Source organism: Triplophysa rosa, linkage group LG2 (genome assembly GCF_024868665.1).
Source record: "Triplophysa rosa linkage group LG2, Trosa_1v2, whole genome shotgun sequence".
NCBI lineage: Eukaryota > Metazoa > Chordata > Actinopteri > Cypriniformes > Nemacheilidae > Triplophysa > Triplophysa rosa.
Genome location: NC_079891.1, coordinates 27,553,824 through 27,623,438, shown reverse-complemented (window position 1 = coordinate 27,623,438; position 69,615 = coordinate 27,553,824). Strand labels below are relative to the sequence as shown.

Here is a 69,615-nt window from a genome sequence, read left to right as displayed (position 1 = left end):
AGTATGATGTGTTTGGCTTGCAGGCCATGTTCATTCAGTACTCGTATGGCTTCTATGACAGTGTTTCCTGTACCTGAACACGGACAATGAAATGTTTTCTCTAATGACACCTCACATGGAATTTCACCTGGGTATAGAGTTCTACTCACTGAGGATGGGGTACATAAGCAGAACTTTCCTTCGGCTGATGTCGGGAGGGAATTTTGCATAGTAAACTTTGGCCTTTTGCGTCTCCTCATCGCTCTGGATCAGAATCTTGCCAATACGGATGGATCTGCAGCAGTCCCTCAGGCCCTGCTCCATGGCCTCACCTGCACACACAATACACGTTTACAACTTGATGTACATGGTGCACACACATTAAATGGGGCATGCCTGTGTGACAGAAAGACCTACCGCTCCTCATGATGCTAACCCCACAGTTTCCCTTTTCAAACTTCACACCGTCATATTTGTGTCCTGCATATAAGTGTCAAAAAATTATACAAAACATTGCTCCTGTGTTATAACAATATATATGCTAGAAGCAGTGAGCTTGGAAATAAATCACTATAGTAACAGGCTCACCTGTTGGCGTGGTTACGGTGCATTCACTGTATGGAAGTTGATTTAGACCTTCCTCTACCACCAACCTTATCTGAGAGTAAAACAAACATATTCAGCAACACAGCAAACCAGACATGACAGCCCTACTTTTAGCTACACATAATTCATAGTTTATTATTCAATAACATGTTACAGTCAAACATCATAGCCAATTAACCAAGCTTATCCCGCCACAATGTAACAAGGAATTCACACTGTGTTTATTGCAAAAAGACGTGCATAGATGACGTGCTTTGTAAGGTACCTCGAGCAAGCGATTTTACTGTTACTCTCTGTATGTCTAACACTTTTAAACACACTTTTAAACACAAAGACGACAGTCATGCCGGTGTTCTGCAGAACACCGGCACTATTTGCGCATATTCTTACCAATCTATCTGCACAAAACACAAAATCACCTCTACTGGTAGTTCTGGGAGAAACAGAAAAGAGAAAGTGTAAAGTCAGAATTTATCCGTTTTACATAACAGTCCGGCAAGACACTGATCATATTGATCTACGTTACATTGTTGATTCCGTACACGCGCAGTGTTATGTCTGTACAGTACATATGTCACATGTGGCCTGTACAGAGACAATTCTGGTCGGGTTTAAACGCTGAATAGACACTCACTTGTCCCTAATGATAGTCTGAAGCTCTCGTATTTGGTCATTTAATGGCAAGAGTTTCAACTGAGGTCCTATCTGTCGGTGGATGTCGCTCAGGGTTTGGTTTTGACACGGCTCTATGTCATCCTGACAGGAATCGGCAGCGCTACTGCTGCGGGCAAAGCGGACGTGCTTCGCGGCGTGCTCGGGGCTCTCTGCGTTGTTTAACTGCTGGTTATGGCACGGCATCTTCTCGATAAGATATGTTTCCATATGAATAACACCACAAAACAAAGAAATCAGTACACGAAACCAACTGGTTCACAAGCAATTTCCCAGTGTGACTACCTCGCCATGTGTGAACTAGGCATCCACGCACACTCTGGAAACAACAAACTTGCGTCACATCCCCTGGTTTCATGGTTGGATAGAAATTATGTCAATCAAAATGTCACTGCCCTAAAGCACGGGACACTGCGGGCCTGATTCAAGTGACAGCCAGGGGGGCTGCAAATGTTTCTATTTAGCAATGGTTACAACGTCGAATATGTTTCTTTATGCACCTACAAAACTCTAAATTATTTTTTATACAATTCATGTAAACATAACATGAGTTATGTTTTTTTTGTGTGCGTGTTTAACGTAATATTGTAATGCTGTATAAACTAAATTATATAAACATGTGAAATAATTAACTTACCATTCAAATCGTATTTTAATCAATAAAGTTTACTACGAAAATTATGATGAATATGATCTTTTTAATACAAGTTTTTTGAAGAACATTGTATCAAGTTATTGACATGTCTTCATCCAGCTCTCGTCAGGGATGTAGAAATATTACTGTTTTAGACGGAATTTTGAAAATGAACATTTTAAAGCAGAGGGCAAAAGAGACTACTTTAATGGCCGCATCGCTGCATGGAGGATTAAGCATAAAGTAGGCTTTCTAAAACTTCTCTTTTTGTTCCATCAGTTCTATCCAATTTACAGGAATGATTTCTTTCAGCTTTACCATCAGTTATACTTACTAGTTATTATTTATTCACTTGAGACACCTGCTTTTGTAATAGCTGTTTATCTATGAGAAATAATCTGCAGTCAACGCTCAAAACCTTTAAAATCTTAGTGCGCATGCGCGTGCCTATGCACCTGTTCAGCAGTGACGCGCGCTCCCGACTACTCAGCGCGCCGCCGTGCGAAATATGGGGGCGCGCTCTTTATGGCAGGTCTCGAAAGAGGGGGAGCAGCAGCGCACGAGCGCGCCGTCGTTGTCAGGGCCGGGGTACAGCAGGGAAAAACACATACACCCGCACACACACCCCCGTCTCTCTCACACACGCACGTAAGGCAAAAACAAAAGCGACGTTAACGGAGGCGAGACCGTACTAATGCTGAGGAGCGGGAGGACGTGAGCATGCGGCGCGGAACAGGGGCTGCAGCAGACCTTTGTTTGTTTCCTGGAAACCCTGGAGCGCGAGGGAATAAAATGGAGTGGTAGGAGCTCTGAGGCGCGAGAGGCGCGTCCACCTGCTGCTACAGGAAGGCAGTCCGGGCTCGCGAGAGAGCGGAAACATGGTGAGACCACTTCATTGAAGGGAGCAAAAAAACATATGACAACATTCCACACGCTTGACGGTCAAACGGAGTCTTAAGAGCGGGCGGGACGAGCGGCCCTCGTGTAACGGGAGGTGAGTATGTGGGCTGTGCGTGTTTGTGTGCGTGATGCGGTGAGTGGGCCAGTGTGACGCGCGTCAAACGCTGCAATGGGGGAGACATGGAGGAGCAAGTGTCAGCTGTCATGATGCATCCATATTGCACAGGTGTGAGTGAGGTAGAATGGACAGTAAAGGAGGAAAGGCTTAGTGTCCTGCGAAAGCTATGAGTAGCGGAACATCGTTTGAGGGGACAGAAAGCATTGGTTCTCATGACGAATACGTGAGGCAAACCGCACACCACACTGACAAACACTCTCTTTCTCTCTCGCACAGACCATCCCCCAAGCCAAGGCCGCGAATACATACGCACTCATTCTCACATAAAATAACACAAACGCTCATGTTGGTATATTCTTTATGGACCGTTTTACGCGCGATCATTTTCGCCGCTCTTCGCTTCTGGTCTATGCGCACGACTCGGCGCCTTCGACCGATGCGGCATTTGGCGGTGGGAGATGCAGAAGAGAAGAGAGCATATCATAGCGCACCAGGCCTTTAATAATTAAGGGTGGACTCAAACCTGTTACGTCTCTCTGAATAATGTAAATTCTCTCTTGTTATCCGAAATGTTGAAAGCGTGCTTGAATTTCAGGCGCTGACTGGGACGGTCCAGTTTAGAGATAGCCTACAGTTTGATATTATGATGTTTAGAGTATGAAGATGTGTCGGTCACCGGATACCTGTCCTGGAAACATGGTATGGAAGCTTCCTTGATGCTGTCAAGCTACACAGCACACGTAGGGCTCTATCAGAATAGCAACAGAGCTAAAGTTCCCTCATGAATGTGTCCAGTCACCAAAATCAATAACACAAGGCATCAATTAAATAATCAATCAGTCAGTTTATGTCTGTTTTTTTCTCACAGAAGAGTTGCAGAGAGTATAAAAACATTTTACTGTGAGTTGCATATTCAGTAGGCACGGCAGTCTTCCTTAAAATGAGTAAATGGATGACCATAGATAGGGGAATGGTATTTTGGTTGCTTGTTTCACAGATTGACTGGGGACAGATTGCAGCAGATTTATTGATCTCTGAAAAGATCAAACAAACACACCAACATGGATTCAGTCTCTCTTTCTCTCTCTCACACTCAGTCTCTCTCTCCTGTAATTCCATTGTCTGTCTCCTGGGTGGATGTTGAAGCTGAATAAATATTAATTTCATTTTTAATAAAAGCAGTTTGCAGACAGTGCCACTGCCCTGTTCTCCATCTCTCTGTCTGCAAACTGCCTTAACGTTCAGAATGAGCTCAGCCAAGCTGTTCTGGGATCTGCCATGAAGTTTATCGTGTGGTGTTTTGGATACCAGAAACGAACAAGTTCTTGATCATTCGTCACCTTTGAATTGTACAGTTCTGTCTGCACTCTGAGCAGGTTTGAGATCACAATCTTCAAAGTTTTTGCATTCCAGTTCACTTTGTAGATGAAAAGTCCCTAAATGTACACATTACACAATGTAAAGAAACAAACATCATTTAATATAAGTAAGTTGTCGCAGAATAAGATGATGTAAAAAACTCAATTTTGAAAAAAATCAATTTATGAGAAGGGCAGTAGTAAATGCTGTGGAAAGTTGTGATTATATAGGGAGGTGTACGTTTGTGTCAATATTGTAATATGAAATTATGGAAATCCTTTTCTTATTCTGTTATATTTCTGCAAGCAATATTTTCTTGCACTGTGTCATAATCCCCATTTATATAAAATATTAAAATAGAAACGGCTTACAGAAATAAGCATGCCATAAACTGATCATTAAACAGATTTACAGGTTTAGTCAACTCAATTACAGCAAAAATCATTCTTTCTTTGGGAAAAAATGCATGTTCAGCAATGTAGTTTTGCTATGAAAATTGTGTTCCTATTATGAGTTAGTTATGTTTGTAGAACCGGGCCCTGGGCATTGAAGCAGAATGCCCACTCAACACTTTCATTGCTCCTCTGTAATTCATAGATCTTCATTAGGTCAGTTCTGCATTCCTATGTAAATGTGCCCTGTGGGAACACCTCAAACTGTGTGGTAGAGATCAGCATTCCCCCTGTAGCATTTGCAATGGCATCATATTTATTTATTTATTTTACTAGAAGGCTGCATGTATTTTTACGTTTACTTATGTGGCAGACTATTCTGACACACACAGTGCCTGGGGGCCGAGAGAGAGGGAGCACTCTTTCTTTTCTCATTCTCTGCCGTTATAGAGCTCTTTCATTTCTTTCACATTCTCAAGAGTTGCACTTCACTGAAGGGCGATCAGAGGACAGAATGATGTAAAACAATACAACTCATTGTAATATTGAAGAGAGAAAGTGAAAGAGGGACCCACAATGGGAAAGAAAGAAAGAAGTTACAGTTACAAAATATCTGTAAAAAGTGCATTGATTTGATTGCAAAGGAAAAATGAATATTTCATCCAAAGGTATCCAAAACATCAATAATCCATTCTTTAGCCTTTTAGGGCCATCTTCTGACGTTTAAAAAAGCATTTAAAACTTTAAAAAAGACCAATGGTTTAACGGTTTATCTGTCAAATCTGGATTCCAAGTACATTCTAAGTTTTCATAATTCACTGTTGGCTGAATTTAAGGACAACATACTTGGCTCTAATCTCTTACTGTGTGTGTTTCTACAGGCTGGTCAGTGGTAATTATGTTATTGAGAAAGAGATTCAGTTGAGATTGATGGATGTTATACCAGAGTCCCGATTCTCAGGGGCAGATCACAGCCCCTGCCCAGGAGATACTAATGAAAATGGTAAAGAGTTCTATGCACTTTATAGTCAAAACGTAAACATTAAATACAGATTTGATTTATGCAGGTCATGTTTTAATGTTATTCAATGTTTATGTAAAATTATTTTCTGAGTTTCTTTTGACTGGTAATGTACATATTCTTACCAATTTTTGTTAAAGAAAACTTTTAAACCTTTGAGATTTTATTCTTTCTTTTTTATCCTGTAGAACCACATGACCCGTTGGCAGATGTGTCACATGATCTGAGGCGCTGTGATGACATTGAGCCTGCTGTGCTGTCCCTTCCCCCCCTCTGCGCCCAGAGTCAGACAACTGAAGGGCCTCTTAGCCCAGCTGACTTACATGATGGGTCTGTCTCCAACACCACCTCTTTGTCCTCTCTCTCTTCATTCTCTTCTCTATCCTCCCTCTCATCTCTCTCTTCTGTGCCCTGTTCCAAACCTGTGACACCCTGGTCTGTGCCGCAGATCTGTGAAAGGTCATCTCTCTCTAACATGGACTCCAGGGGTGGGGACTGCCTTAGCTGTCTGATCCCCAAAAACCCATCTGAACCGGAATCCTGTGAGTCCGTGCTCAACTTTTCTAGTATTAACTTGCAATGCCTTGGCCCCACCCCCAGCACAGGTCGCTATGGTGACCAGGTTCTGTCTGACCAGCTACTCAGTGGCCCCGCCCATCCATCTGGAACCAGTGATGGGGCTGAGGAGGGGAGGTCGACGCAGGAGAGTGAATCGGATGAGGACCCTGCATCCAGGAGCATATATGAAGGTCTTGGAGAGGAATCACAGGACTGGAGCTGTTTAGAGACTCTCATCAGTGAGAGCCGTATGGAGCTGTTGGACTTATGCTCCCGCAGCGAACTTGCAGTCAATCTGTTCTGTGAGGAAGATGTGGAGAATTACATGTTTCAGGAGGAGGAGACAGCACTCAGTGCTGACGTCTGCTCACTCAAGATACGCTATGAGTCCTATCAGGATGGAGTGGAGGAAAGGAGTGAGTCTGCCCTGCAGGATGAATCTCAGCTAGGCTTCTTTCCCAGCTTACCTTGCAGTAGAAAGGAGCCAAAAGAGAAACTAGACCAATCAACTGAGATTAAAACTGATGATCATGTGACCCCCAACATTAGCCCAGACAGTAACTTTCTTTTTGATCTCAGTAACTCGCCAGAAGATTCTGGTGAATTTAGTGATGACAGCTCCTGCACGGGCTCCCCCGACCACGGACTCTCACTTCGCCATGGCCGCCTGTCCAGAGAAAACTCGAGCTCATCCAGCCAACTAAGCTACCGCCTCCGGGCTAAGAGGAAGGTGGCCTACCGGGAAGATTACCTGTATGACGTAGACTCAATAGAAAGTGAGAGGAATGCAGAGAAACGTGACAAACAGCCTACAGGGCTCAAGAAAGAGCGTGATGATGACTGGTGTCCAAAGAAGAAACGACGGTCTAATCGGAGGGAGCCCCCTGTCATCATAAAATACATCATCATCAACCGTTTTAAAGGCCAGAGGCACATGAGAGTGAGGCTGGGACGAGTTGACCCATCACCTGCTGCGGTCTGTCTGAGCCCAAATGCCCTTCTGCACTATGAGAGACTTGCACCATTAAAAGCCTACTGGCAGAAAAGAGAGAAGGAACAAGAGGAACGGAATAGATTGACAGCTACAGAAAGAAACAAACGTCTCAATGGCTGTAAGAGACCAAGCGCTATGCCCAAACGAAAGCACAGGATGGCCAGACTTCGAATCCAGCAGATCCATGCAGTAGAGAATTCCCTCCCATGCCAAACTATAGTCGTCTCCACCAACAATCAGACCGGGGGGACTGAATCATTGAAAAGCACAGAGGAACCAAAAGAGGACATTACCTCCATTAAATACACTGCCAGGGCTAAAAGCAGAACGCAGGAGAGGGAGGAAAGACGGAAGGCAGGTAAAACAGGGAAGATTAAAAAATTCAAAAGTGAAGCAAGGCTTAGGTTGAAAAAAGAGGCTGAAACACAGGAAGTCCCTGAAGGCTCGGAGATTGAGCAGTGCACCACATGTTTACCAGAAAACCTAAATGACTCTTTGGAAGGTAATGTTGTTTCAAATGACACCTCCAGTAGTGATCCTGAAAAATGCACTTTGACTCCAACTGCTCCAGGGACTGCTGGAAATGCAGACCTATTCCCAGGAGGATACCTACAGACACTTCTGGAAGCTTCTGAGTCATCAAACAATGGTAACATTACATATTTCCATTCAGGGCTGCAGAATGCCACAGTGCAGACCATTCAGACCTGTGTCCTATCTCCCCCCTCTGAATCCGAGCTACCCCACTCTCCTCCACCTGTGCATGGGCCACACCACACTCAGTATGCTGAGCCCAACCTTACTGAACCAAACCAAGCCATTTCATGGCCATCCCAGCCGTCTGCTGAACAGCTGCCCTTCTCCCCTGACATCCCAACACAGTCTCCCGTGATGCCATCAGGCTTTCCCACACTGTTACCTGTGTTAGCAGGAGATGGCACACCTGTGGCAGGGTATGGTCAAGTGTCTCTATCAGGGTGCAGACAAATGACGCCATATGAGGAGTCCCAACCTGATGCTGATTATGGGATGAGTCCAGCGGTGTCTCGAACTGACAGTGGTGTGGGACGACTAGTAAGCTTTAACTCCTTAGGGTCACTTTCAGCCACCTCTAGCAATTATAGCTCACTCAGTCTGAGAGAAGGAGAAAGAGAGGAGGAGATTGGTGAGATAAACAATGGATTTCTACCACACTGCAGCCCCCGACTTGTCCTGCAGCAAAGTCTTGAGGAGGTTGCTCCACTTCGAGAGTCCACCGACCTCCTGGATATCTCCAACTTTACTCCTGACAAATTCCGTCATTCGTCACTATCTGAGATGTCCCCACCAGACACACCCAACTCTTCACCACAGCTTCTGGGGAATTGTGGAAAAGTTGGAGAGTTCTCAGAGCCGGGAGAAACAAATGTACAGTGGAGTTGCGGAGTTGTCCCGCAGCTTGATCAAGATGGAGGAGGAAACACGCACCTCCTTCAGATACACTCTTTTAACACAGAGGAGGAAAAAGAGGGGCTTAGGGATCACAAGGTTTCGACAAAAAAGGGTGGGAAAAATGGACAAGGCGCTAAAAAGACCAAAACTTCTAAAATAGTCAAAGGAGAAAAAGTAAAGCTCCCACGCCAGGGCTCTCGGTCTGTGCGGAAGATAAAAGCCTTGCTGGAAGGAAAAGCAGCAAAAAATGGCAGAGGGTCAGGGAGCGGTGCCTCATCCCCCACCCCATCACTTGGAGTGATTGGAGCTCAAGGGGAGTGGCCTAACAATGGGGGACTGTCAAATGATGACCAACGAGAATTTCAGGAACCATCAAACATCCTGTCCAATATAGTTTCTGGCATGGCTGAGGTACAGCGCTTCATGAGGGCCTCCGTGGAACCACTTTGGGGGCCCTGCCTGTCACCAGGTCAACATGCCCTCCAGAGCCAGACGCTGAAGATTCTTGGTAGTGCCGCTGACCTTAAAAAGCGGGGTGGTGCCTCGGGGGGAGGTAAAGGGAAGAAAGGGGGTGGTCGTGGTGCTAAAACACTGCCTAAACTTCTGCCACCAGGATTCTTTCCTCCCCTTGGATTGGACTGCCTCCCACTTCCACACCGTCCAGCCCACAAAAAAATGTATCGCCACAAAAGCAGCACTAAGTTTGCGCGTGAGGAACTCTTGGCAGGCAAAAGGGACATAAAAGGAGTAGCATTGACCGCTTTGGTAGAGAAACGGAGGTAATATTTTTTCTCTGCAATGTGCCCCTTCTCTCCTTTCCCTTCCCTCGCTCCCTGCCAATTCCTCCTAAAATCTTTACCACATTTCAGAGCTGCATGGCACAGACTTTACCCACAATCCTTTGCCTGACCCAGTGGAAGGCAGGCACATCCTGCATGTCAGCCCTGCTAAACTACCTACTAGACTGATTGAAGTCTCACTGTCATGGCTGCACCCTACTCACCATTGCTGCTTTGTTGCATTTTTACCTGACAAATTTTCAGTTTTTGTTTGAATTTTGTTTTCCAAGAAGACAAAATGCCTTGAGTCTATGGATTCTTCTTTAGTGTGGTGTTTATCTAAATATCTATTTTTTTGTCTTTTTGTTTTCCGTTGCAGCTATAACACTCTATGTGTTAAATCAGTGTCACAGCACCAAGCCCAGCGTCTGCTATGTCTCTCAGAAAATGGTTGCCTTCTGTTCAGGGGTCAAAAGTCTTGTGTAGTATTTTGTGATAAGAATGATTTTCCCCTTGTTACTGTGCCAAACTCTCAGAACTTTGGGCTTTGACGTACTAAAAGACGGGAGGTTCTGAAACGTATCAGTCTCAAATGAGATTTATTCATTATCATTGTTTGTTTATAAGTTGTGAAAGGTGGGGTTCATTCATCTGTGCTCCAGTGAATCTCCTCCTGCCGGTATCAAAATGCTGTTGTACACGAACATATGCACTATTTACAAAACAAGATTATATCAGACATGTTTAAATTAATGTGCCAAACTATGAACAATTACATGTACAGACATTTTTATCTACATAAATATTTGCTGTTTTATAATGTTGCAGTGACGGGGACTGTGTGCGTGCCTGGGATGGGGGGGTGGTTGTCAATATGAGATTTACTCCTGTTGCATCACATTTGTAGAAACAGCCAGCGGTGAGGAGTCATCTCAGTAGTCAAAAGAAAAACGTTGTTGGTTTAATTTCTGTATTTTACACTCCTGAGTAGTTTAAAATTAGAGGCATGATGTGAGAGAGATGCATGACAAGAATTGGGGGCAGGGGTTGAAATAATGGCAGCGGGAAACATTGGTAGCCTTTCATTCAAATTTTTTTCTGGTTGGTAAAAGTTGCCGTAGGTGTAACAAAGAGATCATTCCTACTTACACAATATATAATGCATTCTAACTTGTTTACATCTCAAAACTTCTAGTTTAGCTCTCCTATGTTGTTCTGCTCTGTTGAAGTTTGCTCCATGAAAACCAGTTACGAACAGGACCAAATCTTATTTTTTTTGTAATTTGTTGCTAGTGGTGTGCATGCATTTAAAACATGATATGAATATGTGCTGTGAATGCTGATCCCCAAATTATTACTTTCTCTTACTCTGTTTTTCTCTCCTGATTTCAAAACCATTGTTTTTCTATTGCTGTTGGAATGTTATTTGTTGTGTATAAAAAAGAGGGAAAGATGCCAACCCCATGTTCTGTTTACTTCATTACTTCAGGATCTTTTCTTTACTTTACAAGTCCCAGAGTCCCTCTCTTTTGAGATTATGCCAGGAAGGTTTCGTTTGCTCATGCTGAGTTCTTTAACACTTTAAAGTTTAAGAACTGTTCCACTGTTTTTGTGCAAATGCTCTTACACATTGCTGTCAGTTCATTTGGCTTTTCCTACCGTAAAAACATTTCTATGAAAATGTTGGGGAAAACAGGTGCAGATGATGGGTGACACTCCACAGCTGGTGGTGTGATTCAGACGTGAGCTCCTCTAAAAAAAACTCTTGATTTTAAGGGGAACTAATTAGAGTTTTCCTAGCCAAAAAAGCTTCATCAAGAAAAATCCAGCAAATGTTAGCCTGTAGAAATAATTTGTTTCCTCCATGCTGAGCGAATGGAGATGTAACACAGTTGGTTCAGGTCTGTTGGCTCAGTGAACCCAACTGCATTCACATCTCTCATTCCCACAGCTGCCCATCTATCCATACAAGCTGCTTTCAGTGCTGCACCTTGCTGTACTGTGTTTACACAGCACTGCTGTTGCTAAACCTGACAAAAGGACTATCTATTGAAACCTGAAGGACATCTGTGATGTCCATGCAGTGAGCTGTTGTTCACATTTTGAAAGCAGAGCTAACTGACATAAGTTGGTAGTTCTAAAACAGTGTTATTCCCCTGTAAGTGCGTCATGTAAAATTAAAACAGGCATATCAAAAACTTAATTGTGCCCTAATTATGAATGTATTATATTGTCAAGTTGTCATGGTTTATTTGACACTACATTACTTGTAACTACTTTTGCCTTTTTCTCATCATCAAGGAAAAAATAAACTGTTTCTACTACCTGGTCAGTCTTCACCAGGTGGCTTCTCAATGACTCTTGATGTAAGAAAAAATGATGACCTGTATATTTTTCATTGTGCCAATTTGTAACATATTTTCTAAGTGTATATTTTTCTTAGAAAGTGATGTGAGGTCGTTCTTACTGTGGCTTCTGTTCTTTCCCTTTTCAGCAAGTGAAACGGTTGCTAATTGCCATGATGTTTTCTTTCTTTTTCTTTCTCTCTCTCATTTGTTTTTTGTTTGTTTGTTTTAAAACCAAAATTTTTAAAAATTCTAAAAAAATTAAATACATGACAAACTATTGTAAAGGAGAGAGAAGGAGAGCAAGCTGTGACTCTTTGTTGAGTTTTTTTTTGTAATTGGACCAATCTTGTTGTAAGAGTGTTGTGCTCTAGTAAAGATATATATTAATTTAAAGATAAAAAAACATGAAAACAGACAGTGGAACAATGACACTAATTTGTGATCTCATTGCTGTTTTATAGATTTTCATGTAAATTATTCTAGTATTTTGTTTTTGTTGTATCTGTCACAAAAGTTGAAATATTTGTGATCAAGCCTGTATGGTGACAAATGTAATATTGGTAACTTGCTGAGTTTTGTAATCATGTTTATGGAATAAATATTAATTAAAAGAGCTTTTCATCACTTGTTTCAGTACTGTGTAATTTATGTTCTGCAAAAAAATGGGAAAAAAAGGATTATTTGATTATGCCTTACAACTCTGCCCATAAAACAAACCATGCAGAATGGGCTGTTGTTGTTCTGGAATAACAACCTGGGACCAGATTCCAAACATGTGAATACATACCAATTAAAAAGGCAGTTTAAAACTAAAATAGTTCCTAAAAACTGTCTACAAACTTGCATTAACCAACCGCCAGAGTGCGTTATCAACTAAAAGTCATTTTTTAATGAGTTAACGGCTTGAATATAGATTGATGTGGGCGGTCCTGTGTTCCCTTATTCTCATTAGTCAAATTAGCCAGTCCTCCAAAACGTGACAATAAGAATGGTACGGCCACAAGATCATGTGGTTAAGTAAATTTATACATTCTTATCTCGTGGCCAGGACACGCGATGTGAAGGATGAAAAGATCCTATGTTGAGGAAATTACATGCATTTTTGTCTTTGATGAGTAAAACAGACCTGCTTGACCACCATTTGGGGTAATGAAATTCACGGATACCACGAGGAGGCGTTTGAGACCGTTTAATTAAACCCACCAGATTGTGTTAGATTTTATTAATATTTTACCAAATGCTATACTTATTTTTATAGTGTTCTTCTATGGATGCGGAATGCTATGCTATTATGTTTTTATTAAACGTTGTGTTTTATGCAAATATGCTCCATCTATTCATCTATTGTAATGTGTAGGCCTACATAATATTAAGTTTTGCTTATGCCTATACAGTTCACTGCTTTTTATATGGAGGATAAGCACATTTGCTGCCGTTGCTCAATGCTAAATTCAAGCATATTAATATGAGGATATGTTTAAGGAGAACGTTTTTAAAATACTTTCTAGAGTGATTCTTACCGTAACACGTAAGCACAAGCAGGCACGTGCAGAGGGGGGTGCTTTGGCGTTGAGCCCAGGCCCATTTTCTTCCTCGAGAGAAAGTGCCCTTTTTCTGGGATTTTTTTTATAATTGGATATATGAATGTGTACGCGTATGTGTTTCTGTTTGCGCACGGCTTTCCTTGTCAAACAATTAGAAAATGTCAGGTCAGGTCGGGAAATGTTGAGAGTTCCGTATGGAAGGCCGAGAGGGCCAAAACGTTTGAAACTAACGTGTTAACACGCAATTACGTGTTAATGCGTAATTGCGTTTTAACGCGTAGTACGTGTTAACACGTAATTGCGCGTTAACACGTAATTGCGTGTTAACACGTAGTTTAAAATATGGAAGGCCGTTTGATCAAAAATGTCTTTAGACGTAACGTGTACAGACGTTAGACGCGTTATTGCGCCTAAAGACGTAATTTCGTCTACAGACGTTAGACGCGTGGACGCGTAATTGGGTGTAGACGCGTAAACCTTAGCGGCTTCGTTGTCAAAATAAGAGTCACATCCAGCAATGCAGACCTTACTGATATTTTATGTTTGCTACTCTTTTCTGTTGGCTGTTATACTTATTTAATTAAAACATGGCAATGATACGCTTAATTTAATGATTAAATCAATAATCATTAAATGAATAATATGCAAATTTGTCCTATGTTGTGACAGCAAAAATGTAGGAAAAAACCCAAGAACGAAGATAAATCTCTCTTATGCTATTTTATATGATAAAATCCCTGTTATGTTATTTTATATGATAAACATAAATATTAATAATATAAATAATGTAAAACTAACCAATTTATTCGTCAACTACCAATATCCTGTGCTGTGATCCAAAAATAAAATGTTAAATATAACAGGGCTGCGTTTCCCGATAATGTTGTCTCTTAGCTATGAAGACTCTGAAGTTACACCTTAACTCAAGTTATTCCTTTTCTAGGCGTATAGCCTACTTCCTAAACTATACCCATAAGAGGTTACATTCTTACGTCCCACGTTACCAGGTGCTTTCCATGGTGGTGGTGCTGAATAAATATTGATCGTTCGACAATCAATTATTCACTCTATACAGGTACTGCTTTACTGCATTATGTGAGGTAGCGGCGTTCTTTATAAAATAAGCACTTTAGAAATAGTTGAAGTTGCATTTATTAGATTTTTTTTAGATTTAGATTTAGATTTAGATTCAATTTTATTGTCATTGCACATGTACGAAGGTACAAGGCAACGAAATGTGACCTCTGCATTTAACCCATCCAGAGAGTAGTGAACACACGTACCCCCGGAGCAGTGGGCAGCTATCACTGCAGCGCCCGGGGAGCAAGTAGGGGTAAGGTGCCTTGCTCAAGGGCACCTCAGTTGTTACCCGCCGAGGTGCCCTTGAGCAAGGCACCTTACCCCTCATAGGATAAAAAATAAACCAAATTGCAAACTAAATCCAACCATCGATATTATTTAATTTTGAAATGTGTGTGAGAACCCGCAATCTCATGCCCAAATGTATCAACCCCGCTACACTAACTGGCAGTATGGTCATATCAAAGGATCTCAAACTTTAGGTCGGAGGGTCACGCAAAGCCACTTGCTGTTGCAATGCATTAAAAAAGTTTATTCCGGTAACTTTCAATTACTTGTATAGTTCACACTATTTGTTCACGTTTATTGTGCTTGGACACTGAATGCTCAAGCGGCGTATTTACAGCGCGAAGCATGTAGCTTATGGCCGCGTTTATTAAAGCATTAAAATATAATCAACATTATTAATCACACTTACAATATCAAGGGAATGAGATTAACAAGTATGCCATTATTGTGCAGCCCTACAATGAGGTATTTTGATATTGAAATAAACATATTCATTCATGACAAGAAAAAGTAAAGTGAGTGAATGTGTGTTGTTTCCCTATTTTCTATTTAAAAGGTGTGCCATGAGATAGCCTACCTTTGATTATACCTGTGTTTGGGTAACCTGTCTTAAATTTATATTATCATATATGTTGCTATAGTGTTATTATTTACTCAACAAAAGCGCAGAACCCGTAACATAATCAACAGCTATAGCAGGAAAAAAGAGCTGAATTTAGGGGCTTTGCATTTGACAAAGTTCGACCAACACGATCCAAAAGCTATTTGCTGCCGTGGCAGGGTAACTTTTCTATCATTATAATTGCAGCATAAAGTGTAGCCAGGTTTTCAAGGTTTAAATGCACTAAAATGCTCCACGGTTGGCGCCGTCTTTGATTTAGCCAAAAAATGCAGTTTGACTAAACTTTATTTCGCAATCTTTCTCTTTAAATATACTCAAAATTGTTTGGGTTGCCAGCTGATGCTCCTTATTTAGATAATATCATTAAAAAGCTAACAACCATATGTGTAAAGACAATTATATTCTTTGCATGAAAACATGTCAACATAATGTTCTTTTTAAGTTTAGAATTTTATTTGTAAAGACTGTGATGTAAAGAAGCTTTTTTCCACTGTGGCCACTAGCGGGATGTACTCTTAACAGTGTTAAGGTATAGCTAAGAGTGCTCCAGACCAACCTTCCGAACGTATAACTTACAGAAGGTATACTTAACTAAGAACGTTTCGGGAAACACATATTAACTGTAAGGTACAACTTAAGGTATAACTTAAGAACGACGTAGCGTTAAGAAGGTTTCGGGAAACGCGGCCCAGATCATTCACACTGTAAAATTAATTTATTCATTGTCGATTGATTTTTGTCTAATAATTTTTCTTCGCCCCCCTCTCTCTCTCTCTCTCTCTCTCTCTCTCTCTCTCTCTCTCTATCAGTCTCTCTTAATTTTGTGCATATTATGTTTTAATGTACTTGAATGCTGTATGTTTCAGGATAAGTTAAGAAGGTTAACCACAGGTACAGTGGGTCGAGGACCAGGCAGACAGGCACAGAGAACATCAGACTCAGAATATAAGATGCGCAGAAAATAAAACACAAGTAAAATCCAAGACTCACAGTCAGCTAATAGGCAATGTATAATTGGAATTGAAACATTGCTTGATTTAATGTAAATTTGAATGTCAGTTAATGACATTTATTAATGTAGTAAAGTTAGTAAACTATGCAAGTTATTTTACGGACTTATCTTTAAATGGGTTGATGTCAAATGGAGTTTACATTTATAAATTGTCATTATATGTTTGATGTAAATTTGACTTGGCCAATAATTGTTTACCTTTGAATGTTGTACATTGACTTTGGTTACTGCTTCACTTCTTGAAAAGGTCTCCTACAAGTCATACTTTTACAAATATTTTTTTTGGCACTTAAATCACTATCCTTAAGAACATTTCTATAACTTTTTATAAATATGGGCCCTCGCCTGTGTTTATGTTTGGGGAAATACCAGTAGATTTCGCGCCATGCAAGTGAGATTAGCTAGTGGGAACAGTGTCATTTCGCCATTGCGGTGACTAAAAAATCCAATTCATTACTTGCAATAAGTTTCGATATCTTGTGTAGGCCTATTTTGGTAATTGAATTAATCTTACGTTTCATTCATATAATGAAAAATCAAGTTTTAGGGCTACCCTTTCCCAGAAAGAATGAATGTGCATTTTCCCCATATTCCATTTAAAAGTATTTTGGTGGCGAAATAAACCTGTTTAGGTGGTTTCTGGAATTAAATTGTTTGAAATGTATCTAATACTATAAACATTTTTTAGCTAATGCTGCTCTGTACATTTTTAACTGATTGACATACAGACTATATTTCAGTAAACCGTGCAATTTAAAAATAACTTCTGATGTGCATTCATGTTCATGGCATTTCATAATAAAAAAAGAGATGACTGTGCGCTTGATCCGCGTGCATGACACATCACGTGCGGGGTTAGGGGCTACTACATCCCTGAAATTAGTTTGCAGGGAGGGATGTCTGGGTTATAACCAGTCCCGCGTTTGGCTTTTGCAGACCTGGGATAACGCATTCTTAGATTCCTTGTGTGCCCATTATATTCAATTAACTTGTAAATCAAATGTTTAATCAACCACTGTAAAACAAGCCCATTCTCATGAATGAAATGCGTATAAATAACAGGCGCTGTTGCAATATTGTGTAACTCTCCAAAACAACGGGTGTCAAATTTCCCGTTTTTCAAATTAAAATAACGAGAAATACATAATGCATCCTATAAATGGCCTAGTATTAATCATCATTAATACTGATATAATGATTAATCTTAAAAATCAGAAACAGTTTAGCAATAAAATCCGAACAATATGTAGCCCATACAATTTTCATGAATAATTATTATTTTCTGTTGAGCGCATCATAAATAAATAACATTTTCTGCGCTACAGGTTTTGCTTCTTGTTCTGGTGTTAAAGTCTAAAGAGTTTTCTATTGATTTGTTCAACACAACGTGCTTTTATGCTACTAGTTTTTATTTATATAATAGGCTACAGATCAAAACCAAACAGACATGGAGATAGAAATGACATAGAAAACGACATCAATGGATTTATATGTGGTGTAGCCTACGGTGGTTAGATGTCCCATAGTAAAACAAAAACAGTTTTTGTAATTTGTCATGTTAATAACGTTCCAAGTCTGTTATCTTATTTACACTTAATCCAGAAATGCATGCCCAGCTATGTTGCTGCCCAGGAAAAGCAAAAGCGAGCGCGATAAAACCATAATAATTCAAATTCTGTGTCCTCATAAACTACATTTACATAAACGAATATTGGAATAGTTTCATGAGCTTAAATCTTCGAAAATAATATAAAAAAATCTGCCATTCCCTATATAGTAATTATGTTCAAGATTGCAGAAGCCCGTGCGCATCAGTGTGCCTTTTCTTAAGTTACACTTATTTTCCTCCTGTGTTTTTTCCTGTAAAGCAGCATTGAAACACTTGGAACATTGCAAAAAAGCACTACATAGAATTTAATTGAACAAGTTAAAAGCTCCAGTAGCAGCAGTTTTTCCTTTATATATTTTAATGTGGGTCCACAATGCTGTAACCCATTGAAATTGGTTGAGAAATGTAAACGTTATTCACGAGTTCCCCAATGCAAATAATAATGATGGCAGGGATAATGCTGATAGCAGGGGTAGGTAAGATATGCGTGTGGCGTGCTGTTCAGGGAGCGGGCTCCGAGCTCGCCGGTTCCTTCCGAACTCGGAACACTCTCCCCCTGATGTGGGCGAGTGCGCCGAGCTCGGAAACGGGGAGATGAGACGGGGAGGTGGAGGGGTGTTGAATTACTTGTAGAGATGGCGCAGGTGAGATTTCTGGTCTTATTTATAAGGAGTCTCGCTTGAGCTGATAGGATTGCTGATAGCGAACCAGCCGAGATGATTATGTGCTCCGGCTCCTCCCAAACTTTGTTAATGGAACATCATTTATGCTTCATACAAAAAATAAAAAACGCAGCTTCCTCGTTTACTGGTTTTCTGACATTTTTCGTGGTTTTAACATGATTTTAATCTTTATGTACTGTCCGTAGTGATTCGGATATGCATAATACTGGACAAATATGTGTTATGTGTAATGTTAAAATGCAAATGAGAACTCTCTCAGGATCCCTTAGTGTTCGGGACTCTCGGCTGCAGCCCATGTTGCCCATTGGGTTGACGACATAACACATATAATTTTACAAATGCACACATTCTTGAAAAACGCGTCGGTAGTTAAGAAAATTTCGCAAAGCAATGCTTTCGATGGTCTGTCTGTACCACTTGTATTTTGAAATTCCCTCTTCTCCCCTGTCGTAAAATCACGTATATGCTGACGTATTCGGAACTTGGACCGTATGCAATGCCATGAGGGATGAGGGAACATCACGCATGAGGGAACATCACGTTTATATGTATAATTCATGAATGACACGTGGTTACGCTAATGATGACGTCACGACTATATGTTTAATCAATTTTATGCAAACCTTTCCGTTTTTTGTCTTTCCATTGGCTAAAATCAATACGTCTGTAGACGAAATTACGTCTTTAGGCGCAATAACGCGTCCACGCGTTATATCGTCTGTACACGTTACGTCTAAAGACATTTTTGATCAAACGGCCTTCCATAGTTTCACACGTTTTGGCCCTCTCGGCCTTCCATAGTTCCGATGCCGTTCTCCCATCCGCGTCTCCCTAGCGTCACATAGCGGGCACGCGCAGAACAGCTGTGTGTGTAGCACGTTTGGCACGTCATGCGGAGTCACAGAAGTGAAGACCTCCCTCCTTTCCAGTAGCGTTTTTCTTCTTGGTGTGGAGGTGAGTGGTGATGAACAGACTAGCTACGTGTGCTTTCGAATTCACACCTAATTATCCAAAAGACAAACTGCAAATATTGTTTTGCTAACATCCATCACTTATGAGCTAATGAGTAAGCTAATAGCTAAGGTTTCGCTAAGGCTGAGGCAGTATATCATTGGCATGCATGCTAACTTGATGGAGAAACGACAGCTGAACACAGTCAAATTAATAACGTCATCAGAATCGCCTCATTGATAAGTAAACCAGGCATTAAGTAATTAAAATGTGCTAACTTGCATACATTTGTCAGGGAATTAAGATGAATAGGATAAACAAAATAACTAAAGCATACCACCAGTTATTAGTTAATAATAGATAATAGATCAACATCTCAAACTTGAACAGTACTTTAAGTGTCCCACCTTAAACAATAACTTGATAAGTTTGATGTCAGACTCATCTAATAACTATCCATTTTATATGTTGTGTATGCGCTGATAGATCTGAACAGCCCTCCCTCAAATGTGAAACAAAGTTCTTGTCACCATCAGTGTGTGTGTGCGTGGTACAGTACGTGTAATTATAGCAACAATAATAATATTAATAATAATTAGTTAAGCTGCTGTATTTTTGTATTTTGTCAATCATTTTTTGCAGTGTGTTTTAATTAATTTTGCAGGTTTTTGTCCTGTAAAATAACAAATTAGCACCTACTGCCTTTTTCAGTTTAGTGTGAAGTTCATTGTTGGTGTCCCAATAACAGCAAAATAATTAAAGGGGTCATATGGCGGAAGTACGTGTTTTTCTGTGTTATAAGTTGCCCATGCATGTATTAGACACGTAAAATTGCACAAATGAAAGTGTGGGAACAAAAGATGCATTCTATCTAAAAGCGAATGCTCAACCAGACTTGCCTGAAACGCCTCGTGTAACCACACCCCGGCGAATCTACGTAACTTCGTAACATGATTTGACTAAGACCGCCCAAATCTACACGTAGTTAAGGTGGGCGTAATTGTAAATCTCATTGTATCGTCTGTCAGTACAATTGCTTTGGAACCTGATGTTCCGAATATGGTAAGAGACGTTACATTTCCGTGAAATGCTTGCAGTATTTGACCAATCACTACGCACTGGTTAACTGGCCAATCATAGCACACCTTGCTTTTCAGAGTGTAACACGTCTTTCGTGAGAAAAAGGGGATAGCTCACCAACCCAAAGCAACTTGGTTGCATATAGCAAGAAAACTCACAAAAAGTGTCCCTCAGAAACGGATTTATTCCTCCGAGCACATGGCAAACCTCCGTGGGAAACGTGTCACTTAACAAAACTAAGATTAAAACAATAAAATGAAAATGGAGCATCAGACTCCCACCGGCATACATGCGGGGTGCAGTTTTTGGCGCAAGACAATCTCGCACATGCGCACATACACAAAAGGTAAAAAAAGGAACATAGGCAAATTGCTCTTAAAGGGCCCACACCNAGTTAAGAAAATTTCGCAAAGCAATGCTTTCGATGGTCTGTCTGTACCACTTGTATTTTGAAATTCCCTCTTCTCCCCTGTCGTAAAATCACGTATATGCTGACGTATTCGGAACTTGGACCGTATGCAATGCCATGAGGGATGAGGGAACATCACGCATGAGGGAACATCACGTTTATATGTATAATTCATGAATGACACGTGGTTACGCTAATGATGACGTCACGACTATATGTTTAATCAATTTTATGCAAACCTTTCCGTTTTTTGTCTTTCCATTGGCTAAAATCAATACGTCTGTAGACGAAATTACGTCTTTAGGCGCAATAACGCGTCCACGCGTTATATCGTCTGTACACGTTACGTCTAAAGACATTTTTGATCAAACGGCCTTCCATAGTTTCACACGTTTTGGCCCTCTCGGCCTTCCATAGTTCCGATGCCGTTCTCCCATCCGCGTCTCCCTAGCGTCACATAGCGGGCACGCGCAGAACAGCTGTGTGTGTAGCACGTTTGGCACGTCATGCGGAGTCACAGAAGTGAAGACCTCCCTCCTTTCCAGTAGCGTTTTTCTTCTTGGTGTGGAGGTGAGTGGTGATGAACAGACTAGCTACGTGTGCTTTCGAATTCACACCTAATTATCCAAAAGACAAACTGCAAATATTGTTTTGCTAACATCCATCACTTATGAGCTAATGAGTAAGCTAATAGCTAAGGTTTCGCTAAGGCTGAGGCAGTATATCATTGGCATGCATGCTAACTTGATGGAGAAACGACAGCTGAACACAGTCAAATTAATAACGTCATCAGAATCGCCTCATTGATAAGTAAACCAGGCATTAAGTAATTAAAATGTGCTAACTTGCATACATTTGTCAGGGAATTAAGATGAATAGGATAAACAAAATAACTAAAGCATACCACCAGTTATTAGTTAATAATAGATAATAGATCAACATCTCAAACTTGAACAGTACTTTAAGTGTCCCACCTTAAACAATAACTTGATAAGTTTGATGTCAGACTCATCTAATAACTATCCATTTTATATGTTGTGTATGCGCTGATAGATCTGAACAGCCCTCCCTCAAATGTGAAACAAAGTTCTTGTCACCATCAGTGTGTGTGTGCGTGGTACAGTACGTGTAATTATAGCAACAATAATAATATTAATAATAATTAGTTAAGCTGCTGTATTTTTGTATTTTGTCAATCATTTTTTGCAGTGTGTTTTAATTAATTTTGCAGGTTTTTGTCCTGTAAAATAACAAATTAGCACCTACTGCCTTTTTCAGTTTAGTGTGAAGTTCATTGTTGGTGTCCCAATAACAGCAAAATAATTAAAGGGGTCATATGGCGGAAGTACGTGTTTTTCTGTGTTATAAGTTGCCCATGCATGTATTAGACACGTAAAATTGCACAAATGAAAGTGTGGGAACAAAAGATGCATTCTATCTAAAAGTGAATGCTCAACCAGACTTCCCTGAAACGCCTCGTGTAACCACACCCTGGCGAATCTACCTAACTTCGTAACATGATTTGACTAAAACCGCCCAAATCTACACGTAGTTAAGGTGGGCGTAATTGTAAATCTCATTGTATCGTCTGTCAGTACAATTGCTTTGGATCCTGATGTTCCGAATATGGTAAGAGACGCTACATTTCCGTGAAATGCTTGCAGTATTTGACCAATCACTACGCAATGGTGAACTGGCCAATCATAGCACACCTCGCTTTTCAGAGCCATGAGCTTTGTAAAAAATCAGCGCATTTCAGAGAGGCGGGGCAAAGAGGAGATACAAACATGCACGGTATGTGGAAAATACAAAGTTTTTTTAAACTTTAAATGGTGTATACACATTGCGTTACATCTAGAACAAACAATAATATTCCTTTTAGCCATGCAATATGACTCCTTTAAAACAGTTTATTGGCTTGTGCAAAATAAATTATATATATATAAATTATTAGTGAAAATATGTCATTTTCCTTTGTGCAGTCATTTATCCTAAATATATACTTGAAACTTTAGCATAAAAAACATACGCATTGTAGCTTAATTTCCTTTGTTGTTGCCTGTTCTTGTGATAAAATTTGTGAATTCTACAGAAGACCATTGTCGGAACATGAAACAATTGGGTGAGTGTGAGGGATTTATATAAATAGTTATTTTAATATATTTAACATTTTGTTTGGAAAAAAATAAAACAAATATGAGAAGTCCCCTTTTTTCCACTTGAGCCCATGCCCCTCAAAATGTCTGTGCACGTCTCTGAGCACAAGACACATCTGACCTGATGGGCCTCCCACCACCTGGAATTAAATTCAGCTTTTAATCTTTGACCTGCTTGCTTATGCTTACACATAACTTCATTGAATTTTTGTCAATTGTGCATTTTCTTTGGGTTACTTTCGTGCTTCTGCAAAGAACGTGAAATCGAAACATCATCATGACGTCCGTGTTGTGTTTATCTGCCAGTCATCCAGCCCCTAGAAATTTGTCCAATCACAGGCCCGAGATAAGAGCGCGCAGCAGTGTGTGGGCGTATCTAATGCGCGGGTGGGCGGGGTCTTTGTGGTACATAGCACTTTCACTGAGCCAAATCGGAGTGGACAACCGGCACCAGGCCCTCTGCATCTAAAGTGAATTATATTTTCTCTGAATTGGAAGAGATCCTTTTAAATTACAGTGTTTTTGTTAAACACTGTACAGCCTTCACACACTATAGACACCACGGATCAGCCAAAAATGCCAAACATAAAGATTTTTAGCGGCAGTTCTCATCCGGATCTGTCGCAGAAGATCGCCGATCGACTTGGACTCGAGCTGGGAAAAGTGGTCACTAAAAAATTTAGTAACCAAGAGACTTGGTGAGTTATTATCTGCTGAATAGAAATCGAAAGCATTCGTTACCGCAATGTTTTGGCGACGGTGTGGTAAACACATGGAGACCAGTGCGCCAGCGTGCTGTTTTTTTAGTTTGTAGTTTTATACGTTGAAAGATTCCGCCTGTCGGAATGAGTTCTCTGGAGTCAACGGACTCAGTTTCCCAGCATGCACCTGCCGTATACACGTTAAAGTGAAGCCGCTAATGCTAATTTTAAATGCCCTATCTGGCCTTCTCTTCCATGTGAGGAGTCATATTTCTACTAAACGCACTCTCAGCATATCACTAAATGCTTTCTTGTTTTTAATGCTATCAATAGTAGTAGCAATGCTAGTACTAGCATATAAACATTTAAATGTTAAGCAGTTACACAACCACTCTGATATCATGAGATGAAAATGTCATGTCTACTCTGGTATCTTTGTTTATATAATTGACATTTAGGCCTCCTTCGTGTGGCCTTCGAAGATAAAATGTCTCTCTCACTCTTTATCTGAGAATGAAATGTGAGAAATGCAGCTTTGCGCAACAGTTTCTGTTTGGTCTGTTCCAAGTTAACAGTGTATTCTGCAATGCTTCAATTATCAGATCAATTATTAGTTCAAATCAGTTGATCAGGTAGACTAATATAGATTTGTTCTACATTATCTTACTGAGCCTTGTGTGTGTCTGCAGTGTTGAGATTGGGGAAAGTGTCCGTGGAGAAGATGTCTACATTGTTCAAAGTGGCTGCGGGGAGATCAACGACAATCTCATGGAGCTGCTCATCATGATCAACGCGTGTAAGATTGCGTCTGCGTCCAGGGTTACAGCTGTCATTCCCTGCTTCCCCTATGCCAGGCAGGACAAGAAGGACAAGGTGGGGGTGAGGGGAGCAGCTTGTTTATTCACTATTAACATACACAAACACTTAACACACACACGCTAACAACTTCACTATTGGTGGATCCATGTGGGCTACTTTTCTGTAAGTCTTTCCCCTGTGCTGTCACACTCACATTACGTGGCATAGTTATGTTTGGTTCCTTTGTATTTATGTTGATCTAGTCATTTATGTTGGTTGTGATGCTACTATTCTGTAAATGTGTATTTTCACTTTAGAGTCGAGCTCCAATCTCAGCCAAGCTGGTTGCCAACATGCTGTCTGTCGCTGGAGCCGACCACATCATCACCATGGACCTGCATGCTTCTCAAATACAGGTATACTCACATTAAAATTCCCTGTACCTCTAATAGCACAGATGAATCCTTATCTCTCACAAACACGCACCAAACGACCAGTGGTTTTGCTGTACGGCCTGGCCTGAAGTTCAACTGGGTGGGCCTTCACTTTTGCATTTTGTAGTTTTGGCTACACGAGAACTGTTTGTTTTTGCTATGTTTTATCTTTTCGTATACTTTGGTAGGATAAGGTTTAGGGTAGAGTAGATGTTTTTTGCACGCACCTGTATTATGCAGCTGTGTTTATACAAACTCACAGATTTTCACATCTACATTGTTAGGGGTTCTTTGACATCCCGGTTGATAATCTGTATGCTGAGCCTGCAGTCCTCAAATGGATCAAAGAAAATATCAATGAATGGAAGAATTGCACCATTGTCTCTCCTGATGCTGGTGGAGCCAAGAGGTGTGTTTTCTGACTGCTTCTCCACTTTTCTTTTACATTTGTTTTTTTTCTCTTTCTCTATCCTTCTCACATGTATTAAATCAGAATGTATTGATAATATTAATATGTTTTGAATATTTTATATTCAAAGAGCTAACTCGAGGCATTTTTAAACTGAGAAATGTGGAGTATAAAAAAAATTCAGACGCTTGAAGATAAAGGACGATGGACATGTGTGTTTTACTCTTTTAGGTGTGGAGGGTAAGGAAATTAGTTTTTTCGTGTGTTCGTGTTATGTATGTGTGTGTGTGTGTGTGTGTGTTGATTTTCTGCTAACCGTGGATGGCCATGTACATTGTGCTGATGATCTTGTATTTATACATTCCTTTTGAAGCTTTTCAAAACTGGCTAATTTAACCAGGCTGCTAATTTAACCCAACACACGGTCAGAGGTGGGTAGTGTGTACTTTTACTCTTACTTTAGTAAATTTCTAATAGAACATCTGTACTTTTACTTCGTTACATAACTTACATTGCGTGACGTTCCTTCGTTCCTTCATTTTAAAATATGCATTATAAAATGCGTTGTTTATTTCAAGGTTGTCGTCTCTTTTTACGGGCATTCCCGAGTGATCGATTCCTTTGAGTCGATTCTTTTGAAAGCATTAATTGAACAATGGGCAAAACCATTTGAATAGGCTAATGAATCAGTTCAAATGATTTGTTCAGTTCGCAGCACGATCTGAATCATCTGAAGCAGGATTACTCACTCCTCGTAGCGCGAAATTTAAGAACACGCAGAACACAAAGAGCATTGGATGAAGTGGATATTAATCTATATCTATACAATCAAAGCTGCAAATGTGTCATATTGTTTGCCAGCAATGATAAATGCCCGCCATTTGCGCGCACCTGCGCGACCTGTTCGTCAGACACAGCAACATGCGCGTTACCTGTCAGACACAGAGACGTGGGCTTGCAGAAATATACATTTGAAGAACAGAAGGAAGAAAACTTGTTGATGGGCGTGTGCTTCACTGTTTACTGTTTGTTTACAAGTAAGAGCGTTTCACAACACACACGTGACACAACAACTAATGCTTTAGTTTGACATGGTCTATTATTCTAAATAAATTGTGTAAACTACATTGACATCAGGACTAGATGAAATTTACAGAAATGCTTGTCTCTTCTATGTTTGTCTATTCTTTAGTCTCTCTAGTATATTGCAAAGATATCTGCTTATGATAATTAAAAATATTGATTAAAATGCAATATTAAAATATTGGCGTTAATATTAATTTTATGTAGTAGGCCTATATAATCAGATACAAATTAACTAAGTAACTAGGTACTTGAGTAGTTTTTTCATTGCATACTTTTTTACTTTTACTCAAGTAATTTTTAAAATAGTGACTTTTACTAGAGTAACAATTTCTCTAGTTACTTGTACTTTTACTTGAGTAAAGATTTTGGCTACTCTACCCACCTCTGCACACGGTATGTTTATGGAGAAATGGACTGACAATGCCTCGTTTTGTGACAACCTAAGGCACACATTTGAATAATATCTTGAATATAAGTTCGTTCACACTAGAGTGTGTAATATGTAATGTAACGGTTGTGCATGGGGCCTCTCTGTGAAGTATGTGACGCTTCCGGAAAGGCACAAATGCATTCAAGGTCCCCCATTCAGAACTGTTTAGGAATGTTAGCTGAGAATTGTGCGTTTGTTTTATCAGAGTGACATCCATCGCAGATCGGCTGAACGTGGACTTTGCTCTTATCCACAAAGAGCGGAAGAAAGCGAACGAGGTAGACCGGATGGTGCTGGTTGGGGATGTGAAGGACCGAGTGGCCATTTTGGTCGATGACATGGCAGACACGTGTGGGACAATATGCCACGCAGCTGACAAGTGAGGACACGTAACATACATAATTTGAATTATACATGTTTTCTGCATAGATGATGAATTACAGGATTGGCTTGTATGTGTTTGCCTGTGTGTTTTTATTACATCTGTGCTGTGTGTTTGCCGACCATCAGGCTGGTGTCTGCAGGGGCCACTAAAGTGTATGCTATTTTGACTCATGGTATCTTCTCGGGGCCTGCCATTTCGCGGATCAACAATGCCAACTTTGAGGCGGTGGTGGTCACCAATACAATTCCACAGGAGGACAAAATCAAACACTGCAGCAAGATTCAGGTATCTAATATGAATGACCTAAAATAAGCAGATCTAATTAAAGTATCAGCTTTGGATAAAAGTGTCAGCTTTTATCAGCATATTGGATTTTCTGTTAACATTTTTATAGTGCATCCCCTGTCCTGCAGATGGCACCATACAAACATTTGTCAACTATCACACGCACGAAATGGTGTTAACAGATTTTGTTCTCTTCTCTAGGTGATTGACATTTCTATGATCCTGGCGGAAGCAATTAGACGGACACATAACGGAGAGTCGGTGTCATATCTGTTTAGCCATGTGCCCTTATAACCTGCACACACATACACGTGTCATCACTTCACATGCGTCATTACGTTTTTTTGAGGGAGAGTCATTGCTGGGGCCTGTTTTAAGCCATGCTCCCTTATAAGACTTACAGACACACACTAGACATGTGCTTTTTCTCAACAGTGTATGTAGAGAATTAAGCCTCTGTGTGGCTACCTGCAGCACCCCCTTGCTGTTGCATGTGCTAACTCACCATTTTTAAAGGACATTGTTCATCTAACAACTTGATACTTATTTCCAACTTGTACACTCCACTAAGTCTCTTCCATCAGTGGGTTTTACCATTATACTGGGATATACAAAGTGACCTGCATGTTAGACTGAGGATTCGCATCACTGTCTCAGAAACAATTTTTAGAGGAAAAAACTGCTCATACTGCAAAGTCTCCAATGCTACTTCTCCCTAAAGTTGTGTAACCTAAAGGTACGATGGAAATTCATGAATGTTTTTGAACATCTTTGTTGTAGTATCTATCCTGTGGCTAGCTGATAGTTTGGAGTAGAATAAAAAAATTGGTTAAACCTCTTTAGAATGCCATTGCAATGGCAGCTGGAATACTTAGATACTCTTTGGTATCTGTCTTTGTTTCGTCTCAGGTTTCATTTTTAGATTAGTTTTTTTGCTTTAACAATTCTCATCTCTTCAGGGTCGTTTGAAAGGGTGATAGCCCTAGATCTTTTTTTAACCCGTTGATGTTTTTGATGTTTATGTTTACAGTCAGGCAGCGTTTTTGATTGCTTGAAGACTGATCTGGTTTGAAGTGCCCTTTAGTTTAGACTTAACACACGTTATGCTCACACACTCACTAAAATACTATCAAGTAGCTACTGTGGAATGGGCCCGATCATTCAGCTGTTTAGCCACATTTTTTGCAATTTCTTGCGTATATCTGTGTGAGTCAGTGTTTTAAGTGAAGTTTCTTTTCTATACTACTTCTATACTACTAGAATATATACGTAGCTAGCTACAGGACCGAAAGCTTTCACTAGAATGATCTCACATGTGTGAGTTCAAAAAGATGACAGAGATTCATTTGAATGGTCAGTGCCGTTTGCCTTAACGAATGAGAACAGTTGTATCTCGTTTGAATGCAGAATGACAAGTAAAGCTTTACAGATATGAACTGAAACCTGTTTTTGTCTTTATTTTGTCTATAATTTTGTTTAATCAGGGCCAGTGACTTGCATACTTTATCTAGAAAGACATCCTTATGATTGTTAGTTGATACTTTGATTTGTGACTGAAATAATAACAATCCAGTCGCTTGTCTACTTATTTTTTTTAGAAGAAATATCCAAATATTAGAATCCTACTGTTTTGTTAACGGATTTCATCCGAAGGGTTTAACAGCGTTTAGCAAGCATAGGACAAATGTACGGTAATGAATTTGGTAACACAAAAAATGAATAGTAATTATTTAAAAAGGCACTAGGTGGCGCGCTGTATTAATTTTATTAAGTGTGTGCGATTACTGTTCAGACAGAACACTTAAACCAATAGGATTATTAATGTGTTACAGAACCATAACAATTCATTTAATGTATTTTTTTGTCGTTTCTCCAGGTTGCAGTTAAGGCAAGTTTAGCGTCAATTTTATACTCTGTCCGTTGTATCTTTATCTCGGCAACCGATTACGGGATTGTCTTATCGTAAAGAGCAATGTTCCCACGACTCCATAGTGCGAGCTATCCCGTATCATCCACTTGTCTATTTATGGAAGCCTGTTTTAAAGTAATGTACGTATGGCAGAACGCGGGACAGCACATGCTTTAAAGCAGGTTATCCTTAATATCATAGAAAGTTACTGCTAAGAGGGATGTTGTTCTTTTATCTACCAAACAAATAGAAGTGTACTAGAGAGAAAGAAAGAGAGAGACTCGAGGCTTTCTCCTAGTTACCTCCTTTCGACCTTCTCAACTTTTAACCCCGCCGAGAGCAAGCCTCGCGCTCAGTGATGCTGACCGACAAGCGCAGATTATTGAACAAACAATTTAGATCCTGAGCATCAGTTCTGCACCAAAAAAGGTGAGTAAATTACATTTACTTTTTTCTCCCTACGATATGCGTATTTTTCTCCGCCTTTTTAGGGTTTGGGAAGCATTTACAGGAACGAGCAGATTTGTCATGGAGGAGATTAGGTGTTCGCGTAGTGCACTGGTGTTGATGTGGGTTTTGTCATCATTATTTCAGTGTGAGGGTGGACATGGCTTGTCATGATTGTGTGAATGAAAAAGGTGTGACGACAGAGTATGCATCATGCTAACGGGTGACAAAAAATGGACGGAGAAAACAGAAACACGACAGAAAAGAAGAGACCGGGAGCAAGTGAGGGAAATTGTTTGAGAAGAGTGATTAAATCATTCTGAATTTTGCAGCTATTAAAATCTGCGATTAAGGAACTTTTTTTATTTGTGAGAAATAACAATTAAACTATAGGACGATTTTTAAATTGGTAGCCTACACCTTCACTGCAGAATTTGTCGGCAACAAACAATGAGGTAAGAAATAATATAAGTAGGCTATAGGCCTTTGAATTGGGGAATTTAAAGAAAAAATAATGTTAATGTATAATACTTTGGTAAGATTTTTCATATGACATGCCAAACGACAGTCGTAGCCTACTTCTCATATTTTTCCAAACGGTTTACACGACGTTGGTGAAGACATCAACAAAAGAGCTTATATCTTTGCAATAAATGCAAGACATTGCTGAAAATCGCATTTTAAACTGCATATGATTTTAACAAGATTATGTTACTGACATGCAAACAGTTTTCAAACGAATTTAAAATAACCAACTGGTAAAATCGGCTTTTATGTGTTTGTTTATGAATAATTCCTGTTAATATTAATTAATTATTAACTGATAACTTTCTTTTTTAAAACGCCATATTTTTATGATATAGTATGTGGAGACATCACCTGCTTTCCGTGTCTCTTTTATTTCACATATAGTTGTATTCGAACGGCGTTATGTCGCATTTAGAGTTGGGATCTGTACTGTCCTGTTCTGCCCGCAATTCTCCAGCGATTGATTTTGAGAAAGACAGAAATTCAGGACATCACAGCCGGAAAAGAGCCGGGTCGCCACCACCGCAAATTCAGCTCTCCCAACAGGTCAGCCATATCACGTGAGAATGCAAATATAGCCTACACTATAGGCCTACACTGTTATTTTATCGTTTTTAATATTTATTATTTTTATCGTTTATGCTAATTGATAATGTGTGTTTTAGGCCTATAAGCTATCCCCCTGAAGGTCGGCATACAATTAGGAATAATACTTCAGTATAGCAAAAACAAAAGTCATTATAGACTTAATTAATTAACAATCGATTAATTCAGTTGGATCTAAACGTTAAATCAAACAATGCAAAAAATGTTCACCCAAATAATTAAAAATAGCTTTCATAGTTTATAATTTTTATTTATATTGCTTGAAGAACCATTTTGTAAAAACAAATCGATAGAAAATATTTATGTTCTTCTTTTCGACCATTGCGTGCAGGGCATGGAAGGAATCAAAGTTTATTTGCACGAAAGAGATCTGTGGGCAAAATTTCATGATGTCAGTACAGAGATGATCATCACTAAAGCTGGCAGGTGAGCGACACTGTTTCAATGTCTGATAGTCTCCTGTTTTTTTTATTTATTGTGCGTAAAACATAAAACGCAACATATGATTCATCCTCAGTAAGACAGTTCTGTCTGTTAGGCCAACTAAAATGTAAAAATGTTTTATTGTTGTTGTTTGCCAGTCGTTGTTGCTGTCCATGATGTCTCTTCATAATACAATATTAATCTCTTTCAGACGAATGTTTCCCAGCTGCAAGGTGAAAGTAACAGGTCTTAACCCTAAAGCAAAATATATCTTACTGATGGACATTATTTCAGCCGACGAGCACCGGTATAAGTTTGCCGACAACAAATGGTAAGATCTAAAATTAAATAATTAAAAATAAATATGTACAATTTTGATAATATTAACAAAATAAAAGGAACGTATTAGACTGTTAATTGCTTTCAAATATGTTTAGTATTGATAGAACCAGAGAAGTACATAAATTCGTTTATAGAAACATTACCACAATGATTCTTTCAAAATTTGTATCCAAAAATGAAAATGCTTTAGTCATTTACTCACCCTCAAACCTGTATGTTTTTCTTCTGTGGAACACAAAAGAAGATTTTTTTAAAGTATGGGCAGCCAAACCACACTGGGCCCTGTTGGATGGAAACAAAACCACTGAGGCATTTCTCAAAATATCTTATTTTGTATTTCACAGAATGAAGAGTCATATATACATTATATATATATATATATATATATATATATATACATATACTGTATATATTTAACCACATGAGGGTAAATGATGACATCATTTTTTATCTTTAGGTGAACTATCTCTTCAAGTTACAGAAAGTTATAATTCGCTCACAGCTTCTCTCTATTTTTATTTTTTTGACTGGACCAAACTCTTTGTCTTATGTGCTGTGCAGGTCCATCAATGGTAAAGCTGAGCCTGCAATTCCAGGCAGACTTTATGTCCACCCAGACTCACCAGCTTCAGGTGCTCACTGGATGAGACAGCTTGTCTCTTTCCAGAAACTCAAACTTACCAACAACCACCTGGACCCTTTCGGACATGTTAGTGATGACAAACAAATTTGATTGAATATTTATTTAATATTGATCATCACTAATAAACTTAATCTTAAAAATATTCTCCTGTTTTTGGTGCAGATCATATTAAACTCCATGCACAAATACCAGCCTCGGCTACACATAGTAAAGGCTGATGAGAGGAACAGCTTTGGCTCCAGCAACACGAGTTTCTGCACACACTCCTTTCCAGAGACGGCGTTCATCGCTGTGACTTCCTACCAGAACCACACAGTAAGACTAACAGCAGGACCCTCTAATCACCACTAGATTTACAGAAAGCTTCAGAGAATAAGTGTATATCCCTAATTCTCTGATGTTTTAATTCAAGATCACTCAATTGAAGATCGAGAATAATCCGTTTGCCAAAGGCTTCCGTGGAAATGATGATATCGAGCTGCATCGCATGTCCCGTACACCGAGGTGAGACACACTACATTAAATATGCCCACACAAACATATATTTCAATCTTAGCACTGCAATGAGTTTGTGTGTATATGCATAACAATGACTAACTAATGAATGACTTTCTTCAGTCTTCATTTATGTTTGTTTGGTGTGCCCTCGACTTCAACTTTATATCCCCCAGAAGGGCAATTATTTAATAAAGTGAGAAATCGGATGTCATTGCGTGTTCCGTCTCATAGCCACTGATGATTTTTTTTTAGACACCCAGAATATGTTGTCCTTTTACCTTGCATGCTTAGGGAACCAAAGTCAAAGCTTTGTGTTGCACATTGACAACATTGAATGTGACACACGAGAGAGAGATATTTATAGAGAAACAATATTAAGAGCAGAGTAGCACAACACACTGTCACACACAGAGGTCATTGAACGGCTAATGTGTGTGTGTGTGTGTGTGTGTGTGTGTGTGTGTGTGCGTATAGATATACAGAAAGAAAGAGGAATGAGTCAGATTGGGAAGGGGGTAGAGAAAGGATTTGCTACCGTAATTGTGCCTTAGCTTAATAATTTAATTAGAAATGATCAGTTCTGTAATATCGCTTACCCCCCTTTGCCCTTCCATGCCAAACATGCAAAACATTGCCGCCGCCTATCCTGCACCCTCTCTCACATTTGCCCCCTGCTCCCTTTTTGTGTTACTCAGTTATGCACTTTTTACCATAGTAAGGAGTACCCACTTGTTCCACGTAGTACTGCCAGACAGAAGGTGGCTCCACCCTCCCCAGACTGTCCATCTCAGTCTGAGTACACCGTGGCTCAGAAACCCAGCCCAGGCTATGCCTGCTCTGACACTTCAGGTATACCTTATGCTCAAGGGTTTTCACTTTAGTGACAGCAAATTCTCTCACTTCACAAGGCCACAGAAGACATACATAGGACACTATTTACTATATCCATGAGTAAATAATTACAGAACGATTTTGGTTAAATGACCCCTTTAATTTAAAAGCTGGTATGAACCAAGTTTCAATTCTATATGCAGGTGATCATGAACACAACCTCACTGAAACTCCTCCCATCAATGACCCCACCTACCACCTCTTCACCTATCAACTTTCTCCTGAAGTGGACCCTGTGCACAGTGCTCCCTGCAGTATGGATATGGCGCAGAATGAGCCTTGCATGTATGGAGGGTCTCAGATGGGCATAGAGGACCTCAGGTGGGCATCTTATATGGAAAACACAATTTATCAAAGCTTTTCCTCTGCTAAAGAATTGGGTGGGTCATTTGGCCCCACCCCTGACTTCTCTCAGGAACTGTATCCACAATACACCTGTGAGGTGGGTGTCCAGTCACACTGCATGATGACTGATTTCTCAATTTATGCCTGCAATCGATCGTTCAGCCAAAATCAACAACCAAACAGCTGGTGTGGGGGCAGCTGAGCAAGTATGTGTGGTGTGTGTGTTTGTGTGTGAGACCAAGAGTCTGTGAATAATTTTGGTAACTTTCCCATAACTTCACCCTGAAATCAAAAAGTTTCTGCCTAGTTGATAATGAAACGCAATGTGTCTGTTTACACCTGTCACCATTTATTAATTCTAGGGCTGTCCAGAATGAAAGTTTATGTTTACATAATATATTTCTGTGTACAGTGCATATTTATTTTGTATTTATAAACACATAGACATACACTTACATATATAGGAAATATTTACATATATTTATTTATACTTACCAATAATTTAAATTCTATTTAAATGTTTAGTAATTTTTGTATTTTTCTTAAATATATGCATGTATGTGTATGTTTTTATAAATACAAAACTAATATGCACGGTACACAGATATATTATGTAAACGCTAAATTTTATTCTTTTGTGTTCTGCAAAAAAAGAAAGTTGGGCAGATTTGAAATATAAAAATGAGCAAATGATGAAGGAAATTTCATTTTCAGAGTTTTTTTAGTTTAGGCGTGTAATAATTGAATGCATTTATGTTACATTTTATACATACCTTTAAATTAATATTTGATATTTTGTTATGCTCACAAAAATATTTGGGATAGAACCACAAAGGGTTTGACTATAATTATTAAAGGTATTTCTTTGGAGAACCATGTATGATCTGATGCTTCAAAGAACCTAGAAACCAAAACATTAATATGACAAACCTACAATGAAATATCAAGAACATTTTAATATCAACCTCATAGATGACCAATAAACCATAAGAAAGGGTTCTTATAAGTGGATAATTTATTGCAGAACAACAAATATCATTGGCATGACTTTAGTTTTGAAGAGCGTTTTTAAAAAGGTCATTGACTGATTCTAACAAACGGATTTGTCTGTGCATTAATTCTGTGGAGCAAGTGGAAACTAACAGGATTTCAGGATAAGTGAACTGGGAGATTTTCATTTGAAGCTGGAAAACAAAACTGGATACCATTTTCTCTTATCCCAAACCTTGTGATGGTTGTTTGCATGTCCCTTGCTAGTGACATGTTTTTCTAAATGATAAAATATTGAGTATGATGTGTGAATCTCTCTTAACATTACCACACCTTGAAACAGATATTTTCTGTAAAAAAATCAAATAAAATTGTAACAATGGCTGAGTTGTTTTACTATGGCCAGTGGTTTTGAGCTGATTCTCAGAATCAGGTTTTGATTCTGATTCTAATAATATTTCACTTAAGTAATGCTGATGTACAAACACTAACAAGCTGATATTCAAAATTCTGTCAGATATAAAAAAATTACATTAAATTTTCTATCCGTCCAACATATACATGCATCAGCCACAGATGAATTGGAAGGGGGCCCTTTATTTGGTTTAGTTTTATCTGTGTTATGATGGGAAAAGTGAATGCTGTGTACTGCACGTGTCACATTCCATTAAGGGAGCAGTGATGTTACCAATCCTGTCATGGCCCAAGGCAAAAGATACAGAGAGAGAGAGATACAGAGAGAGAGAAGAGAGAGAGAGAGAGAGAGAGAGAGAGAGAGAGAGAGAGACTGGGGGAGAGGAGGGTATCAGCTGGACATTTATTTATAGACAACACAGTGCAATAAGAATTTCATGAGTAAACTGCAGCCATTTAAAAGGTTTTTCCCATGTTGCAAAATTCATGTTCAGGGCATTTATTATAATGTCAATGTGTTATTATAAAGTGTTTATTGCTTTTAAATACACTAATTGTGTTTGCTGATATTTATTTGTAATGCTGTTTTTTATTTTTGAGGCATTTTTGCTTTAGTGTGCGGCAATTGTAGAATTTTTGTGTTTTGTGCGGTGTTTTTTGAAACTTGTTTAAATATGAAACTGGATTAAAATGAAAGTCCACCGTCTGTATGTCTGTTGTGTTTACTATATCCTACATGTAGTTATTTATTTGAGATTTCAACTTGATTTCGAATATGTTGCTTGTTCCAGCTCCAAAAGCAATATGTTATATGCAATATCCATCCATCTGTTCAGTTTATCCTTTTGGGGTTGCGTGGGATTGTTGAATCCTATCCCATGCTAAAGGGAATATGGGTGGACTATTAAATGATTGTCAAATTAATAAATTAATGCAGACGTTATACTGATCACCTTGTGCTGCATGTTTAGTGACTTTAAGATGTTTTTCATTACAAGATCTCAGTTTATTTTTAAAGAATTAAATAACATAAGGCTATTCTAAACCTAGGTTTAACCATTTTACAGTCACTGTTTAGTGGTGTTTTGTGCCACAATGCTGTGTATTCACAACACATGTAAGAGTTTTAGCTGTCTTAGAGAAACAAGACAGAGAAACCTATCAGAAGTTTTTCATAACATGAATGACTAGAAGGATATTTTGGAAAATCCAGGCTTTTTTAATACTACTATGCTGACTGCTTAGACCGGAGAAAAATAATGTAGGCATTTTTTATGACTAGCCTAAAATGATTGACGTTTTAAAGTGCCATTTTTAGAGGTCTCATGAATTCTCATTGTTTCGTGGCCAAAGATTACATCATAGAAAAAACAAGATTTACTGTTATTCAAAAATCATTTAGTGATTTAACCTTTTAAAATAAATTGACTCCTCAGAACAAACTGTAAATGTTACATGTTTTAACACTAGGCATCAATAAATGTGTAAATTCAGGAGCGCCATATGAATTTGAGAAATGCATTATCTCAAAAGAATTCTGTGATTTGGATAGCCAAATCCTTAAAATGCAAATCTGAATCCAAATTGAAATGAAGTCTTCGGAATGCTTTTGACCCTGACTGGATTTCCCGGCTCAGTTAATTATTCATTTACTGGTAATTAAGTGATCTGAGCTCATTTTCTCAATCCTAATGGCATCATCCAGCTCGTACAGGAAACACGCCGCTGCCCTCAGTACACTCTGGGGCACATGGTCTAATAAGGGCCCTTTTACCTCTCAAACATTAGCCTGTAATGCTATTAACCCATTCATTGTGAAGATGCCCACTTAAGGGAAATGCAAAAGGGAAATATGCCCACTTAAGGAAATTTATTGCGATGTGGCAGGATATTGAAAGGCGTTCATCTTAATGTTTGAGTCTTTGCAGCTCACGATGTTTAATTGTTTTATTTTCCTGATCCTCCTTTCGAACTTCGATCAACAATAACAACAAAATGTGTTGTTTTATTGAGACTGGGCTACATGTAGTCTTGATTTACTCAAGCACTTTATTTATTGTAACATATAGTTTTAGTTTTATTAAGAATTAATCTTCCCATGACCTCAAAGCAAAGTTAAACAGTTAGGTGTTATATTAGGATATATATTAAGACATAGTTCACCTTCAAAATGAAAAGTGTCATCATTTACTGACCCTGTTGTCATTTTAAACCTGTGTGATTTTCTTTCTTCTACAAAACACAAAAGAAGATATTTTGAAAAATGTTGGTATCAAAAACTGTTGGTCCTTATTGACTTCTATTGTAGTATGGACAGAAAACCCCATGGGGACCAACGTTTTTCTCTTACCAACATTTTCCAAAATATCTTCTTTTGTGTTTTGCAGAAGAAAGAAAGCCATACAGGTTTGAAACAGGGGTGAATAAATGAGAACAGATTTTCATTTTTGGTGAATAACAGGGTGAATAAATGATAAAAATGAAATGAAAAGGTGAACTATTCCTTTAAGACAAACGTGTGAATATGAGGTGAGATGAAAGAATAATATCATTATCAAAATTTTAATATTTTGGCTTCTCTTAGTTGACTTAAAAGGTGAAATTTGTTTTATCAGTTTATTGTAGAATCATATACACTTCACAATTAAAAGGAATCATCAAACAATATATTAAATAACATTTTTTCCAAAATCTACCCAGGCCAGTAGATGAGACAGTGTAGCCACATTAGTAGCACAATGTATGTCAGCAGGATACTTTTTTGTGTTCATACTTCAAATAAAATGAATTATTCCTCTACAATGACTAAAGTAATGCCAATTAAGATGAATTTGTTTTAAGAGAAAAAGAACACTCCATTGTCAGCAGTTGTAAATAATCTGTTTTAAATTCCAACATCTATACAGATTCAGAGTGGGTCAGGGCATGCCTGTGTGTATTTGATGCTTAGTGGACCAAAACACTCATATTGAAGCCCCTCCCCCAATAACAAGAAAACTATTCCCTACAGAGATCGTCAAGACTCAAAGCTTGCACTCATACACACATACCAAGCTTTTCAGACTTTACTATGGTATTAATATATTAATATGTTCGTTGACAGGTACAACAACCATCAGAGTACATGCTCATTTTACCTGCTCAGACAGTGTAATTCTTAAGGACATGTTATTTCTGTATATTGAAAAAATTATAGGATGCATTTATTCATCCTTTTTTGGCGTTGTTTTTCTAAATTTGTCCAAAATGTTTCTGTGGTTGATAATGTGTCATAACCCAAATACAAGCAACTCAAGAGCAAGGAGAAGAGTTACTGCTGCATGGCACGTAGATGATGTAGGGGTGAATGGGGCACCCCTGATACACCCCCGCCCCACCTTCAAATGTTACGAGCCAGTCTCCTTCGGCAACAAGGAGCCACTGTCACTCTCCATTAGCAAGAAAGTCCTAATCCTTCCACACAAAACTGCCATAATGATATCACTAACCACGGGTGGCACCGCCGGCCAAACAATGTGTGTGTGTATGCGTGCAAGACCTAATGTCCACAGCTTGACCTTTCACAAACACTTGTTTCACCAATCCGAACCTTTTTGAAAATGTCTTCCTACATATTTTGTGTCTGCTTGAATATGGTTTCAGCAAACTGAAATGTCTGGCCTTCTAATTGACCCCAAAAATGAATTTTTTGAATGATTTCTTTTCAGGCAGTAATAATATGGATTATGTCCTTATACAACACAGGTAATACTTGGGAGCTCAAAAAATCTACATTCAATTGCATATTATTGATAATCCATAAATTGTAAAACAAGTGTTTAAGACATGAATCACCTGTATACTGTCTGTGGCTGTTTTGTCTGAAACAACATTATTCCACCCCCGTTGCACCCCAGCGTTCTTGCACAACGCTGTTTACTTTCTATAAACAAGCCCTCTGTTGTCAACACTAAACGATGCATTACAACTGTCAAACAAACAAACAAATGCACTCTGACCCTGGCCCAGCGGGACAGCCGTTGTATCTTATCACCACAACCGTTAAGTAATGGTAAACATCAGCATCCTAAATATTGAGTGTCTGCTCACTCACTCACCACTTTTATGCTCTTGAATAATGAATTTCACCTGTGCTTGTTCAGTGTCTGATCATGTGTGAATACAATGGAGAGACACACCGAGACCTGATGCAGCCTTTATTTACTGCCTGTCTGATATGTGTGGTAACACTGCAGTTATGTTTCCATTCAAAGATCTGAGATTTGACCAAAGGGTTAAGTACAGACCACTTCGGAAAACGCACAACACTGGTCCAGAAGAACTTGCTGTTTCATTTTTTATCATGGCAGAAACGTTTGAACTGAACTAATATCTTTAAGATTAATTATATCTTGGAGTTAAAACACTTTTGGACCAGTGTTTAGATGTTGCAAAGGGGTCTAGGGCTAAATATAGTACCCCTGGTTTAGCAGATTTTGCAAGGGTCATGGGGGTCTAAACTAAATATGTACAGTACAAAAAATAAAAAAATAGAAAGACCACAGATTGTTTTAAGCAACATTTACAGGTGAAAATTATTATTATTTTAACTGACAATTATATATATTTTTTTATTGAATAACTATTTTTACTATACACAATATATAGCCCCATTTAATATAATTGAAAATGAAGTTAAAACATTTAGCTTTAAACTCTAAATAACTATACAAATGGTGAATTTGTGTCACTTAATATATTTTTATATATTGTATAGATGTATATTTTTGTGCAAATAGGTCACTGACCTTAAAAATGCCTATCATGTGAGCGAAAATTAAAGAAAGGTAGCCTATTTGCTTGTGAGAGCTTTGTACATAAACATGGGTGTTAGAGATCCATACCTCTAATTTCGCAAGGAAACAACAAGACGTCCGCGTGGCCCTAATGCATTGGGTGAGAAGGTGACAGGAGACCGAAATCATGTTTATGAAATATAAATGAAGGTTTGGACAAGCGCACGAAAACAAAAGGACTAAAACATATAAAGACACTTAGCGTATTTGAATTGACCTTATCTAGTCCATTACGTATCATAAAAAGTAATTTTTCATGTTCTCGCACTGTTATTGCGAAGGAATTATTTATTAAATAATGAAAAATATATTAAATTCTAATGAATTGAACAACAAAGCATGCTAAAATGGCATGAAGCTTGTCTATTAAAACGGGAATCCACACGGAAAGACGTAGAGATTTAATGTTTATTATAGGATATTATTATTATGAAGAAGAAGACTAGACGCAGTAGAGACGTTGATATAGGCGAATAGCCTACGTTTAATATTAAATATCGATAAATATCGACCTTTATTATTCACTAGATAAACATTTGAAAAAGTACAAAAAAAGCAAAGAGCAAGTAAAATCACCAAACACATTGAAAATTAAAAAATGGGTTTGACCATAATTTTGGAATTTACTTTGCCACTGGAGGGCAACATACACTGAGCTCTTCTCGTTGCTGTGGAAACGAAACATGCAAAGAAAGTTTGTCCATCTTTGCCCAATGAGTGTGCGAACTGCAAACTGAAAGTCTTTTAAAACTAACAACATCAAACAGACAGTAAGGATGAACTTGAATTTGGACGATTACTTTCGGACCATTTTCGAGGAGCAACTTTCGTTGTAAGTGTATTTAATTGATAAACTCCATCACGTTGCTGTTGCTAATCATTAATCTGCCCGAGATTTAACGAGTCACCGAGATTTCACAATTTAAATCGAAGTGTGGCGGGCTTTGTTTGTGCTGATGTAGAGGGAGTTCATCGCATATAGTCAAATAAAATACTGTATAAATTTGCCTTGCAGAAACGAAGCAGAGCAGCAAAATGATTTAACATCGTTGGCAACGATGCTTTTGGAAAAGCGCCAGGAGGAAAAGAGCGTGGACAGAGATCTGAACGCTCAGAAAGAGGTGGTTGTTGAAACATATTTACATTTATTTAGAGTTAGAAAATGTTGTAGTCGTTTTTGTTTACATTTGCTGTATGATGTCAGGAGCTTGAAAAAAAGCGGGAGGGATTCAGACGGAGGAAAGAAGACATGATGAAAGAGGAGGAAAAACTAAAGGCATGCGTCCTGAGTTATGACCCATTTCTAAAAGTAAGGCAACATCCTGCATCTGACTTGCTTGCATCATGTGTTACACATATTCTTAATATTATTTTATTCATATTTCTGTTATATTTATTATGTATATTTAAAAAATATGTTTTTTTCTTTGTCTCTATGAAGGAAAATGATTCCAAACAGACTCTTGCCTTGAGGAAAGCAGAAGCAGAGAAAGCTCAAATTAGACTCAAAGAACACAAAAATAAAGAGCTTCAGATCGAGCTTGAAACCCTGCAGGCCCGAGAAAAGCTACTAGAGGCTCATGTCAAAAAAGCTAGTATCATTCAGCGCTTCCTGGAAAGTGCTGTAAAGATGTCTGTAAAGGTAGTGATGAATATTGATAATAACAAGCCGACAGAAAAATCATCTGCTTAAGAAGCTTTGGCCAGCAGTCAGCTAACAAATACACCATTCAATTCTGTTTCATTTATCTACCAGTAGCCTTTGTCTTTGTTTAGTAATGCATTTTATTTCTCTCTCTCTTTTAATCACATTTGAGTTTGAAAGCATTGGTCAACTTATAGCCCATTGTCAGTCGATCCTGTCTATCCGTGAGCAGCTAGTGAACAAACAGACTGCAGCAGAGAAAGAAAGAGAACGCATCGGGCTGGAACTGAGACGACGCAAAAATGAACAGAGTGTTATTTCCCTGGACTGCAGTATCAAACTGTCCCAGCAACAGACACGGCTAGACAACATACGTGCGCAGGCATACAGATATGTAGGTATGCACACATTCTGTGCCACCTCTGTCTTCTGAATATTTTATCCCCCATGCATCAAAACATTTACTTGTTCTGCAGGAAGAAATTATGAAGCGCATCCAGTCTACGGCTGCAAAAGAGACACTTCTTTTGGGTCAGATTAGGGTCACAATCCTTAATCTCTATTACATGATTAGCAAAATTCCTGTGGATGTTGAGAACACCTTTGCACAGTTGGAAAAGGTGAATAATGCAAAAAACACAAGAAATACAAAACAAGACAACTTAGTATTTACTTGGTATTGTGAAATTAGAACTAAACTGGATATAAAATGGAACAGTAGTGCATGACATGAAAGAAATTAAAAGGAGGTACAGTACATTTTACAGTACAGTTATAAAAGTTTAAAAGTGTGACAAACAAATTTTATCACAATTATATCTCCAATTTTTAACTGCTGTTACTGCTTTAATAAGATAATCTTTTACATTTTTTTTCAGATTCATAACTATTTCCTGGTTCGGACTGGTACAGATAAAATGAGAGGCCATTCCATAACATGAAACGAGAAGTTAGGTCTAAATGTCCACAAAAATAACCAGATGTGACTAAATGCATTTCATCAGTATCTTGCCACCTTTAAAGGATTGTGCACTGGGGTGGGAGAGACAGCAGAGAAACTATATAGAGGTTAAAAAGGGTTACTAATTAAAAGGCCCATGTTTTCCCTATTAATTAAATTGTAAACTATTATCAAAACATTCATGTGGAATAAAATGTCATACATTAGGTTTTATCCTTATTAAATAGTAATATTTATTTCTGAATGCTTTACAAGTCAGCAGACTTATGTCATGGTATTCATCAAGTAAAATAATTATTTGTGGGTCTGCTTTCATCTGTTAGTTTTATTTTCCTTTTTTCCCCTTTCCTTTCTTTCCTTTCTTAGGCTTTGCTTTGGCCTTCATGGCCTTGCGCACACAAAAGCCTCTCCAGAAGGCCTGTATGACAACGGCGGCTTGGCTGTGCAACTCTCTTTCTCTCTCTTGTTGTTCCCTTTGCTTCTGAGCCTGCTGTCGCTCCTCCATAATCTGAGAGTACTCTAGTTCCAGAACGGCAGCAAGTTCCTCTAGCTCTCCCAGCTCTGTCTTCTCTTCTTCATATCTTTGAGTAATTTCATCCAGCTTGGCCTGCATATACACACAAACCACATTCATATGGACCCAATAAAAAACCTTTTTTAACCTAAATTATAAATGAAAACTACTACTAGTTTTAAACAGTTCACCCAACAGTGTCTTCATTTACTCACACTCAAGTTGTTCTAAATCTGTATAAATTTCTTTGTTCTGATGAACACAGAGAAAGATATTTGGAAGAATGCTTGTAACCAAACAGTTCTTGGCCACCATTGACCACCATAGTAGGAAAAATTACTTTATAAATGTCTTTGTTCTGTTGAACACAAGGAAAGGAAACACTTCTGGGTCACTTTTGACTACCATTGTAATTTTTTCTACCATGGTAGTCAATGGCGACCAACAACTGTTTGGTTACAAGCATTCTTTCAAATATCTTTCTATGTGTTTATCAGAACAAAGAAATTTATACAGATTTGGAACAACTCGAGGGTGAGCAAAATATGACAGAATTTTTATTTTTGAGTGAACTGTCCCTTTAATGTTAATTTGTCCCAAAAGTTTCCTACAGTTTAATGATCAAAACCACACAAAAGTGGTGTGTTTACTAAAATAATTAAATAGATTTAACACTATTTAATATAAAACACCCAAAAACCACTGCTTAAAAAATCTTGAATTGATAACTAATGTTAAGTCAGTAAAGCTGAAATCTCCGTGCTTTACTGATAGCGGGTGGGTAGATTTGTAAAAACGGCACATAAGTGTGTGGATATTTCTGTCTTTTCTTGATAATAAATGTGGTAAAGAAATCAACAGTGAAGTCAACATCAGTAAAGATCAACTCAGTTTAAAAATCTACCTGTTTCTCTCCCATTTCACCATCATATTTCTGAATCAAGTTTTCGATCTCAGTTTCCTCCTTGTATTTCTTCTGCAGAATGAAGCCAGCAACATTTAGATCAAAATAAACATGTTGTAACTGTTGCTATTTGATAAATTAACAAAATTATTTTTTCTGTTTCACCCTAAGGACATCTCAGCATGCTTAAACACACACCGTACGTAGCTTCAGTTCTCTCTCCATGTACTGTGCAATCACAGCATTTAGTTGAGCTCTCATTTGATTGACCTCCTGCTGCACGTGAGCCCTTCTCCCCTCTGAAGTTTTCTTATCCGATTGGTTCTGTTTCTCAGCTTCCTGTTGAGTTCGGACTACAAACTCCTCCAAGCCCTTTTCCATTTCATCCAGTGAGCTCTTCAGCTGGTTTATTGTCAGGGTCAACGTAGATATCTACAGAGGAGAGAGAGAGCGCGAAGAAAAAAGAGAGAAGAAAAACAAACATATGGAGAATTTAACTCAGCGAGGATTCTTAGTCGTGTTTGTCAATCAAAATACAAGTGGAATTAAATAAATTCAATTTTTGCCTATATGCTATCATCTCACCTCCGTGTCTCTGTCTTCTATTGCCATGGCAACCTCTTTGTCCAGCGAGTCTATCAGCTCCAGGATGACATGGTGATGTAGACTGACTTCTTGCATCATCTGGCTATGTTCTTGCTCCTCTGCCGAGGTTGTAAGCAGCCTTTCCAGCACAACCTCCTTCAACCCACACAGACCGTCTCTCAGCTTCTGAGACACTATTTCTTCCTCTGTGTTAGGCTCTACATCTTTAAGTATCTCTCTAGTTGTCAAACACTTCCTAAGATGTCGCAGAATGTCACGGAAGGAGTCCTGAACTGCCTTTATTGACTCGGCTTGTTGTTTCCCCAGTTTACTTGCATCAAGACTTTTATCAAGCATTATAGCTTGGTGCCTTTCTCCAAGAGTATAATGTTTTTTCAGGGCCCTGACCACCTCTTCTCCCAAGTCTAGGGAAAATGTTTCTGGACAGATAAGTAAAGTGGGTAGAAGAGAGACTATCTCCAGTTGATGGATACAATCATCTAGTACTCCAGAAATGAGCTTTGCTTCCAGTGATCCCAAAGTCTTTTTGGAAGGGTTGACAAGCCTTAAGAAGTCTGTTTTGGTTCTGTTGGGGATGTTATGGGCAAGTGTATGGGACAGTCTGTCTTCAACAGCAGGAACAGGTGATTTTGAGGCCATCATTTTGAATTTTCTTTGACAAAGAGAGAGAAACATAAAATCAAAACAGCTAATAACAATAAGTTAAACATAAAAAATACCCCAGAAAAATTCCCCAAATAGTAATATAACAAACTAGACATTATGGAGCATAGAGTATTACCGTGTTAAGGTAGGCAGAATCTGTGAAAATGGAACGTAACTGACAGTGGACGATACAGCCGAACTCGAACTGCGATGTTATTTATATCAGTTGCTATGACACCCGTTGTCATGACATTGTGAACTTTAACCTGCTCTCTAGCAGCTATGTTTATACATAGCATTCTAGTGCATATATTTATAAAAACCCGATATTATTATATGGGTTATTCATAGATATGTGTGCTAGTATATTTGCATGAAATGTATTTTAATAGTTTATAGACTGGGACTTTAATTATGAAATTATAGCTGTTCCGTCTCAGTTGCCAAAAACGGCACTGTCGTAAAACACATAACGTCAAATTCTCCTGCTTGTCGGATACGGTTATTTTATTTATAATGTCAAAACTCGTTTAAACAGTGTTTTTTTCCTTTGCGAAGTTGAGTTGGACTTGTGTTAAGTTTTAAATATACCGTATACTTTAAGCTTCTGTTTTAATGTATTTCAATACCAGACGCCGATAATGACGTAAACAGACAGACAGACTCATGGTTTTAATGATTTAATGGTTGAATTTAATTTTAAGCGCACATTTTAACTTTATTAGTTTGATGTCTAAGATAGGATAAACGGGTTCTGCAAGTCGTTTTGTTTAGCGCAGGTCAGTGTTGAAGTTTATATGCAGCTGCCAGGGTTAGTTTATTGAGCTTGCAGATCGTGTGTCCTCTAACAGCGATCTGCTGATCATTTCTCCGGTTCAGCGGGATGGCTGACGGGGACGACGACGTGCCTCTGATTTTGACCTGGGACGATGCGAACAGCGGACTGCTGGAGGAGGAAGAGAGTGCGTATATCTGTCAATATTATAATTACAATACAATTTAATTTAGCTGATTTGTATTTAGGACTGGCATTTCAGAAGCTCCCCAGTTTTAAAAAAAGAAAGATATTTGGGTACAAGTATCGATCTTTTATCATTAGGCATTTATCACATTTCTGTGTCTCTGGCATCCATCATGTGCATGCAGACATCCCCAGTTGCCCCCTGCAGAACAACTCAGTCATGCCTTTTGTCTTCTGGGACTGACCTGTCAGATATGGTATTAAAGCCTCATTAGCTTGTTAAATTGATATTTGGTTGATAAGACATTGATGATATTTGGGATAATCTAGAGTCAGATCCTGACCAGGGCCCATATTTATCAAGCTTCTCAGTCTTAAGTGGTGAGAATTCATGAAATTTACACTTCCAAACTTAAGGATAAAAGCAAGTTATCACATTTCTTAAAGCTAAAGAATCACTCTTACTCTCCCAATTATTTAAGACAGCTCGAGAGGTCTCTCAAGTGCTTAGGAGCTGCCAGTAGGGGCTTGTGATGGCACTGAGGAGACAGAGACATGTGGTGGACAGAGGGATTGACCAATGGAACTGTAGATTCCGCATTATACACGCATAAATTCGGTACTCCCCTGGCCCCTGCATAGGCGTAATTGCTGGAGGGACAGGAAGTTTATTGTGTCCCCACCACTTTTTTAAAAGTATTAATTCGTGAAATGCATTTATTAATGAAACAACATCTACACATCATTTTTCATAATCTAATTTACATTTAATAAGCATCTTTGTGCGCAAGATAAAAGGCACGCAGTCCATATATGTCATTAATGCTGCGCGCATTCGAGTTATTCGAGCTCTATGGATCATCAGTGCTGTTGTGCGTTCTTGTTATGCTCTATTGCATTGGATTTGCATTATTTTTGCACATTTTTGTTATGCTATATTGTTCTCAATGGTACGTGTGATTTCACATGCAAGAAAAATGTTTATACCGAAAATAACATTGTATTTAAAGCAAAACTACTCGACTAAAGCAAATAAAAACAAATGTCAGCACCGGTGGAAACGTGTTTATCTATATCATAATGTATTCTCTTGAAAAGTCTTTGTTGTCATGTGTGTGTTGAATATAAACCTTATTTTAGGAATTTCACCATTCAACGTGAATGTATCGGAGAATATTCTTAAGCAAGGAAATCTATTCAGTGATTGGTCCATGCCAATGTTGTCATCCAAAATCATGTTTGCGGCACAGCAAAGTGTCGTAAATCATCTCTAATGCTGCGTTCCCACCAAACGCGAATGAAGCATTAAGCGCGAGTGATTTACATGTCAAGTCAATGCAAAGATGCGATAGGACATCCTATCAAATGAGGTGGCGCGAATTGAGCGTGTCGGGCGAGTTGAAAAATCTGAACTTTGGCGAAAATTCGCGCTTTGTTAACCAATCAGGAGCTTGCTCTAGTAGTGACGTGATTATGACGTAGCGAGCGTGGAGGATAAAATCATTGTTGCTGTATGTGGGTACCCGGAGCTGTACGATACATCTTACTTTTATCGATACAAGAATAAAAAGGATCTTGCTTGGAAGAAAGTAAGTGAGGAGGTCGGACAATCTGGTAAATTGTAAAAAACGATCTTTACTCAATTTGAGCTATATATATATATACAGTGAGGGAAATAAGTATTTGATCCCCTGCTGATTTTGTAAGTTTGCCTACTTACAAACAAATGAAGGGTCTATAATTTTTATGGTGGGGTTATTTTAACTGATAGACACAGAATATAAAAAAAAATCAGGGGAAAAAAATGTTATATAAAGGTTATAAATTGATTTGCATTTCAGTCAGTGAAATAAGTATTTGATCCCCAAGCAAAACATAACTTTGTACTTTGTGGAGAAACCCTTGTTGGCAAGCACAGAGGTCAGACATTTCTGATAGTTGGTCACCAGGTTTGCACATGTGTCCGGATACATTTAGTCCACTCCTCTGTCAATCTTTAAGGTTTCTTGGCTGTCACTCAGCAAATTGGAGTTTTCGCCTCCTTCACAGAGGTTCTATAGGACTAGGGTCTAGAGACTGGCTAGGACATTTAATGTGCTTCTCCTTAAGCCACTATTTGGTTGTCTTGGCAATATGTTTTGCGTCTTTGTCATGTTAAAGGCTCATCCATGACCCATCTTCAGTGACCTAGTTAAGGGGAGGAGGTTCTCGTCCAAGATTTTACGGTACATGGGCCCGTCCCTCAGCCCCTCAATGCGGTGAAGTCATCCTGTATACCTGTAGCAGAGAAAAAGCCCTAAAGCAGAATGTTTCCAACACTGTGCTTCTCTGTAGACATGATGTTCTTGGGCTCATAGTCAGCATTTCTCTCCCTCCAAACACAGGAGTCCATTTTGGTCTCACAGCAGTGCCAGCACTTTCGCCAAAGCCTTTTCTGAATCATTTTTATGTTCATTGTCAAACTTAAGACGAGCCAGGCGGGCCTTCTTGGGCAGGAGGACCTTGCGGGTGCTTCAGGATTTCAGTCTACTGTGGCATAGCGTGTTACCAATGTGTTACCAATGTTTTGCTTGCTAACTGTGTTCCCAACTGTCTTGAAATCATTAACAGGCTTCTTCCGTGTAGTTCTGGGCTGATCTTTAACATTTCTCATGATCATCTTTACCCCATTGGGGAAATATTGCAGGGAGCTCCAGAACAAGGGCATTTGATAGTTATTTTGTATATCTTCTATTTCCAAATAATCACACCAACAGTTGTCTCCTTCTCACCAAGCTTCTGTCTGTAGCCTATTCAAGGTTTGTGCAGGTCTCCAATCTTGTCGCTGACATCCTTTAAAACCTATTTGGTCTGGACCATGGTGTTGGAGAGGTTGAACTGGAAGATACAGATTCTGTTGGCAGGCATCTTTTATATACATAACAAGCTGATTTAGGAGTACTTTCTTAAAGTGACAGGACTAATCTGTGGTCCATATAGGCACATAACCAATCTGTGGAGCCAGAATTCTTGCTAGTTGGTAGGGGATCAAATACTTATTTCACTGACTGAAATGCAAATCAATTTATAACCTTTATATAACATTTTTTTCCCCTGATTTTTTTAAATATTCTGTGTCTATCAGTTAAAATAAACCCACCATAAAAATTATAGACCCTTCATTTGTTTGTAAGTAGGCAAACTTACAAAATCAGCAGGGGATCAAATACTTATTTCCCTCACTGTATATATATACACGAGACTGGAGCCGCCTGGCAGAAGCCCGTCCCACGACGCAAATTCGTGTCTGTTGTGAAGTGAATTGACCCTTCGCTAAGCCCCGCCCTCCTTAGTTACTGTTGCTACGCCTGTCAAGCTTTCACGCCTGGCAAGTGTATTACAGTGTGTATGCACCGGTGTCAGACATTCCCAAGGAGATAATTAGTAATTTTTGGCGAACATGTGAAATATCTGAGAGAGCAAGACAAAAGGGACTGCAGTGTGCATTCGAGGGATATATCCACGACATAATATGCAACCGATTAGAAAATAATTTAATCAAAATTGAAGCTAAAGCCTATGAATGATAACATTCTCCCGCTTATATTTTAGTAGCGCGCCAGGCTACTGCTCACACGTCGTGGGTCTAATCTACGCCTTGGACCTGGCAAGAACCAGAGATGCTGAGCTGAGCCATACATCATCAACAACACAAACAAATGTCCGTCTTGCCTTTAATCATCTTATTTTCCGTTCAAATATATGCATTATGAACAAAGAACCGTCATTATTTCCAAGCAATGATGTGCTGAGTTAGCTAGCTAACTAACATTTGCGTGCTCTTACCTTGGAGCAAACATAGGTGTTTTTGTTAATACTGTCGACCTTTAGTGGGACATTCTAAAACGCTTAACGTGAAAAACGCTTAACGTACCTAAACAGCGATAAAGGAAAACCAAGTTTCTGTCAAATTTTACTTCTAATAAACACATGCTGCTGTCAAAAGAACGAGCTCTTTGTCCGCGGATAAAGTGAAGCGTTCTCACCATAGAAGTCCATTATAAGAGAAAACAGCTTAACGTGGCTTAGACAAATTTCTGTCATTTTAGTTGTAATTAATACTTCAAAAGCCACCGTGCATTGTGTTAAAATTGCAGTAGGGGCCTCTTTATGCCCTGTCTGAAACCAATATTAAGAAAATGAGGCTGAAAGGCAATAAAGTTGCTAACTCCTGGCTTCAGTGTTGTTACATCGAGCTGAATAGCCTGTGGAGCAAACTAGAACAAAACAGCACAAATGTTTCTAAAAGCTCTGATAAAAAGGGACAGAAATATAAATGAGATGATACAGTGCGTTGTTTAGGTACGTTACGCCACGTTAAGCTGTTTCCTTATAATGCACTTCTATGGGGGAGAAAACGCTTAACGTGATATTCACTTTATCCGCGGAACAAGAGCTCGTTCTTTTGACAGCAGCAAGTGTTTACTGTAATATAAGGAAGGTTTGACAGAAATTTGGTTTTCCTTGATCGCTGTTTAGGTACGTTAAGCTACGTTAAGCGTTTTTCACGTTAAGCGTTTTACAATGTCCCACATTTAGTTGTGAATGAGGCCTTCCACACTGCTTGATCCACGTCCGACATTTCTCCCCTTGGGTTTTAGGTTTCGGAAAGGGAAAAAATTCCACCACCCCGTCCAAACTTTTAGGATACTGGCTATCAGATTTACACAATCCATACGCACAATGCTTCGGCATGTTTCCCTCGCTCGAAAGCTTGACAGACCTCCCGCGCCTAGTTACGGTTGCTAAACCACGATTGGCCTGTGGCGGTTTTCGGGTGTGGCTTAGCGAAGGGTCAATTTCACGCGCGAATGAAGCGAATTTCATGCGCGAATGAAGCGAGTAAACTCAAAATGTTCAAGCGTCGAGCTACGTGTGAATAGCGCGATTTATTCGCGCAAGTCGCGTTTGGTGGGAACGCTCTGTAACACCGTGTCTACACCGGACGCTACAGGCGCGACGCGACATGACAACCTGCTTGTTCTTAATGGGTTTGCCGTGTAGCGCCGCGCCACATCCAGTGTGGGCAAAATTTTAAATTATAATGGGTTCTAATGCGTTTCTAATATCTTTAGTCGCGTCGCACCGGTCACGTTTGGTGTAGACACAGTGTAAGCTAAGATTTAGTCCTACACTTCACTTAAATGACAACTGTGCTGCTTAATAACTAACTTTTAAGTGCAGATTTGAGGCAAGAACTTTTTTACTCTTAAGACAATTCTTAGCAGTGTTCTTGTGAGTAATTCACAGAAGTTTGATAAAAACGGGCCCTGATCTTTAACATTTACTTTGCCTGATTATGGCCTCAGTTAGATGACAAATAAATGTTCATAACCTTTTTTTAAACATTTAAATCAGACAACGTTGGGGTTAAAATGTATATAAATGTATGGGCAAGTGTGTATTTTAGATATATTGCAAAATGAAAAAAATCAACATTTCTTATAAAGATGCCTAAAACTGCACGTATAAAACGAAACGTAAAGTTTGTTGTTCAAAATGATTTGATTTTACACTGTGTGCAGTTGTCAGTGCTCATACCAGTGTCATTGGGTAGAAAACAATTAAATGGTCTGGTATTCCCCACCCTGACAGTAGAGGGTGCAACAGTCAAGTGAACGCCTTTTACTGTTGTCTGTTTAAGTGCTGTCAACCTTCTTAAAGGTGAACTGTTTGTATAACATGGTGTTATACCCTTATGTTAATCTTAATCTCATTATAAAACCAGGGCCTTATGTATAAAGCCACTCAGAGTAAAATTTTACTTTTGTGTCAAAATTCTAAGAATGACTTAATTTTACTCTTATTCTTACACTTGAGAATGAGAGTGATTCATAAAGGTTCCTAAGTGTTAAGACTAGGTCTCAGCTCCTAAATTATTTAGGAGAGCTGAAGAGGTCTCCTAACCTAGTTAAGAGTAACAAGATGGCAGTACAGAGGTGGAGACATGGACTTTACAACAAAGAAACAATGTGTTGGAATGATATGATGACAGGGAGTAAATTAAATAATAATAATATAATAACAATAATATAAAAAACTCTTAAATCCATTTTTTTAAGGATTTGCAGCTTTGGTCTTTTCTTTATATACAGCTGTGAGTGCAATATACTGTATATAGAAGAAGGATGTAATTTAGCAGCTTCATTATTTAAATTAACTGTTAAACTCAATTAAAAGTATATAAAACCGAGCCAAAAATGGATACATATTACATATTTGTATTATTTTTTTTAATATTTTGAAGTCAACCGATGTTAAATTTCCCACCAAATCATACAGCTCAACACTATTATAAGCTTACCGTTGTAAATCAGGGGAAGGTAGGCCGACAGTTTTTAACACAGTTTTTAGTACTTGCACAATAACTGAATTTTCGTTCATTTTACCCAAATAAGTTACGCATTGCACCTGTATATATAATTTAAGTAAAAAAACAACAATAAAATATTTGTAATGTCTTAATTCAGTCCGAAATAAATGGTGATATGCTACTATGAATTCACCATTGCATGCTCCCTATTGGCTGATTTAGAGGTCAAGGGCGGCCATTTTGTGTATAAATCATTGTAGTCCTTAATTCACAACACTTAAGTCAGAACTTAAGAATCAGTCTTGCACTTTACTGAAAGTTGCTTTTAGCTTCTTTATAAAAGTGTCCTACTCTTAAAAAAGTCCTATTTTTTACTAAGAAGTTTTTGACACTTAAGTCCAAGTTTAAGACTACTCGTAAAAGCATTTCTGAGAAGTTTTATACATACGGGCCCAGATTCTTCACTGAATACAGATAACATTTTCAGTTGTTTTTATAGTTTGTCGTATATATTTTCATAATGACATGTTTGGGAATGTGTTTAAGAATAATTTATAAAGCTATAACAGGGTTTTCCCTGGCTCAAAATGAGGCGGAGGTGGTGCCATCCTGATCTTGTAAACACACACGAAGGCCTACCGTACCTTTAAGTGGCTTAACCAAAGTGACTTTGACCTATTAAAAGTTCTAATAAAATTAGATGAAAATGACAATTATTACGTTATATAAAACATTACTTTTATTCAATCAAACATAAATGTTTTTTTAATCAAATAAAGCTTTTTTATCATTTTCAACAAACTTTTCAGCCCACAATAGCCAACTGAATTAACCAGTTTACTAAATAAGCAAAGCACATTCACATCTTGCATTGTCTGTGGTTCACTTTAAATGATTCAATGATCTCTTATATTCGCTAGTGACTGAAAAGTTTAATAGTTTAAATGAGTCGGTTCAAATGAGCCATTCGTGCGCGAGTCGTTCTGAACGCAATGTGCGTTCATACTGGCGAACTCGCTGTGTACAGTATACGCTGATTCAACGATCCAACTGCACAGCTAAAGACATTACAATGATGTACGTCATGTTAATTTAAGAAATTAAATGTACTTTGATGCAAAACAAACAACCGTGAAGCACAGCTAGCTCTTGTTCTGCAACTCTTTTTAGCGCCTCAGTGTGCTGATAACAAAACAGCGCATCCACTATGGCGTAATGCCGCAACTGCAGTTACAAATGACAGTCTGTTAAATGCACGCAGCATTTCTTGTGAAGACACCCAACATAATTTTGGCGAGAGTCTGAGGCGGCACAACATTTGACGGAGGCGGCCACCTCCAATTTCTCTATGCAGGAAAAACCCTGTATAAGCTTTTTGATGGGGATAGGGTTTTGTGTAGGACTGTTGCTTTAACAGTGAAGTATCCCAACCACAGTTGTCATGTGTTTATGGTCAACCACAGCAGCATACCAGCCTTTGTACAACACACGCACAGAGACAGAAGAGTTTAAATGCTGTGTCAGCTTTACACCACACTGTTTGTGGCCTCCCACCCCACTTACACATGCATTATGCAAAACAGTTTGATAGGAATAAGGGATTGATGCTTGAAGCTTTTGAGGACCTGAGTCGGTAACCAAGGTGTAGCCAGTTTTTGCGTTCCTTTAGTTATACATAAAATTTCTTAAAAAAAAACACAGGAACACAAGTCTGTACTCAGTCGTCAGTACCAGGACAGAGCAGAGTTTTTCTTTATCACATTGTTTTTGGAAGAAGCAAGAACATTGAAAGCTGAACTGAAGATCAGAAGCCTTGACTTCTCCATGCTGTTTCAAAATGTTTTTACTGTCAGAGTGAAGATTGTCTACTTGGAAATCTTGGTCATGGATGTGTTTTCAAACAGCAGCTTTGTTTACCCTTTGTTCCTTTGCGTTTAAAGGAAAGCTGGATCTCTGTTTTTGGAAGAGGACTGAATAAAAATCCATGATCAGTGCTGTGTATCTGTTTATAATTGATCTGACAGAGGCAACACTGTTATTGTTATGCAAGAACTGTGTACAGATAGTGGTGAGCCACTGAACTGATCGGCTGTTAAGTAAATTATTCAGTCAGCTTGTATATGGTCTAACTAAAAGCTCTTATCTATTTGTGATTTAATTGTTTTAACATTAAATTCCATTTTGCCTGACGGAATTTTAAAGGGTGTTGGTGGATTATGCCCATATTTATTGCTTAAACAGGAGTAATGGTAAATACAGAACAAAAAGGAATAGAAACTTTTGCTTCCTTTAGTGACGGAATCATATCAAACCCTCAGTCAACAGAAATGCCTTTTTAGATCACATCCTCAGAGGACAGCTGTGTATTTGGGCTTGGAGACAAAATGATGTACTGTATATACAAAACTTGGATAACACCAACAACAGGAGGATGTTCCCGACACATTGAAACCTGAGGACTAGTGTAAGCGAAGCTAATTGGAGGGTCTGCAGGAAGTTGTCACAGTGTTTGGGAACAATGCTTGAGAATATCCAATGGACTGTCTGTTCCGCCGGGTTACACAGTGATATTTGATCCATCAATGCCATTTTCTGACCACACGTCCTCTGAAAGGGAAAAGAGAGGCAGATTCCAGGGTGGGATGCCGACTTGCCTGCCTAAGACATATCACTGATTTTTTTATGGGGGGGATGTTCAGCTGTTTTTACTTTAGCAGTGAAATGTTGGGAATCCTGATTACTTGTAGAATATCAAAATTTTGTTTTAGTCTTGTGTCTGAAGTGCATATTCATTTTTTTCATCTAAATCAAAAATGATTGATTTGAATCAATGTCTTGGCATAGTGAAATCTGCCCTAATCTAATTTGTTACATCAGATGTGAAGTTTTATCTGATTGCCTTTTTTTAATCGAAAGAAAAGGTAACCTTTTTTCTGAGTTGTCAAAAAGAAATGAACACTGGTGAGGACATTTTCCTCATTTGAGGCATTGTGAGCGTCACCACAGGATTCTCTTCTGCTTTTGGACCTTTGACTGGCGCAATGAAACCGGCTCGTGCGAGTGGATAGTTAACCCTTACAGCTACTTGACCAATAGTAAGCTTTCTGTCTGACAACTGGGGCCCTGGGCCCATCACAGAGGCTGCTATAGAAACCAGTAATACATATAAAAGCATGACAGGGCTGACGCATGATTGGCCAGTCCAAGCGTCCACATTCTGCGAGCAGTTTGAGTGTGTCGGTATGTGAGTTTGAGAGAATCAGATTGAAGCTATCATGCTTGTCAGCTGACTGAAAAATGTTGATATTATTTAATTGGTCTTGTCTTTCTGTTCTTCACACAGATGGGGTAGGAAATTATGATACTGTAAATAATGTCGTCATTCCAGCCTCAGGAGCAACCGAACCCAGGGCCCAGAATTCACTGCAGCACAGCTGGGAAATGAACTACCAGGAAGCAGCAATATACCTACAGGTAACAATACACACATTGAAGCAGCAAAATAGGTTTAATTCACAATATGCATTGTTGCAAGGATCTTTACAGAAAAAATTTGAGAAAAAAAATAATGATGATACAGAAATAGGATCTTTTTATAACAAACAGGAAAAGACGTGATCATATAGCAGTAAAAACATCTAGATCTTTAGATCAGTGGTTCTCAAACTTTTCAGATCAAGTACCACCTTTAATAAAATGAGCTGTTCCAAGTACCACCAAAGGACCGCTATAGAAAACACATGAATAAACACTCAAATTAATAGTAGAGCTGTGAATCTTTACTTGCCTCATATACCTCGTCCTCCAACACCTTTTTTATTTAACAGCTGTTTTTAAACTAAAGAACTGTAAACATGGCTCTGTAAATGACTCTTATTGGGGATTAATTAACTTTGTGGGGACTTGCAGAAAGACTACAAAACTATATTAAAGACAGATAAATATAAATAAATGCATAAACATGCACGATCCGTACAGCTGTATATAACACACAGATATCTAGGTTTTAAAGGAACAATACGGCATTTTTAGGAGGATCTATTGACAGAAATACAATATAATATACAAAACTATTTCTTCAGAGGTGTATAAAGACCTTACGTAATGAACCATTATGTTTGTAATACCTTAGAATAAGCTGTTTATATCTACATACAGAGCAGCCCTACATACATTGAATTCACCGCCATGTTTTGTACAGCAGCCCTAAATGGACAAACAACTCTACAACGCGCATTTCCTCTTCCTCTCCGCTGCGGTATCGTGGTGAAAGAGGATTGCGGGAAGATCCGTGATCCGTACGGATCGTGCTCTCCAGTGTGGAACGCATGTGACCCGCGGATTAACTGAAAGTTTATTCATCATTGAGTAAAAGAATAAAATGCACTCTCGCTCGCTCTCCAGTTTCAGCTCCAATGCGCTCTCTCTCTCTCTCCAGTATCTGGACGAGTACAATATTAAAGCAGTTCCAGATAAACAATGACGCTCAAAACTGCTCCGTCACACAGCTAATATTACAACAACAACATATCTTGGTATGTTAGTATGTTACTTACATACTGATCCGAATCAAAGCAACCTCCTCGGGGGTGATTTTAAGATGATCTTTCTCTCCAACGTCTCTCTCTGCTGGAAAGTATCTCCATAGATATTTGTGAGTACATATCTGCTAACGTGTCTCTGCTGTAAAGTCTTTATAATATTACCGCAGGTCCTAGCTCCTGCCTGACTTTTATCCTTCTTTTTAAACTTAAAATCCACAAACCTTTTATTTTATGTAATACATAAGTCATAGCTCTTTCTACAGTCTTTCTAATGCCCGCAAAATCTCTTCCCTGCGTCATCATGAGAATGACATCTTTTTGTACTGTGGTGGCCACAGTCGTGTTTGGACTGAGTGATTCGTGGGAAATCTATAATACAATGCTAGTGGCTGCTGTTAATTAAGAACTGCGCCTTTAAGTAAGTCTGTCTTGTTTACTTTCTATTAGACTCACACTTTACCGAAGTGGCTCGTCAAAGCAGTGCGTCAAAACTAAATCGCAACACGCGTTTCATTGATTTAACCTCGAGTAGATGCAGATGCATGTTGAATTGGCACTTTACAGCATTAACAACAACAGCTGTTCAAGTGCAGAAATACATAAGAAGCTTAATTTACTCGCAGCTCTGTTTGAGCTGCCTGTCACGCAGTTACATCGACCAATGATAAATTATCAATCATTCATACGAATATATTAAAATTGCACATATGCTATATGAGATGTATTTCGTAATTATCGATCATGTATAACATTTGAAATTGTATGTAAAACATAATGAATTTAATTTCCTGCTGTGTCCCGTACCACTAGGGGTCTCTTTAAGTACCACAGTTTGAGAACCACTACTCTAGATAATCAAAAACAATAAGAGCAACATATTGACCCATGCCTATTTGTCTTTGTGTGGTGTTTTTTTTAGGAGGGAGAGAATAATGACAAGTTTTTCACTCATCCGCGGAGTGCCCACGCGCTCAGCGCCTACCTGTTCGCTCATAATCATCTGTTCTACATGATGGAGTTGCTGACTGCAGTGTTGCTCATGCTCCTGTCCCTCTCTGAAGCTCCTGCAGTCCCCTCTCTCCGCCTGGACGTTTATGTATGTGCCTTTTGAATATGCATGTGATTTTGTGTGTACATTAGAAAAATGTTTTTATGTTTACTTCATCGGTTAGGTTCATGCTACTCTGGAGTTGCTGGCATTGGTGATGGTGGCGTTTGAGTTGTGTATGAAGCTCCGGTGGCTTGGCTTTCACACATTCATACGACATAAGAGGACCATGGTGAAGGTAAATGTGTCTGCAGAGCTGGGTAGATTACTTATGAATTGTAATCAGTTACTGATTACAGATTACATGACAAAATTTGTAGTTATTGAAGCATTCTCTTAGATTACACATTTTTGGGAATGTAATATTGGGAAATCATATTATAATTCATAAAAATAGACGTAAAATTACATAATTATTTAATTCAGTCATGAATAAATGGTGCCATGCTGCTATGACTTTAGCCTTGCAGGCTCCCTATTTGCTGATTCAGAGGTGAAGGGCGGCCATTTTGTGTTTAAATCATTGCAGTCCTTAATTTACAACACTTAAATCTGAATTTAAGAACCAGTCTTAAGCCCTATTCGCACGGGTTTAGTATTATCTGGGGACCTCGTGTGATTTAGAAATTACCTCCCCACATCTGTATTTCATGTGGTGCATTCGCACGGGATAAGTGAAGCCTTTGATTTTACTCAAATTTACTGACTTATTTCCCAGATATGATGGCAAAGCTTTGCATGTAGTTTGTAAAGCCTATAATTGATGGTGTTTAATGATATATGATATATTGATAAATAAACAAACGGGAGACTCCCGGCCAAAACGACATATGACCCAACACCCGAATATCAAAACACTTCAACACAGCGCCCATTATTCACAAACGGTGGATAAAACCTTGAAAAATTATATATGAGCCCGCCAAATCACAGAGATGCCGATTCGCATGGGACTAATATTATCACAGGACCTCGGTGTTCGTCAAAATATGGAAGGTAATTTGTGGGGGAATTTTTACTTTACAAATTACAGACATGGCCGATTCGCACAGGATTAAGATCACAGACAACCTCTGCAATTATTATAAATGACTAGAGGTCCCCAGGTAATACTAATCCTGTACGAATAGGACTTTAAACTTTACTAAAAGTTGCTTTTAGCTTCTTTATAAACGTCTCCTACTCTTAAAAAAGTCCTACTTCTTGCTAAGAATGTTTTGACACTTAAATCAAAGTTTAAGACTACTTTTAGGAGCATTTTAGAGAAGTTTTATACATACGGGCCCTGATTACGTAATCCAGATTACATGTAATCCATAACTATCCTACTCTGTGTGTGTTTGTAGTAATGCTGTAATGACCTTCATTGACTTAAAAAGTTTGATTTAGCATCACAGAATGTTTCTTTGCTGGAGGTAAAAATACATTTTTAGTTTGTTGCTTCTGGTTGCTATAAATGCACCTATTTTGTGTTATTTTTCTTGTGGTGAAGTGATAACTGTGTGTGTTTTTGTTGATGTACAGTTTTAAAATCTGTATTCGTTATAGATTTATATTCACAGAAGTCTTTTTGAGGAATCCTGATATCCGCTCTGTTTTTGTTTGCATTTCAGGCGTGTGTCCTGTTTATTCAGTTCATCGAGGCGATTGTAGTCTTAGTTCGGCAGACGTCCCACCTGCGTGTGACGAGAGCCCTGCGACCCATCTTTCTGGTGGACTGTCGTTACAGTGGAGCTGTTCGCAGGCATGCAAACTCTAGTTCTCTTCAACTATTTTACACAGAGCTGTACACAAATAACTGTATCTCATTCTTCACAAACAGTTTATTTAAATATAATTATGTATTGTAATATTGATTTACATGCCTCAAACTTGTCAGTCTCTAACATGTAATGAAATGTTTCTCGGTAGGTGATTTTGTACAGTATATGTATGGTTACGTCATGATGATATAAAATTCTTTCACTTTTGTGCTTTTCAACATGTTTTTTTGGTCTCTGTTTTTGTCTTCCTTCAGAAACCTGCGGCAGATATTTCAGTCTCTTCCACCCTTCATTGAAATTCTACTGTTGCTGCTTTTCTTCATGGTCATCTTTGCCATTCTGGGTTTCTGTCTGTTCTCCCGCAACGCTGTCGACCCTGTTAGTACATTACACACACACATTACTGTTGTGTTCAATTCTTTCCTCTCACATATGTTCATGTACTTTATTTCTTTCTCCAGTATTTCAACACATTGGAGAACAGCATTGTGAGTTTGTTTGTCCTTCTGACAACTGCAAAGTGAGTATGTAATCCAAAGCACACATCCCACACATTTCTGTCAGGGAAACGGTAGATTTACAGTGATCTCTCTTTGTGCTTTAGAGTGAGCCATCTCGTGTTGCTTTAGAAAGTGCGTCTCTGTAACAGACGATTTCTACATGACTAAGTTTTTCAGTGTTGATGTTTTCTTGTGTTTAACAGCTTTCCAGATGTAATGATGCCGGCATATTCAAAGAATCGTTGGTCATGCATTTTCTTCATTGTGTATTTGTCCATCGAGCTCTACTTCATCATGAACCTGGTCTGTTTTCAACAACAACACAGCTATTTGCTTTAACAAGTTTAAGAGCCACCGAAATTTGTAAATGTTACAAGCTGCCTGTCAGCCTTCATGCCTCAACAAATTTTTAAATCGCAAACACGCTTAACTCTTAAACAATAAACAAAAACGCTCAAACAAGAAATGCCTTCATATAATAAACCACAAACACAGTCAATCACTGTTTTCTGTTTACAAACAGTAACTAAACTGTAACAAACAATAACTTCATGGGAAGATTTAGCCTTTTAGGCAGTATTTATGGATGTGCTGTTCATTCTTGTTGATTTCTAAACTTCTACGTTTCGCTTCATAGCTCTTGGCGGTAGTTTTTGACACCTTTAATGGAGTTGAGAAGATGAAGTTTAAATCTTTGCTTCTACACAAGCGGTCTGCCATCGAGCATGCCTTCCAGCTGCTGGTCAGTCGACAGGTGAGGACAGAATGAATCTGTTCACTACATCTTAATGTGATTATTTGTTTATTTCACTTTGTATGTGCATGCTTGTATTTTTGTAGAGGCCAGATGGCGTGTCTCTGAAGCAGTTTGACGGACTCATGCGATTCTATCGGCCTCGAATGAACGCACGGGATTGTTTCCTCACCTTTAAGTCCCTGAACCAATCAGGCGCAACTATGTTGAGGTACTCATGCGTACTTACGCGAGTGCTTACACTTCTTGCTTTAACAGACGTTGAGGTCTAAAAGTTCTTGTTGTGTTTGTATTGTAGCCTCCAGGAATTTTATAGGTTTTATGAGGTGATTGGGCTCAAGTGGAAGGTCAGATTTCATTCACTCCCACATGATCGCATTTCAGGGAGTATGTTAAACCCTTCTGAGCTGAAACATCTTGTGTTTATTTCACAGGCTCGACGGAGTGGGGAGCACTGGTTTGATGATCTACCTCATACTGTGTTTCTTATCTTTAAAGGTTTTTATTGTCACATTAATTGAAGGTTTCATCTGTAATATGATTATGACTATTTATAAACTGCTCAGATTGAATTGTGATGATTTTTCTTTTTTACCAGGAATTAATTTACTTGTGAAGTCCAAAGCCTTCCAATATGCAATGTGTAAGTTAGAATCCCTTTTGTACCCCAAAAAACATTTGTATGTCAGCCAAGTAGAACTGGAGAGCAAATCAAATACATGATTTCTTTAATACTTCTTTATCATTGTTTTTACATTCTATTCTCTTTAGTATTTTAAAGGATGCTGACTATTTCTCTTGGTTTATTTGTTTTAGATCTGGTAGTAGCGATTAATGGCATTTGGATCCTGGTGGAGACAAACATGTTAAATGGTAAGATCTGCCACGTCTGACAGGAAGAGTGTTGGGTGTGTAAATCCTGTTGAATGCTCCTCTAAGATAACTCCTTTCCCCTCACAGATGGGGTCTCGTGGACTCGTGTTGTCCCTTGGAGTTACATTGTTTTCCTCACAAGTAGGTGAAATCTGAAAGTGTAAATTTCTCAGTGAAAATGGATTATGTTTAATCCCTGTATCTCTCTCTGGGATGAAGTTTATGGCATCGAGGTCTTTTTGAAGATTACGGGTCTTGGTCCTATGCTATATTTCAGTTCAGGATGGAACCTGTAGGTACACGCACACACATATTATTAAAGGAGTAGTTCACCTTCAAAATGAAAATTCTGTCATCATTTACATGCCCTCTTGACATTTCAAACCTGTATGACTTTCTTTCTTCCGCAGAAAACAGAAGAAGATATTTTGAAGAATGTTGTTAACAGCCCCCCATTCACTTGCATTGGTTTCAATAGAAGTGAATGGGGGGCTGTGGTGTTCTGTTACCGACATTTTTCCAAATATCTTCTTTTGTGTTCTGCAGAAGAAAGAAAGTCATACAGGTTTGAAATCACAAGAGGGCGTGTAGATGACAGAATTTTCATTTTGAAGGTGAACTACTCCTTTAAACGCACATGATTTACACGTTTAAGGCACAAACACACATTGTCCTACCTCTGCTCTTCCCAGCTTTGATTTCTCAGTAACAGTCTTTGCCTTTCTGGGATTGATTGCTCTGGCCTTTGACATGGAGCCGTTTTACTTCATTGTGGTGTTGAGACCTTTTCAGCTTCTCCGGTATGTGTGTGTGTGTGTGTGTGGTTATTCTCTATATACGTAACTGCTGTTTGGTTTACCTATACATTTCTGAAATGTGAAGTGTAGTGTTTTGTTAAACATGCCTTTTAACTTTAAAGAGACACCATAAAATCATAAATAGTGTTGAGGCATGTAATTCACACATTCATTTTGCATTGAAGTTAATTTGTTATATAAATAGTGTTACTTTCAGATAACATTCATTTTAATTCAGGTGTATTGCTTTTAAACTGATTTTTCTCATTCTGCCCTTCCTCTTGTGAAGGTTGTTTAAAATTAAGCAGCGTTATCGGAACGTACTGGACACAATGTTTGAACTGTTCCCACGTATGGCCAGGTATAGAAATAATAATCTTTTTCAGCTCGATACTCACAGACATCAGCATTTCTCTCACAACACTCTCACTGTTTTTTTCTCTCTGTATGTAGTCTAGGTTTGACTCTGATTATCTTCTATTATTCCTTCGCCATCGTTGGAATGGAGTTTTTCGCCGATGTTGTTTATCCAAACTGCTGCAAGTAAATTCCTTTAATCCTGCAAAATGTCATGTTTATATTAAAATACATTTAGTGGGTCTTACTGCTTTACATAACAAAACCTAATCCAATTGCTCACAACCTTAAAATATTTCACTAATAATAGAATTTGCTCTTTTTCTTTGAAAGCACTAGCACTGTTGCTAATGCATATCGTCAGATTAATGAAACCATTGGCAACCGGACTGTGCTGCAGGAGGGATATTACTATCTCAACAACTTCAATAACATCCTGAGCAGCTTTGGTATTTACAGACACACCAAAACATCCTTCTTTCTGTAGTCATATATTTGTCACTAATAATTTTCTTTTTGACGTTTCAGTCACTTTATTTGAGCTAACAGTGGTGAACAACTGGTACATCACTATGGTGAGTTAAACACACACACACATTTTCACATCTTCAGAACTCACTGCTGTCTGTCTGCATATGATTATGATTATGATCTCTTTCTGTTTATTTAAATGTCACTCTTTAATGCTTACTTAGTGTGGGTCTTCAACTTCTTGCTTGTGTGTGTGTGTAGGTGCACTTTTTATGTGCACCAAGCCGATTAATAAATGGCACCGGTCTGTAATTAGTGGTGAGTTATTAATTTCTTTGATTCCACAGGAAGGCATCACATCCCAAACCACCCATTGGAGTCGCCTGTATTTCATGACTTTTTACATTGTCACCATGGTAAGGGTTTGTATGCACGTGTACAGTATGTACAATGGGACCCAAAAGTCAGAAACATAATAAGTCTCATTTAAACAGTTTTAAGATTTAAAAAAACGTTTAAAGGTCCAGTGTATGAAATGTAGTGGATGAGGTTGCAAATTGCAACCAACTGCTCACTCCACCCCTCCCTTTCGAAGCACTACGGTGGCTGACACAGAACTAAGATATTGTCACGTTTTTGTTTCTTTGCCAAAGGAGATAATGTATTTATGAAACATTCTGTACGTTCTGTAGAGCAGTTTGTCCATTTAGGGATACTGTAGAAACAGCATGCCGAATTCCATGCAAAGGGACCTGCACTGTTTAGATAGGAATAGCTCGTTCTGAGGTAATAAAACCATAACTCTTCATTATGTAGGGTCTTTATATACCTCTGGAGACATAGTTTTGTATATTATGTTGCATTTCTGTCAATAGATTCTTTAAGAAATTACACATTGGACCTTCAAATTATTATGATTTAAGAAAGGTTTTGCAATATTATGTTAATAATCCAGTAATGTAACTGCCAGATTTTCTTGCTCTTATTAAAGCAGACAAAATGTTTTTGTGTTGTCCTCAAATTATGCTGGCAAAACATGGATCATGAGAGATCCCAGACCTTTGGAGTCCACTCAGTATTGAAATCAAAGACTGCAGTGTTATTTTTTTCCTGTGTTTAAATGCCTCTGTGTTGTGTTTAATGCAGGTTGTCATGACTATAATTGTTGCCTTCATTCTGGATGCGTTTGTCTTCAGAATGAACTACAGTCGGCAGAACAGAGAGCCACTGGGAGACCCAGAAGGTTCTGAATATTCATGAGATGACACTTTCAATAAAATGAGACGTTTTTGGGGTGCAGAGAGGATCTTGTTATGGCTTAATTTCATTGTGTGTGTTTTAGATGAAAAGGGGATTGTATTTGAGACAGAGGTATCTCAAACCGAAGCTCTTCAGACTCTGGACTTGTACAAACACACACTGCGCAACACAAATCTAAGCTCACTTCAGGGGATGTGTGCGGCTCTGGAGCGGTGCGGGGTGAGCACTTACATTTTTATGCAGTCTATGATTGTGCTTTAAGCAATCTATGCATGTGTTTGTTTGCTAGATTTATTCAAATGTACAGGATGTTTTTTTGTCTTTGCTCACAGCAGTCTTCATTAGTGTTTCTGGGTCGAAGGTCACGTACCAAGAGCGACCTCAGTATGAAGATGTATGAGGAAGAGATTCTGGTATATAACTCACTGATGAATAGAAGGATACTACAGATTTCTCTTACTGGAAATCACATTTCACAATTATTGAATGCAACATTTCTGTCATGAGTAGTAAATTGGTGAACAGATTATTTAAAATGAGCTTTTCTTTAATAAGACATGAAATTCATTTAAGTGATGCACTGACAGTCTATTGGATCTGAAACTTGAATTTTATTAAGGATATATTTAAATATATATGACCAAGTGGAAACGTGGGAAGTTTAGCAAAAAGAAATGAACACTACCTAGAATAATTTAAAGATATTCTGTGATAATTGGCTTAAATGACCTCGTCTTACTCAAGTATTATAATTTTCAGACAGGCAGAAGAATGTTTGTGTAAAGCGGTTGTTTGTTTTTGTCTGAAGGAATGGTACGAGGAATATTCCACAACAAACCTTCAACCTGATGAGACATTCCACAGAAGTCTGAACAGCCCTGAGGCCAATGCAACAGACAGCATTAATTAACTCGCACACACTTACACAAACTCTGAACAATGCTACAGCATCGACTAACACACTCACTTGTACCTCTGAGGGACCTTGGGATTGTCTTCCTCATGTTGATGTAAAGCACAGGTGCACACCATGACAACTCCTTTCTCCCTGCTTCCACTCGGAGACCCATAGAACATCGTCACTTAAAGCCTTATTCCCCGCCTCCAAAAATGGTTCCGTGGCCAATCAGGGAAGCTTAAAGACCAATCACGTGACATGCACTATGTCCAGGAACCTGCCCCTCCACGAATGCACCTCATGACATTTGCTTTGTGCTGGATGACCCTGTATGATTCTCTTATGGATTCGTAAAATTGAAACCAGCGATTGAATGTATCTCTGGGAGATGAAGCAGAACTGAATGTCAGGATTTTCGCACCAAGTGCTCTGTTTCTCCAGAGTCAGAGGTATTGCTTAACCAACAGATAAACAATAATAATAAACTAATGCTGTTTTTAAACTAAAGCTTCTTTTTGCTGGGACCTAAAGAGAGGCTTATTTTGCTCTTTATATGGAAATGAATGCACACCGATTTTATCAAGTATTTAAGACACTGATACATCCACCGATTTGTCAGTACAGGTGAGTTTTGAAAAACCAGCCCTCGGCCATTCAGATTATTCAAACTATATATTGTGTCTCACCCTTATCATGTAATCCTTACCCACAACCTCTCTGCATTTTGTGTGGGATCCAATTCAGATCCAGTCACAATCGTAGTGTTAAAGTATACAGTTTTATTATTTTAATTAATTCCTCATGCCAGATTTCACTTTCAACATTTTCTTTTCAAACAGTAGAGTGTGAAGATGAGTTTATTATTTTATTGTTTTACACACAGTGCTTCTAAACAAACATGTTTATTTATAACAAGAAAAGCAATAGATTTACATATATTTCGACCGTTAGCAGCATTATATTATTTTATTTGAGTGCTTCGATTTTATTGTAATGTCCTTAACGCTTTTAAATGAAGTTGAAACCTCATAAATAATTGTTTACTCTCATCATCTGACTTGGAGGGTCATTTCTGCACAACTTGGTTGTTGGTTGTATTTGCACTGTAAGATGCACAGCTTAAATGCTCAGAGTATAAGGGAACATGATGTGTACACTATAGAACAAAATTGACACCAAACCACACCAGCTCCTCTTATAATGTAGGATTTACCAGTGTTTCAGTTCTCTGTGTTTGTTATTTTGTACATGTACAGTGATTACTAGTAAATAATACATTTTAATGAAATGTCTTTTAATGTTATTTATTAGTTGTTTGGAATGTTTTATATGTAATGTGGGTGGGTATTTCACATTCTGTTGCCTCCAGTTACCAGGGACGAACACGCAAATGTACAGTATATGCGGTTTCAGCAGCAACAACATTACCAAACGTTATGTGGCCCAAACTTAACTTCCGGTAGACCTCCACAAAGAATCAATAACTGTTCAGTAGTTTTAATGTAATTTAATACAATGAATATACAATAAAACATTAAATTAAATATAAAATAAATTGTTAAAGTCCCAGTGAAATAAAAAAAATACAATGCCTATTTCTTCATGAAATATTGCAGTGTTTATTGTAAATAGTTTATCAATGTGGGTCATTGTCTTTTTAAAATCCGTGTGCCCTCATAATCTTTAGTTAAAATCTGAAAATGCACTTCCTTCTTGTAATGACGATCCATCTTAAATGACGTATGTTAGACGGCTTGGGCGGAGCATCTGTTAACTCCTCCCCTTCATCTGTCAGTCTGCTCCCAGTTCCATTTCAAAAAGCAACGGCTGTTTTTATACATCCAATCAAATCGCAGAGAAAGACGAAAGCCACGCCCATTGTTTTTCTCATGAGAAATTCCATTTCACTCGGAAATGCGTCCAAATACGGAAGTAAAAACGTTAGCAACTTCTGGTTCGGACTTGCACCCTTTAACCAAACACAGACCGGAAGTTAGCTTCGGGACAGGCGCTTGCGTCTGCAACCGGCGTCTAAAAAGTGTCCGCTCAGCAGCACTGAAGGGAGTTCTCCCTACTTCCCTAAATGCTGCGGCAGTACCGAAAAAGCTTTTTTATGAACAGCAGATGATGTAAGTTACAAATGCACATATATAAGATATATTTTGACTGGCACTAACTTTCGTAACGTATCTCCTACTCTTCATTTTTATTCAGTGTAGTTTGAGGATGTTTGTGTTGCAGAACAGCAGGGGGTAGCACAGAGTCAAAGAGCAGGGAACTGATTTTGCTGTGTCTGACAGAGGATATGGTATGCGTGTAAGATTATTATGTTTCATTTTTATCTAGATGTGTCATTTTAGCCTGGATGTCATTTTAAACCATTTAGACAGTCGCTTTTCTTTTCCAGATATAGTAATACGTGTTTTCTTTTCACCTGTGTTCAGACTGTTGTGATATCAGACATTCAGTTGAAGGCATCACACGTTAAAACAAAAAGTTAATAATGAATGGTACAAATACTGTACACAGTAAGTTTTTGTGAAGTTTAATTGTTGGTGCAATATATTCCTGGTTTCCTGGGTTGGGTGTCCTTAAAAGCATAGTTCACCCAAAAATAATGTCATCATTCACTTGCAAGATGTTCCAAACATGTATAAATTACTTTGTAATGCTGAACACAAAGGAAGATATTTGGAAGAATGGTGGTAGTTTTCCGTTTTAGGACATCATTGACTACCATAATAGAAAAAAATGTAATGGTAGTCAAAGGTGGCCCAGAACTGTTTGCTTTTCCTAAATTTGTCAAAATATCTAATTTTGTGTTTAGCAAAACAAACGAACAAAAAAAAAAAATATATATACAATAATTTTTTTACTATGGTAGTGAATGATGTCACAGAACTGAAAAATTGCTAACATTCTTTCAAATATATTTCTTTGTGTTCAAATTTATACAGATTGGAACAAGTTGAGGGTGAGTAAATGGTGACAGCATTTTCATTTTGGGGTAAACTATCCCTTTAAATGATACAGCAGATGCTCAGAGTCAGTACTACACTAATTTTGTTTATGGACATTTTTAAACAAATGTAAATGTCTCTTTGTCCAATTAAACAGGTTGCGATAAATCTAGAAAAT

General features: G+C 38.5%; 7 protein-coding genes across 13 annotated transcripts in view; 5 read left to right on the top strand and 2 right to left on the bottom strand.

Moving 5' to 3' along the window:
* Positions 1-1,605, bottom strand: part of uprt (uracil phosphoribosyltransferase (FUR1) homolog (S. cerevisiae)) — a 2,105-nt gene extending 500 nt beyond the window's left edge. The window contains exons 1-6 of the mRNA XM_057325646.1: positions 1,220-1,605; positions 976-1,018; positions 568-637; positions 397-459; positions 150-311; positions 1-73 (exon numbers count right to left, since the gene is read on the bottom strand). The exon at positions 1-73 is cut by the window's left edge and continues 26 nt beyond it. Coding sequence (XP_057181629.1) covers positions 1-73; positions 150-311; positions 397-459; positions 568-637; positions 976-1,018; positions 1,220-1,467 — 659 coding nt within the window. The 5' untranslated portion in view covers positions 1,468-1,605. The remainder of the gene's footprint in view (positions 74-149; positions 312-396; positions 460-567; positions 638-975; positions 1,019-1,219) is intronic.
* A 760-nt stretch (positions 1,606-2,365) lies between these two features.
* On the top strand, positions 2,366-12,409 carry nexmifa (neurite extension and migration factor a). Its single transcript, XM_057322133.1, is given in 5 exon segments — positions 2,366-2,885; positions 5,542-5,663; positions 5,870-9,443; positions 9,823-9,869; positions 9,872-12,409. Coding segments are annotated over 4 exon segments (3,762 nt in total). The 5' UTR covers positions 2,366-2,885; positions 5,542-5,590; the 3' UTR covers positions 9,940-12,409.
* Positions 12,410-21,528: 9,119 nt separating this feature from the next.
* prps1a (phosphoribosyl pyrophosphate synthetase 1A) lies at positions 21,529-29,189 on the top strand. Of its 3 annotated transcripts, none has more exons than XM_057324953.1 (7): positions 21,529-21,639; positions 24,616-24,805; positions 25,042-25,140; positions 25,443-25,567; positions 27,289-27,462; positions 27,594-27,753; positions 27,955-29,189. In XM_057324953.1, the coding sequence occupies exons 2-7, from the start codon at positions 24,695-24,697 to the stop codon at positions 28,045-28,047; spliced, it is 762 nt and encodes a 253-aa protein (XP_057180936.1). In that variant the 5' UTR covers positions 21,529-21,639; positions 24,616-24,694; the 3' UTR covers positions 28,048-29,189. The 3 variants fall into 3 exon arrangements, with proteins under 3 accessions (XP_057180936.1, XP_057180925.1, XP_057180917.1); XM_057324942.1 differs by lacking the exon at positions 21,529-21,639 and adding an exon at positions 23,628-23,923 and having other exon boundaries at positions 24,616-24,799; XM_057324934.1 differs by lacking the exon at positions 21,529-21,639 and adding an exon at positions 23,628-23,923.
* A 1,037-nt stretch (positions 29,190-30,226) lies between these two features.
* Positions 30,227-34,819, top strand: tbx5b (T-box transcription factor 5b). Its single transcript, XM_057324964.1, has 9 exons — positions 30,227-30,564; positions 31,022-31,183; positions 31,575-31,669; positions 31,878-31,997; positions 32,570-32,717; positions 32,814-32,966; positions 33,064-33,155; positions 33,865-33,998; positions 34,184-34,819. Exons 2-9 carry the CDS (start codon positions 31,040-31,042, stop codon positions 34,585-34,587), a joined length of 1,290 nt encoding a protein of 429 aa, XP_057180947.1. The 5' UTR covers positions 30,227-30,564; positions 31,022-31,039; the 3' UTR covers positions 34,588-34,819.
* Positions 34,820-41,343: 6,524 nt separating this feature from the next.
* Positions 41,344-43,256, top strand: cfap73 (cilia and flagella associated protein 73). 2 transcript variants are annotated; one of them, XR_008961722.1, is made up of 7 exons: positions 41,344-41,456; positions 41,640-41,745; positions 41,829-41,933; positions 42,066-42,266; positions 42,442-42,667; positions 42,746-42,889; positions 43,148-43,256. XR_008961722.1 is itself a non-coding variant. In XM_057320743.1 (7 exons), exons 1-7 carry the CDS (start codon positions 41,401-41,403, stop codon positions 43,208-43,210), a joined length of 897 nt encoding a protein of 298 aa, XP_057176726.1. In that variant the 5' UTR covers positions 41,344-41,400; the 3' UTR covers positions 43,211-43,256. The 2 variants fall into 2 exon arrangements, 1 of the variants encoding a protein (XP_057176726.1); XM_057320743.1 differs by having other exon boundaries at positions 42,442-42,663.
* On the bottom strand, positions 42,901-46,158 carry iqcd (IQ motif containing D). Its single transcript, XM_057320728.1, has 5 exons — positions 46,036-46,158; positions 45,234-45,906; positions 44,847-45,080; positions 44,649-44,720; positions 42,901-43,837 (listed from the first exon to the last, which is right to left on the bottom strand). The coding sequence occupies exons 2-5, from the start codon at positions 45,894-45,896 to the stop codon at positions 43,556-43,558; spliced, it is 1,251 nt and encodes a 416-aa protein (XP_057176711.1). The 5' UTR covers positions 45,897-45,906; positions 46,036-46,158; the 3' UTR covers positions 42,901-43,555.
* A 193-nt stretch (positions 46,159-46,351) lies between these two features.
* Positions 46,352-69,080, top strand: tpcn1 (two pore segment channel 1). Of its 4 annotated transcripts, XM_057362703.1 has the most exons (27): positions 46,352-46,678; positions 46,779-46,861; positions 56,556-56,686; positions 58,676-58,852; positions 58,929-59,042; positions 60,418-60,548; positions 60,822-60,945; positions 61,029-61,087; positions 61,271-61,370; positions 61,705-61,821; positions 61,908-62,032; positions 62,120-62,168; positions 62,256-62,319; positions 62,420-62,464; positions 62,638-62,694; positions 62,782-62,835; positions 62,914-62,986; positions 63,387-63,494; positions 63,781-63,852; positions 63,945-64,034; positions 64,182-64,297; positions 64,377-64,423; positions 64,667-64,735; positions 65,466-65,562; positions 65,662-65,798; positions 65,912-65,992; positions 66,388-69,075. In XM_057362703.1, the coding sequence occupies exons 2-27, from the start codon at positions 46,783-46,785 to the stop codon at positions 66,487-66,489; spliced, it is 2,418 nt and encodes an 805-aa protein (XP_057218686.1). In that variant the 5' UTR covers positions 46,352-46,678; positions 46,779-46,782; the 3' UTR covers positions 66,490-69,075. The 4 variants fall into 4 exon arrangements, with proteins under 4 accessions (XP_057218686.1, XP_057218705.1, XP_057218696.1 ...); XM_057362722.1 differs by having other exon boundaries at positions 46,352-46,861; positions 63,950-64,030; positions 66,388-69,080; XM_057362713.1 differs by having other exon boundaries at positions 46,352-46,861; positions 65,915-65,992; positions 66,388-69,076.
* Positions 69,081-69,615: the final 535 nt, after the last annotated feature.

Excerpts from the sequence above, each read along its gene's own strand:
- prps1a (XM_057324934.1), top strand. The coding sequence starts at position 23,802 with ATGCCAAACATAAAGATTTTTAGCGGCAGTTCTCATCCGGATCTGTCG. Across the intron at positions 25,141-25,442 it reads TGCATGCTTCTCAAATACAG|GGGTTCTTTGACATCCCGGT; the intron begins GTATACTCACAT and ends CTACATTGTTAG. Across the intron at positions 25,568-27,288 it reads GATGCTGGTGGAGCCAAGAG|AGTGACATCCATCGCAGATC; the intron begins GTGTGTTTTCTG and ends TTGTTTTATCAG.
- tpcn1 (XM_057362703.1), top strand. The coding sequence starts at position 46,783 with ATGGCTGACGGGGACGACGACGTGCCTCTGATTTTGACCTGGGACGAT. Across the intron at positions 62,465-62,637 it reads AGCCTTCCAATATGCAATGT|ATCTGGTAGTAGCGATTAAT; the intron begins GTAAGTTAGAAT and ends TATTTGTTTTAG. Across the intron at positions 64,736-65,465 it reads CTTTTTACATTGTCACCATG|GTTGTCATGACTATAATTGT; the intron begins GTAAGGGTTTGT and ends TGTTTAATGCAG.
- tbx5b (XM_057324964.1), top strand. The coding sequence starts at position 31,040 with ATGTCGCATTTAGAGTTGGGATCTGTACTGTCCTGTTCTGCCCGCAAT. Across the intron at positions 31,184-31,574 it reads AAATTCAGCTCTCCCAACAG|GGCATGGAAGGAATCAAAGT; the intron begins GTCAGCCATATC and ends CATTGCGTGCAG. Across the intron at positions 32,967-33,063 it reads CTTCCTACCAGAACCACACA|ATCACTCAATTGAAGATCGA; the intron begins GTAAGACTAACA and ends TTTTAATTCAAG.
- iqcd (XM_057320728.1), bottom strand. The coding sequence starts at position 45,896 with ATGATGGCCTCAAAATCACCTGTTCCTGCTGTTGAAGACAGACTGTCC. Across the intron at positions 45,081-45,233 it reads TAGAAGACAGAGACACGGAG|ATATCTACGTTGACCCTGAC; the intron begins GTGAGATGATAG and ends TCTCCTCTGTAG. Across the intron at positions 43,838-44,648 it reads GTGAAATGGGAGAGAAACAG|GCCAAGCTGGATGAAATTAC; the intron begins GTAGATTTTTAA and ends GTGTATATGCAG.
- cfap73 (XM_057320743.1), top strand. The coding sequence starts at position 41,401 with ATGAACTTGAATTTGGACGATTACTTTCGGACCATTTTCGAGGAGCAA. Across the intron at positions 41,457-41,639 it reads TTCGAGGAGCAACTTTCGTT|AAACGAAGCAGAGCAGCAAA; the intron begins GTAAGTGTATTT and ends TTTGCCTTGCAG. Across the intron at positions 42,267-42,441 it reads CTGTAAAGATGTCTGTAAAG|TTTGAAAGCATTGGTCAACT; the intron begins GTAGTGATGAAT and ends ATCACATTTGAG.